Here is a 70,601-nt window from a genome sequence, read left to right as displayed (position 1 = left end):
GGATGGAGCCATTGTTGGACGTGGGGGGCACTGGCCCCCCTAAATTTTTTTTTTAAATGCGTATATATATTTATGAATTAAATTTACCAATTTGGTTCAATAAATTACACTTGACCCCTCCAACAATATTATTGGCACTCTAAAAGGCCATAAAAAGAATTTATGGATCTAATCTATAAAAGAAAATTTAGTAAGCCCACAAAATTTAGCACAACAACATAAATCATAAAATAGTAAAACTAAAGAAAATTTAACCCAATCAACCAAATTTTATTAAAAATAAATAGTCCGGCCTTTCAAAAATTTTAAACAAAACAAATCTGTCATTCCATCAAAGATTAAATAATAAAAAAAAACAAAAACAAAAACAAACAAATAAATCCCTAAGCCTAACCAAGAGACTCAACGAATGATGGTTGAAGTAAAGTAGTGAAGTGAGAGACAGCAGCAGCATGGTAGCAGCAGAGCCGCCAACCCCGCCCCTAGCCTAGACTCACTATATTTGGTATCTCTCTCTCTCTCTCTCTCTCATGACCAAGTGAGCAATGTGCACAAAAAAAATCTCTTAAAGTGAGTTTGGTTCAGCTTTTTGAAACTTGGTTTTTTTAAAAAGTAGGGTTTTCAAAAAATGCGATATGAAATTGGGTTTTTTTAAAAAACTGAGTGTTTGGTAAAAGCTATTAAAAAATATTTTTTGAAAAAACTGAGTGTTTGGCTAGCACTTATAAAAGCGGCGGTTTGAGTTGTAAATTACCAAAAATGACAATGTATACATACAAAGGGGTTTATTTCATACTTAAATCAACTACTTAATAATACTTACTAAAAAAAAACTACTTAATAATAATAATAATAGCAATAATAATTTATTGTTAACTAAAATTTTTTGTAAAAATATTTTTATAACAAATCATATGTGGTAAGTTGTTATTAATTTTAATTTGAACACACCACTTAAATTATTATTTTTCACTAAAATTTGTTGTAAAAATATTTTTATAACAAATTATATGTGGTAAGTTGTTACTGATTTTAATTTGAACACACCACTTAAAAAAAAAAAAAATTCACTAGTATTGGCTAGTAACAACCCACCACTTAAGATTTATTGTAAAAATATTGTGAAAATATTATAGTAGCATTTCTTAGTTTTAAATTTTAAATTTTATTTTTCTGTGTATCTCGTTTTCTTTCATCCACACGTTTATTTATATATTTTTTTCCTCTTTTTTTCTCCTCCCCACACGTATTCTTTACCTTCTCTCTATCTTCACTTTTGACTTTTCTTTATACTTTTCTTCTTCACTAGACTACCATTTTGTCCACTCTCATTCTAGAACATACCATTTCTTTTTTCTCTTTCTCTACTTTCCTCCACACATTCAGCCACACAGCCCACACCCTCGCACTTCTTCATCTTGATCTTCATTATTCTTTTTATTTTTCTCTAAATTTAACCACACAAAGCTCACACCCATGCACTTCTTCATCTTGATCTTCACAGGTAATTTCTCTTAATTTCACCAAAAATCTTCAATACCTCTCTCAGCCCACACCCACGCACTTCTTCACCTTGATCTTCACAGGTAATTTCTCTTATTTTTTGTGTTTGTCTTTTCAGTTTTCAGTGTATTTTGTGGTTAGTGAGATGTGGGTAATTTGGGTCATTTCTTGCATTTCCAATGGTAATATTGATCAATTGCAAAAGCTCCTCAAACTTGCCCGCATGTTTTGGCTTAATTCTTTGCATTTCAAAACGTAACTTTTTTGAGAAAGCACGTTTTGAAACATTACCAAATGCTTGACTTTCATTTTTTCTCTCAAAAAGTATGTTTAGGCTTCTAAAAGCCGTAACAAACGGGTACTTGAACTGTTTGATACAAAAGAGAGAGAGAGAGAGAGAGAGTTCTTTCTCTTTTTAAGAGACTTAAACAATGACTTAAAAAGAAATAGTAGAAGTGCCTAGTGGTGGATTGATATCCACCCATATGTTGTGCTCTGTGAGTTGAATTTTGTCTTCTTTTTTCTTTGTCTTTTTGTGCTTAATTATATGAATAGAAGTTTTTTTAATGGTAAATAGTTATGTTTGTCTGTTAGTGTCTTTTTTTTAAAGTAAAAATTGAGTTTGTTTGAAACTTTGAAATTAATTGGGAGTTGAGATATAATAAAGTTAGTGAATTGTAGTGCTGTGTTGTGTACATAGTGCAACAATGATTTTTTTTTTTTTTCCTGTATGTGCATTTATTTCTTTGTGTAATCCTTGTTGACGGTTTATTAAGAATTTATTTGAGAACAGTTTATTTAACTGAAATTAAAAACTTTTTATTGAAAGTACTGTAAATAAAGTTAAAAAGTATTGTAAATATAGTGAGACTTATGAATAATACCAAAAAGTTTAATGAAACCCATAAACAGTAGTAAAAAAAAGATAAATAGTAAAAAAAGCTGGCTTTTTAAGCTAATGTCAAACACAACCTAATATTAAATGAAAAACTTATTTAGAGTTTTGTAATGATTTTGTTTTAGTTATACTTCACCCCCTTAATACCAAGTTCTGGCTCCGACCCTAGTCAGACTAATAGATCAACTAAATAAATATATTCTCAAGTTTATTCTTCTTAATATTCCTAGTATCCACTAGCACAGGACCACTCTATGTGCCATAACTAGTCTTAACTTAATTGATCAGACAGAAAATGGTTTATCAGAAGCTTCATCAAAAGTGCATGGCCTATAATTGCAATGCCTCTAAAAGTATATTATAAGCTGCACACCCAATAATAGTTAAAATTAGCTATACAAAACTATCACCTCTCCGTTGCTTTTAACAGTTACCTATCTGATGCCAACAAAGAGCCATTCCATAGCCTAATCTCTCTGCCTTTAGTCTCCGCTTAACGTATCTAATAAATCCTAGAAGCAACATAACTTCTCCATTGTGACATATCTCACATGCCAACTATGACCAATTCCATTACTGCTTTCTCTAATATGCCAAACCTAACACACAAAAATACTTCTAAAGTCCAAACAGAAATACGTGTTCCTGTTCATTTTCAATAAATAAATAAAAAATGCCAAAGGCCACAGCAAGAGAGTAAACACAGTCTGACAATTGTAATATCATACATCCATGTATCTTTCTATAACAAATACACTAGTATGTAACCAAATTTGTCAATTGTAGTGGTATATGAAAAAAAAAATTATATTATATTTTAATTTATTATTTTTGTCAAAATATGTAAAACTACTCCTTAAGTCATAGGATTAGCTAAAATTCATGATAAAATTATATTAATAAGATATAACAACACTTGATTTTTTTTTTTTTTTTGTGTGTGTTAATTCTTCAACATTATTTTTTTTAAGAATTGTGGTGGTGCCTGAACTTGTTTGAATTTTTTTAGAGAAGTAAAATTTTTGAAGAAGTCTTTTAATTATTAGAAAATGAAATTCCTTCAAGAGAAGTAAATTTTTTTTAAAAGTATTTTAGTGATATGGCAATGATTTTTACAAAATTGGCTATGCCAAATCCTGAGCGTATACCAAATTAGCTATGTCACTTGTTATTATGTGTGCCAATTTAAGCTTTTAAAATTTATTAAAATTTTGAAACCGGCCCTGGTAGAATAAAAACAAGTCTTTTAATTATAGGACTTCAAATTCGTGTGACCGTGCAAAATTAGATATTATATTATTTTTTTTATTCAACTTTTTTCTTTCAAGAATCGTGGCAGCACTTGAACTAAAAAAAAAAAAAAAAAAAAAAAACCTATTGTGGCATCACTTGCACATTTGCAACAACTCTATTCATTTTTCCCCTACTATTCTGGGGGGTCAAAATAGCCAAATACCATTATTTGAAAAAATATGTAATGTTTTACTACTGTTTAATAAATATTTAATAATTTATCACTTTTTTATAGCTTAATTTTGTAAAATTCAAGTTTAAAATAGAATTCGAGTTTCAAAAACTCAAGTAACACGTAAGAAAAACACAATTCCCCACAGCACTCACACAGCCGCACATTATTTACCAAAAAAAAAAAAATCTCTTATTTCATGTCATAAGTGTACTTTGCAAGCTTTTCTAACTTTTTTGTATTGTTAATGGGCACGTTACGTCGCTAACCCTTTCACAATACCCAACTTTGCTTTCTCTCTCTCTTTACTTTACTTTTCTTTTTCTTTGTCTTTTTCTCTCTCCAGATTTGACAACACCCACGGATTTGTTCTTCTTCTTTCTTCCTTTTCTTTCTTTTTCTTTTTCTTTTCCTTTTTCTCTTGCACGCTGCCGCTTACTTTTTCTTCTCTTGGTTTTTTTACTCTTTTTTTTTTTTTTTTTCTTGCACGCTAACTTCTTTTTCTTCTTCTATTCTTCTTCTTCTTCTTTTTTATTTTAATATCCTAGTTGATAATTTTTTTTTGGGTCTTCTCTTATGTTCTTTTTTCTGGGTTTAGATGACCAGTTTTCTCCTTGTAATTTTTTTCTTTTGTTTCTTTTTTGACTGGAGAACGGGCTTGCTTCTTTCTTTTCTTTTGCTTCGTTATTCTTTGATTCATTAATACAATTTTGTCTAAATTAAAAAAAAAATAGTAATTTGGCTTTGATTCAGTTGGGTTTGCATTAATTGATTCAGTGACTTGTTCAAGCTTGGACTTGCAGAGGAGAGAGATGAGACGAAGAGGAAAGAAAGAGAATAAATAAATAATCAAATTTTACTGTTTACGTCAGAAAAGTTACATTTTTTATTAAAAAAACTCTGAATACACTAAATATACAATTATGTTTTTTATTTAAAAAAATGTCATTAGAAATGTAGTACTAAACATATTTTTTTTTATAATATGATCACATATTTTCACAATATTTTTAAATACTTATTTTTACAACACTTTTTAAATCACAATCTTACTTTTTAAAAAAATCACAATTTTCACATCATTTTAAACTCTATATATATATATATATATATATATATGTGTGTGTGTGTGTGTGTGTGTGTGTGTGTTCTTTTTGAGAAGAATGAACAACAATACTTGAAATATGCAACCAACCATTAATGGTGTATTTATGTTTGTGCTTAATGACATATATTTAGTTTACAGTCTAGTCTAAATCCAAAAAAGATCCAAGTGGGGAACCAACGTAAAATTTAATTACTCTATTATGGATGAATAATAAAAAAAACTTAAGATAAAGACATAAACTTAATAATAATTAAAAAAACAACAAACAGGAAAAGGACAACAACAATGCAACAATAAGAGGATAACAATTTATTTTTCAGATTAAAAAAATTACTTTAAAAAGATATATAATTTTAAAAAGTTATACTTAAAAAGAGGCAGTTTTAAACTTTAAATACGTGTTACTAATCATATGAAAGCTTACACAATTACATCTTTTATGAAAATGCAATTCCAACTTCTTGATTTATATACAATAAAGAGCTATAAGCATCCACACCAGTCAATCTAAAGTCTTATAAAATGCAAAAAGTGACAAAATTTACATAATTTGAGCAAAAAAATACCCACATCAGTGGGTGTAAAACACATGCAAAATTGTGCAAATTTATCCACAAGCTACAGTAATTGTGTATATTTACACGGTTACTGTAGCTCGTTTATACCTTATTTTAATATTTGTTTCTCTCTCCTTCAACTCAGCTTCTCACTCTCACCTCTCTCTCTCTCTCTCTCTCTCTCTCTCGTTTTATCTCTCCCTTAGTCTCACCAATCTCACCTCAGTTCGATCACATAAGCTCTGATCACGTCGAATCCCTTCAAAAGCTCCAATCACATAAGCTCCGATCTCACCTCAGTCCGATCTCACCGTTGTTGGTTTCTTTTTTTTTTTCTTTTTTTTTTTCTGGTTTTTTGGTTGATTGTGGGTGTGGGTCAGTGGGTTTTGATCTTGATCGGCTTGTTTTTTCTGGTTCATTGGTGGGTTTTGATGATCTTGCAGCTGATTGGGTGGGCGATGAATGGGTTTGGGTGTGGGAGTGGCTCGATGGATCGGTGGGTGTGGGTGTGGCTCGGTGGGTATGGTTTGTTGAAGGATTTTGTTGAAGGGTGGCTGGCTAGGTGTGGGTGTGGCTCGACGAAGAAGACGCAGAGAGGAGAGGGAAGGAAATAATAAAAAATTTAAAAAGAATGAATATTTTATTGAATAAATGTGTAAAATAGATAAACCGATGTGAGTGTTTTGTAGAAGTGGATGTGTAAAATAACAAAAGTAAGTTTTTTCTTGCTAAATAGACAGAAAATTTGAACGAATTGATGTGGTTGCTCTAACTCTTCATTTGAATTAGAAATTTTAAGATGAGATGACTTTTCAAATTAATTCATAACCCTTCAATACAGTACTGAAAGAGCCTATATGTATATCTCAAGAAGGGCCAAGTTGAATTGACGAATATATTTTAAAACCACCAAATAATACACATATCTATATAGTATACACTCTTAAACCATGTTTTTAACATGATTAATCTATACTATACTATACTCTAAGCACACGCATTGTGCGTACTCAGAGGCTCTTTTAATTTTTGGGTAAATGTTAATAATTTACATCATTATAATTCGAAAATATTTTTTTTATTTTTCAAACAAATAAAAAAGATAAATTGTAGAGATAAACAGTAACTATAATTTTTTTTTTGAACGTGTGTTAGAAAGTGTAGTGATATAGAGAAAAGTTTGGATAGGAAAAATAAGATGAACGTGAGGGGAAATAAGGATACATTTTAGAATTTCTCTTCTTTTTATTATTATTATTTTTTTTTTTTAATTGAGATGTTTTACTTTTGTGGGGATGAAAAATGAATAAAAAAAGCTAAATTTTAGAGATGAAAAAAAAATCATAAATTTTAGGAGTTTTCTTTTTGAATCCAAAATGAAATTTGTTATTTGACATTTATGACCTTATTTCTAAGAGAAGTTACCCTTCATTAATGAGGATAGTTTTAAACCACATAAAAGTCTAGTTTAAAGAGAAGAATCCTCTTATGTATAGTATAGATATAAGAGGATTTTCCTCTTTCAACTAGACTTTTATGTGGTTCAAAAATACACTCATTAATGAATGGTAAATGTCAAATAATTTTTTTTTTTTGGATTCAAAAAGAGAATTCATAAAATTTCGGATTTTTTTTTTCCATCACGTTCAAAAAAGAAATTACAGTTATTGCTTATCTCTAAAGTTTATCCTTTTTATTTGTTTGAAGAATAAAAAAAAATTTCTAAATAATAATAAGTGTAAATTATTAACCTTTACAAAAAAAAAAAAAAAAAAAAAAAAATAGAAGAGCCACTAAGCACGTACGCGAGCGTGGGCTCAAAGGCTAATTTTTATATATATATATATATAAATATATACATATATATATATATATATATATATATATATATATTACTTTCTTGAATGTATATTTTATATAATCCAAGATATATAAATTATTTTATCCAGTCATGTGAAATTATCTTTTAAATTGTATTAATCACAATTAGTATCCTTTAAACAATTTTTTTTTTTTTTATAAATATAATAGGATTTGAAATTTATACTGATCACTCCATAACAAGTGCTTTTTATTATTACTCCCAATACATTTTTGTGTGCGTGTAGATTAGACGTATCTAGGCCTTTTATTCAATGATAAGAGACTCTATTCAAGCCTCTTATTTGGTGATAAAAAACTTGATCTACCAAGTTAACAAAAACCCACATTTTAAATCAATATTTTAAATAAATAAATTAAATAGTACTGTCAAAATATAATAGGAGTTTTAGAAAACATAAAAGAATACACATTAATAAGTTTTAGATAAATTAAATAATAATATGCCTTGACAGTTGACATATACAATGTATTATAATATTAATATAATAATATTAATATTTAGTCGCTAAGTCGTGCGATGCACGAAAAAACTATTGTCTCTGAAAAAAAAATGATGAAATAGTTAATTTTATCTGGTGCTTTCGATAAAATCAAATTACACACTTAATTACACACTTATAATTACATAATGTGGGTATATACACACTCTGGTGCTAACTCGATATAAGAGTTAGCACATAATGTGGGTATATAAATATATATTAAAAGGCAATACAGCATAGACCTTGCAGATGTGAAAAGTTTCAAAAAAAAATATTTGATAATTGTTGAAGCAATTGTTGGCACCTCCCCATGTACAAAGTGCTTGGAGGTCTAGGGGAAAAAGGGTTCGAGTTACGGGGTTAGCAACATATTGTAATTATTTCTCCCAAAAAAAAAAAGGCGAAAATACACTTTAGTCCCAACATTTTGGGTCAATTCCCATTTTGGTCCCAAAATTGATTTCTTTGCTAATGTCATCCCTAAAAAAAAAAAATTGTTTTTAAAATGGTCCTTTCCGTCAGGCTAGAAACGGAATAATCCTACGTGTTTAACGGACCTCCACCTGTCAAGCCCACTCATTAAAATAATAATATAATAATCCTACGTGGACACCTCAGTCAGCCAAAACTCACATGCCACTCACGTGCGTGCCACCTCAGCTGTCCACCTTATCTTCCCGCGTCCCAGACCCCTCATGTGACCCCATGTGACCCTACTCCTCAACTGCCTTAGTTATCTACACAAAAATCCCAAAAATCCCCAAATTGCAGAGAAAACCCTAAAATTCCTACGTTGTCTTCCTCATCCCGATCCTTAAAATCTCTAAATCAAACCCAATTTTGAGTTGAGTGAAACCCCTAAACAACGAAATCCCTAAGAAAATCCCCAAATTGCACACTGAAAATTGAAGAAAACAAGGGAGAACGTCGTGGGTTGAAGCTTCAATCCAAATCTGCAGCAGTTTCAAGATTTTAGCAGCGGGTTGAAGCTCGAAAAGGTAACTTTAGCTCGAAAATGTCCACTTTATCTCTTTCTCTGTGTATGTATCTCTGTCACTCTCTCTCTCTCTCTCTAACTTTTTTCACACTCCAGTCCGAGGAAAGAGAATGGAAGCTAGCTGTGCATCTGCCTCTGCATTATCAGAGGGAAGCTTGAGGAGGAGAGCACCACGCATGTGCTATTGTCCCTCCCCTCAAAAGCCCGTGCTAGTGGTGTCTTGGACAGAGAACAATCTAGGGAGAAGGTTTTATGGGTGTCCCAATTACTGGGTAAGTTGGTTTGTTAATTTTGTTGTCTGTTCATTTTGTTAATTTGGGTTTGTTAATTTGGTTTTGTTGTTTGTTCATTTTGTTTGGAATTTGGATTTAATTTTAGGTTGGTAAGAAGTGCAAGTTCTTCCAATGGGTTGATGATGAGATTTGTGAGCGTGGGAAGGTGCTGATCCCAGAAATGAGGCAGAAAATTCTCAGGCTCCAAGTGGAGGTTTCAACTTGCAAGAAGAGGGAGAAGTTTTTGACAGTCTGTCTGATATTGTCACTGATACTGTGTGGGATATGCCTTTGTGTGATTCTAGCTTTGGTGAATTAGATGGGTGGGGTATGGGGGTAGCATGTTTTGGACAATGTGGGGTGTAGGCAGGGTTAGGGCAGGGTTAGGACAATGGGGTCTTATCCTTTGTATCCAAATGATGTCAGAATGAAATATGCAATGCAATGACATAGTTCAGTGTTATCCTTTGTTAATTACCTTAATTGATTGCAATTAGATTGTTAATTTCCCAAATTTGCAATATTGGTAATCTAAATTCTATTTTGCTGCAATGTACAACAATTTCACCAAATTTGCAATACACAACAGGTTACCAAATTTGCATTAACCTGCAGTAAATATGCAATACAAGTCATCATCATCCCAATTTGCAATACAAGTCATCAACAGGTTAATTACAAGTCACCAAATCTGTAGTACCAAACCTGCAGTTTCAAATCTGCACTACCAACACAAAGACTAACTACCATACCAAATTGCAATTCCAACACAAAACAAAAGTAGCTCCAAAACAACCCAATTAAGTGCAATTCAAAATTTGCACTACCAAATTGCAATTCCAACACAAAACAAAAGAAGCTCCAAAACAACCCAATTAAGTGCAATTCAAAATCTGCACTACCAACACATTGTTCACTACCAACACATTCAAAATCTACACTACCAAATTGCAATTCCAACACAAATCAAAAGAAGCTCCAAAACAACACATCAAAGTTCAGGTCTGCATTAATAAGGTCATTCATAAATATCCAAAAATGCAGTACATGAGTGGTCTAAGTTCAGCCACATCAAAGACTAACTACCAATACTAGTTACAGCAACTACTAACACTGCCTATACCCAATTACAAATGTCTGTCATAATCCAGGTAGTTAATTTAAACCAAAAAATAGGCCATGTCTTGCCAATTACAAAAGCTCAAAAATGCAAACCCAAATTAACAAACCCAGATCAACAAACCCAAATTAACAAAATGAACAGACAACAAAATTAACAAACCAACTTACCCAGTAATTGGGACACCCATAGAACCTTCTCCCTGGATTGTTCTCTGTCCAAGACACCACTAGCACGGGCTTCTGAGGGGAGGGGCAATAGCACATGCATGGTGCTCTCCTCCTCAAGCTTCCTTCTGATGATGCAGAGGCAGATGCACAGCTAGCTTCCATTCTCCTTCCTCGGACTGGAGTGTGAAAAAAGTTAGAGAGAGAGAGAGAGAGAGTGTGACAGAGATACATACACAAAGAAAGAGATAAAGTGGACATTTTCGAGCTAAAGTTACTGTAGAGAGAGAATTCCCGACCTATCACAAGCTGACACATCATACTACCAAGTCCACAAAATACAACTAATTACAAAGCGCCACGTATTGCTGCTAGGTTTTGCTATCACTATTCAGAAACCAATAGAAATTTGCCAAGTGTCATTGAAATAAAGGGATGAAACGCATCAGCATGCGTAAGTGATGACACAAGCAGCCCTGCACGTGTAAGCGATGACATAAGCAGACTAATCAGGCTATGACATGTGTCACCAATTAGACTCCGCCACGTGTCTTTCACCCACCCCCAAACTCCTATAAATAGAAGCCTTCCTAAGACATTGGGTCGGACAAAAAAAGATATCCTGAGTTCAAAAATCCAGAAGCTCTGCCGGAATCAAACTCCGAAGCCTCCAGGAACTTCAAAAAACTTCAACCTCGAATACAAACAACATTCGAAGCAAAATCATCCAAACTACTTGCCCAGATCTCAAAGGTCACTAGAATCAAGCTCAAAAGCCTCCAGAAATCTCAACAAACCATAGATCAGTGAAGTTCTAAGGATTCTAGCCTCTAAAGTCTTGAAGAACTTCCACCACAAACCTTCAGAAAAGAAGAACGCACGAAGAACATACGAAGAACACAAAGAACACGAAGAACAAAGAATTTCTAACAAGCTCATAACCAGAGATTCATTGTAATTCCGTTTCAAAGATCTTCGATCCATTCCTCAACCAAATTGAAGGATATCTCGTGTTCGAATCAAAATTATATTATCACAATTCCAATTAACAAATCTTTCAAGGAGATCGAATCAGAGGATCACTCTTTTGTAATTACAGAGATTTGTACCACATATTCATCAATACAAATTTGCATTTGTGAAACTATTTTACTTGTTTGATTTATTTCGAACTAAGAATTTAGTCGTCTACAAATTCTGGCACGCCCAGTAGGACCTCTCTGCCTTTCATCTCTTTCTCCTTCAAAAGAAAAGAAATTCGATTTGCTACTAGCTTCGATGGCCTCTAACAAGAATGGTTAAAAATCGGTGATTGATGCTTCTGTTGCCAATGGTTATGTCGGCCCAATCACTCGCAGTCGATCCAAAGCTCTTGAACAACCGCAACCCCAATCAACCAAAGAAAGCAAGCTTCATAATACCATCTCTCTAGACTTTCTTGCAAATAGGAAAGCTACCACTAAGGATTCATCTATCTCGAAAGATTTTGAGATCAATAATGAATCATCCCCAACAAAGACCTTTTCTATCAACTCTTCACCCATGATGAGAAACTTAAGGAATAAAATACCTTTGACTCATCCTGTCTCGTCGTTTTCTCCATCATATCTAGTGGTCATGCCAGTGATGATGACCAACACCTCTACTATGGAAGAAAATATGGCTGAAATGGAACAAAATGTCACACTTCTCACAAAAGCACTTGAAGATAAGGATGTCCAAATTGCAACCCTGATGAACAAACTGGAAGTCCAAGATTCGGGTGAATCAAATCTTGACCTTAAGCACCCTCTTGGCTTTACCTTGAAGGGAGAAAATGTTAGGGGCGATAAGGGAAAAGGAGGTGAAGGCACTTCTCAACACGGACATTCAACCTCAATGGCCTCAATATTTGTCCAACAACTGCAGGACATGATAACAAACACCATACGAGCACAATATAGAGGTTCTTCTACACATTCTCTCATATATTCAAAACCTTATACGAAGCGCATTGACAATATGAGAATGCCAAATGGGTATCAACCCCCCAAGTTCTTGCAATTCGATGGCAAGGGAAACCCTAAGCAACACGTTGCTCACTTTGTAGAAACCTGTGAGAACGCAAGGACTCAAGGAGGCCTCTTTGTAAAGCAGTTTGTTCGTTCACTGAAAGGGAATGCCTTTGATTGGTATACGGACTTAGAACCTGAGTCAATTAATAGTTGGGAACAGTTGGAAAAGGAGTTCCTTAACCGGTTTTACAGCAAGTGCCGCACAGTAAGCATGATGGAACTTACCAATACTAAGCAGTGGAAAGACGAGCCCGTTGTTGACTATATCAATCGGTGGCATTCTTTGAGTCTAGATTGTAAGGATAGACTGTCTGAAATATCTGCTATAGAAATGTGCATCCAAGGCATGCACTGGGGACTTCTGTACATCCTGTAAGGGATAAAGCCTCGAACATTCAAAGAATTGACAACTCGTGCGCATGACATGGAATTGAGTATCTCTTGCCATGGAAATATGAAACCTCCCGTACCTGAAGAAAAGAAAGAAAGGCGGGAAATAAAGAAAAATGACAGGAATACGAAAAGTAATGTCAAAGACTCCATGAATATCAACCCTGCCCCAGTCAAAATTTCAACAGGAAATGTGAAGGCTAATGAAAAGAGGCCTAAGGGAGGCCAACGACGCGAGACGCGTCGCTCATCACTCAAGGAATGGGAACAAAAGGTGTATCCTTTCCTTGACGCTGATATGCCCGAAATGCTAAAACAACTGCTCAACTTGAAATTAATTGAATTGCCAGAATGCAAACGACCGGAAGAGGTAGGAAAAGTTGATGACCTGAACTATTGTAAGTATCATCGCATCATATGTCATCCAATCCAAAAATGCTTTGTTCTTAAAGAACTCATCATGAAGCTAGCCAAGGAAAGGAAAATCGACTTAGATGTTAGTGATGTTGCTCAGTCAAACCTTGCAACATTTGCTTGCAGGTCGCCTAGTTGCATGTCTCCAACTACTAAGCAGGGGGCAAATACCACGTTCATCCAATTTGGTTCTTTGGAACCTATTCAAGTTCAGCTCTCACAAAAAGCATCTGATTATAACTCAGATGATGATAAAAAGTCAACAGTGGATGAGGAAGAGGGTTGGACGTTGGTTACTCGCAAGAGATGGAAGAAGAGACGAGTATTCCCTCTTCATTTGATCACCCAAAAGTCCAGAAGAGCACAAAACCAAATCCAACCATAATCAAGAAGAAAGAATGATAAAAGAAAAGAAAGACTAAGAACGGAAATGTATGATGATTCGGCACAAACCCAAAAATTTCGAAGTCCCGTCACGTTGGAAGAATTCTTCCCCATAAAATTCTTTCAAAACAAGTCAGCGGAGGCTGTTCACATGGTCTCTCGTTGCGAAGTTGATGACAAAAAAAAAGGTGTTGACCATGGTAGTTCAAATGAGAATTTGTTATCTTTATAACAACTCAAATCTCAGGTTGATAAAGTTGAACCCTCGCAATCCTCCACCTCTCCAAAAGAAGGGATCACACAAGCTCTTGAAGAGCCAAAGATTTACATTCCTTGTACCAATACACTTCAACAAACACAGGAATGTTGCTCGTGCTCTCTAGACTTAACTTTCATTGACGAGGATCTATTGTTAGGCTCTAAGCCTCACAATCGTCCACTTTATGTCTCTGGTTATGCTTGTGAACAAAAGATTGATCGCATTCTCATTGATGGAGGTTTAGCTATTAATATACTACCGAAAATGACAATGAGACAACTTGGTCTTGCTATGGAGGAATTATCGCACAATCGCTTGGTTATACAAGGTTTTAACCAAGGAGGACAACGCGTCATCAGCATGATACACTTGGAGTAAATCATTGGAGAATTGACAAGCAATGTTTTGTTCCATGTCATTGATGCCAAGACAACCTACAACATGTTGTTAGGACGTCCATGGATCCATGGGAACGGAATAGTGCCATCAACTTTGCACCAATGTTTCAAGTATCTTCAAAGTGGAATAAAGAAAGTCGATGCCGACTTGAAGCCTTTTTCTGAGACTGAAGCTCACTTTGCTGACGCGAAGTTTTATGTAGAAGATGATATCCCTAATGAAGTTCTCCCGGTTGAAATCCCGTCCATGAAAAGCAAGCAGGGTGAAAAGAAGCATGTTAAATTCATCACTAGAAAGGAGATTCCTTCCCCAAAGGAAGATCCAAGATATGGGAATAACTAGTCTAGTGAATCTACTAGCAATTCAAAGAGAGCGGAAAGTTCTACGCCTTCCAATAACCCTCCATTCCTCTGTTATGTACCATTATCACGCTGCAAGAACGGGCAATCAGCATTCGCGGAATGCCTTAATCTACAATGGACATGCGAAGACCTCCTACAAAGCTCACGATGAAGGATGTAGCCATATTGAAAGAAAATCATGTTATGCCTTTAACTTCATCCACAAATCCTTTGCCCTCGAAGCCACTAAATGGATTCGTGAGGTCTTCACAAAGTCTGACAAAGCATGGTATTCTACCAAGTAAGCAGACGAAAGAATGGTTTGACCCAAAGGCATATAGGCTATTAGCCAAAGCAGGCTACGATTTCTCAAAACAAGGCGGCCTAGGGAAACTAATTCCAGAAGCCACTGGAGAAAAGATGCACGGCCTTAGTAAAACACAAGGGAAAATGTGGCTTGAAGGGCATGAAATTCCTATCCCAAAGACTGGAATAGGTTATACTCCAGAACCACCGGCTCAAATATGGATCAATAAAAGAAGCAATGCTTCAAGTTTCCAATACATAACAGTAGAGGTCGACGAAAGTTCGAATCAAAGAAAAGATCACTCTTCATCACGCATCTCAGTATTCGATCGCATTAAGGCTTCATCGTCACGAATTACAGTGTTCGACAGGTTAAATACGGCTTGTTTAACGCAAAGTCGGGACACTTTTGCATGTGGATCAGTCTTTAATCGATTGGGGCCAACGAAAAGGCCCATTGATAGTTGCTCTCAAAACTCAATAAATTTTGAGGTTCAAAAGGAGGAGAAAGCTAACGATGAGATCCGCAGTAGTATTCCTTCACGCATGAAGCGTAACTTTATCTTAGATATCAGCACTGAAGGAGCTCTCAAAGTCAAAAGGTGAACGATTGTACACACAAGTCAGTCACTCGTCCACAATGAGCAAATTGAAGAGGTATCATCCTCGTTTCATATTACAGTAGAAGAAGATACACTGTTAGATGTTGAAGCCACCAAGGATGAGGTCGATGAAGCTCCCCTAGCCTTGGAAGATGGAGTACAAGCTACAGTTGATGAACTTAAAGAGATCAATTTAGGAACTACTGAAGAACCCCGACCAACTTTCATCAGTGCCCTTCTTACTCCTGAAGAAGAAGAAGGATACCTTCAGCTCCTGGTAGAATATAAAGATGTGTTTGCTTGGACTTACAAAGAAATGCCTGGGCTCAATCCAAGTATTGCTTTACACCATTTCGCAGTAAAGAAGGACGTGCGCCTAGTAAAACAAGCTCAAAGACGCTTTCGGCCGGAGCTTATCCCTCAAATAGAAACTAAGGTCAATAAGCTAATTGAGGCAGGCTTCATTCGTGAAGTACAGTATCCGGAATGGATCGCTAATATCGTCCCTGTCAAAAAGAAGAATGGACAAATCTGGGTGTGCATTGACTTCTGTGATCTGAACAATGCATGTCCCAAGGATGATTTTCCGTTACCTATCACTGAGATCATGGTTGACGCCACTATTGGTAATGAAGCCTTATCTTTCATGGATGACTCTTCTGGTTATAACCAAATTCGAATGAATCCTAAGGATGAAGAGTTCACAGCTTTTCGTACCCCTAAAGGCATTTACTGTTACAAAGTAATGCCTTTTGGATTAAAGAACGCGAGTGCTACTTATCAACGAGCCATGCAAAAGATCTTTGATAATGTACTTCATAAGTAAGTGGAGTGTTATGTCGATGATCTGATAGTTAAAACAAAAAGGAGGGAAGACCATTTGGTAGATTTGCAATCCATGTTCAACCGCTTAAGAAAGTATCAGCTTAAAATGAATCCTCGCAAATGCGCTTTCGGCATAACATCCGGGAAATTTCTTGGTTTCATTGTGAGGCACCGCGGTATTGAAATTAACCAGTCCAAAATTGAAGCTATCCAGAAAATGCCAGAGCCCAAGAACCTGTGAGAACTTAGAGGCTTGCAAGGAAAACTAGCTTACATACGACGATTTATTTCAAACTTGGCAGGTCGATGTCAACCTTTCAATAGATGGATGAAGAAGGATGCACACTTTGAATGGGATGAGGCTTGTAGCAATGCTTTTGTGCGTATCAAAAGATACTTGCTTAATCCTCCAGTTTTAGGTGCTCCTATCCCTAGAAAGCCTTTGGTGTTGTACATCGCGGTACAAGAAAGGTCTCTAGGTGCTCTTATGGCACAAGAAAATAAAGAGGGGAAAGAAAGAGCCCTTTATTATCTAAGTCGAACTCTCAATGGAGTTGAATTAAATTATTCTCCTATTGAAAAGATGTGCCCCGTTCTTTTCTTTGCCATAAACAAACTGGAGCACTACATGCAAGCACATATGGTCCGGTTGATAGCAAAGGCGGACCCGATTAAATATGTCCTCGCTAGGCCAGTGGTTTCGGGCCGCATAGCTCGATGGACAGTCTTGCTGCAACAATACGACCTTGCATATGTTCCGCAAAAAGCTATCAAAGGACAAGTATTGGCAGATTTCTTAGCTGATCACCCAGTTCCATCTGATTGGGAGTTCTCTGATGATTTCCCGGACGAAGATGTGTTTTACATTGAAGTAATGCCACCATGGATGATGTTTTTCGATGGGGCTGCACGTCAAGAAGGAGCGGGGGCAGGTGTAGTGTTTGTTTCTCCACAATGACAAATACTTCTATACTCGTTCTCATTAAGCGAACTTTGCTCTAACAATGTAGCCGAATATCAAGCATTGATCATTGGTCTACAAATGGCCATTGAGATTGGCATATTGCAACTCGAGATCTTTGGGGATTCCAAATTAATTATCAACCAAATCTTGAAGCAGTATGATGTCAAGAAAGAAGACCTTGTCCCTTATTGCAAATATGCGAAGAAGTTGCTCGCAAATTTTGAGGCAATTACATTGGAGCATATACCAAGGAAGGAGAATAGACAGGCTGATGCTTTAGCTAATTTGGCTAACGCCTTAGCATTATCCCAAGAAGAGATAGCCAAAGTTGCTATTTCCCAAAGGTGGGTGGTGCCTTTCGTGGTTGAAGAAGAAGAAGAAGAAGAAGAGCAAGCCAACTTCATTTCTGTATGCCTTGTCAAAAAGGAAGATTGGCGACAAACGATCATTGAGTACGTTCAACATGGAAGACTCCTGGATGATGTACGCCATAACATCGAAGTTCGGCGAAGGGCTGCTCGATTCATTTACTATAAAGAAACTTTCTTCCGCCGTTCATTTGATGGTTTGTTTCTCCATTGCTTAGGAGAGGAAGAGGCTAAACAAGCCTTAGAGGAGGCTCATTCTGGAATATGTTGTGCACACCAATCAAGTCCTAAGTTACACTACAAGATCAAGCAAATGGGTTACTATTGGCCTACGATGGTGCAAGATTCCATGGAGTACGCTAAGAAGTGCAAAGCTTGTCAATATCATGCAAATTTCATCCATTAGCCACCAGAACCTCTATACCCAACTTTAGCTTCTTGGCCTTTTGATGCATAGGGGCTTGACGCAATAGGACCATTACCAAAATCATCCGGTGGCCATTTGTACATCTTGGCTATAACTGATTACTTCTCAAAATGGGCAGAAGTTGTGCCTCTTAGGGAGGTGAAGAAAGAAACGGTGGTCAATTTTATCCGAACTCACTTGATCTATCGGTATGGTGTCCCTCGGTATATCATAACCGATAATGGCAAACCGTTTCAAAATAGGCTGATGACGGAGCTGTGTGAGAAATTTGCATTTAAACAGTACAATTCTTCTATGTACAATGCCCCAGCGAATGGATTAGCCAAAGCCTTTAACAAAACTCTTGATAGTTTGTTAAAGAAAGTGGTATCCAAAACTAAGCAAGACTGGCATGAAAAAATTGGAGAAGCATTATAGGCATATCGAACAACATTTCGAACGCCTACTAAAGCGACCCCATATTCTCTCGTTTATGGAGTAGAAGCTATCCTTCCCTTAGAACGCCAGATCTCATCACTACGGATCGTCATTCAAGAAAGGTTAACTAAAGAGGAAAATGTCAAGCTTAGGTTACAAGAGCTAGAGGCACTGGATGAGAAAAGGCTCGAGGCCCAACAACGCCTTGAGTGCTATCAAGCTCGTTTGTCAAGCGCATTCAATAAAAGAGTTAAACCACGATCATTCCAAGTTGGTGACTTAGTCCTCGCCGTTCGAAGACCTATCATCACAACTCATCGTACAGGCAGTAAGTTCACCTCAAAATGGGATGGACCTTATGTTGTGCAAGAAGTCTACACTAATGGAGCTTACAAGTTGATTGATCAAGAGGGTGTAAGGATCGGCCCCATCAATGGGAAGTTCCTCAAACACTTCTATGCTTGAAAATCAAGAACTGCTCCTCAGTAAGAGTTTAAACTGCCTACTGCAGCACTACAAGGGTACATGATGTCTTTCTATTACCTTTGAAAGTGTACAAATAAGGAGAAATTAATCTCACTCTATGTCACCATTTGCGAGTGTGGAGTAGTGGCTGGATGCCCATGTCGCCCTTGAGGCCAAGGTCTCGGGTTCGATTAGAAGTGATACCCACTATTGCGCGATTGGTACCCATGAAATGCCGTGGGGTGTAGGGCGAAGATTACGCACGTGAGCCCTCCATTTTTTGTAAAAAGAAACAACAACAAAAAAAAAATCATAAAAAAAATTAATTAACAAAAAAATATATATATTGAACTACGTAATGACTTGATCCCTCTCGAGGGTATGTAGGCAACTTAGTATCTTTTTGCTAAGTTCAGTCACTCGCTAAAAAAGAAAAAGAAAAAGTGTTTTATTATTAAAACATGAAAAGAAAGAAGTAGAGAATAAGTCTTCTTTATTGATTGACAAAAGGAAAATAGTACAGGGGAAAGCATGATGACACGTATGAAGGGAATTAAAATACAAAAGATTACGACATTCATTTCAAGTCTTTCAAACTAGAACGACTATCTTCCAGCAAGGCTCGTATCTTCTCTAAAGCCTCCATATCCTGGTCTTCAAGAACGGGAGCGGATTTGACTTCTTCAAGCTGTTCTTCTAAAGCTTGCACAACGTCGTCTTGTTTAACTTGATGAGTTTCGATTTGAGACAATGATTGTTCTAATTGGCCAAGTTCAGTTTGCAAGTTAGCCATCCTCCAAGTAACAGTATCAAGCTCGGTCTTCAAAGATGCCTTCTCATGCAATGCTTCAGCAAGGAGGAATTCAACTTCAGCCTCACGTCGAATTAAGATAACATGTATTCAGAGATTCTTTCATCTTCAAATAGTCTGCAACACCCTTGCAATATTTGTCAACATTTTCGTGCAAGTATTGAGGGTCCACTCCAAGACTTTCAACCTCACTATAAATTTCATGTACTTCAGCTTGTGGGAGGATATTGTCTATAGAAAGATTCGAAAGCCTGTTTAAAAGAACATCTCCCAGCATAGAAGCCCCTTGCCTACGCACGGAAGAAATGTGCACCTTGGCCTGAAATATAGAAACTTCTGAAGGGTTGATCGGTTGCAAGGATGAGAGAGGTGTCATTTCTGTCTCAATCAAAAATTTGGACAACGTGCCAGCATCAGCAAACTTACGCCTCTTGAGATCCGAACTCTTCGTAGATGGCTTTGAGGTAGAAGACTGACTATGTGTAAGAAGATGTGCATGATCAGTAGAGGTTTCCGCATCAACACCTTTCATTGGACTCTTCAAATGTTTCCAACTGGGGTCGAACTCGTCACACACCTCCTTTTCAAAAATTTCAATGGCATCCCTAACTGGTACAGCAAGCAAAACCTTTGATGCTTTGACTTTGTGCAAACTTTGACAAGGGTTGTGGAATGTATGAGTCTTGTAGATCCCTCTTTCCCTTCTGAGGTTTGTTGGACGTTAGTGATTTAATAGAGGAGGAGGTAATTTCAACTAGAAAATTTGTTCCTCTGGTAAAATCAGTTTTACATACTCCTTCCCACCATTGTTTGTAGCTATGTCTGACCCGGCTTCCAAAGTCTGACGCAAAAGCCAAAATGAGTACCTTAGAATCTGTGTTGCGACAAGTGAAAGATTAGTAGAATTGGTATAGATCTTTTAAAGAGCTTGTATGAATTTCTTCCTTTAAGTCACTTGGAATGTCTTGATGAAATCCAAAGTGCCGACTAAATCTGTGGGGGCTATATGCTTCTACAATGTGTTGGTCTTCACATCGAAGTGACAAGTACCCCGAGCGAAGGCTCATAAAGTAGTCGAACCTCTGAATGGATAAATGATTATTGTCGACGAATGTCTGGTCATAGCTTTTATTGAAAGCAGTCTCGTGCCAAAAGAAGTCTATGGCAGTCCGTATATGCTTTCGTGCGGACAATTCACTGAACAGAGAGGCAGAACCTACACCGGAGTATTTAGTCATCAAAGGATGGGATAGTTTGGCATGGGCGATGCGGTTGCTTCTGAAAAAATGACCTACCCAGGCGTAAACATAATGAATAGCAAAACTAGCTCTAGACTTGCTCGGAGTAGGAGAGGAAGAAATGGTGTTAAGCCCATGATAAATGCTAGCCAATACTGGGGGAGCAAGGCCAAATGAACGACCATTGGCCATGGAACTAGCAATCTTGAAAGTGCCAGGACGGATGCTATTTGGATCCTTGTTAGGAAAGACAAATATGCACAGCCAACAGGAAAGAAGTGCCGATAAGTAAGTCTCCTCCTTTAAGTCACCCTCAATTTGAAGATCTACAAAGACCCCGTGTTCTTTATCAGAACATGGTCCATGCTCGTTTATCTCACCAAAGGGATTCTAACTACACTTGGGAATGGTTGCTCGTCTCGTTGGTTTTCTAGGAGCTTGGTACTTGCTGTTTCCTCTGTACCAAAAAGTAATCCAGTCACGAACACTCACTTTCCCTTGCCTTTTCATCTGGTTTTGAAGGTGATGATACGCCATGAAAAGGTAGCAACAGCTGTGCGGTAGATAGGGTCATCCTTGGTCATTGGTTCCATCTAGCTCTTACACGTTGGGTACCACTTCATCATAAAATGCACCTGTGCAAGGAAGTCCGCCAAGAATGGAAAGATCCCATGGTGTGATAGAAATTTCCCCAACTGAGGTGTGGAGGGTATTGGTAGACGGACTCCAACACTCACACAACGCCTTCATGAGATTCTCATCATAATCATATGTGAATAGGGAGGCAAAGACAGCATTGTAAAGGTGGACCGCATCAAGGAGGTGCTTACACCGACCAAGCACATCTTCTAGCCAATCCCAATAAAGGGAAAAATAGGAAAACCCTCCATTCGTGGTAAAGGAAGAATCCCAATTGGCTCTTTTTGCAATTATCTCGCATCCCAAAGTGTTGTACAGCTTTGATTTGGCAACATTTTTGTGATGCGAAGCAAAAAGGGTAACTATCTCCAAGTTAGAGCCGCCATTAGAGGGAACAACCTGTGATCATTTCGGCAAATTGAGAGGATAAGAGTTATGGCCCCATCTCTCTGAAAATCTTCCAATTATGGGCGGACGAACAATCAAAGTTGTAGCCTTTGCATCCTTGTCATCTTTCTCCTTACAAATGAACAAGGCTGGTTCTTGACCAATCTTCGAATCCTTGAAAAAAAGCATCATGATACCTAAAAAAAAAATATTAGTAGAAAAAATAAAAGTGAAAAAAATAATAATAATAAAAACAAATAGTAAAAACAATTAAATAATTAATAAAAAAAAGAAAAGTAAAAAGATAGTTTCTCTACACTTATATTACGTTACCCACTGAAAACATATTGTACAAAACATAGTGCATGCCCTGGGTGGCTTTATATAGGAGCCTTGGGAAACTATCAGAGAGCTGTGGAAAGGCAAAGAACCGTACTCTCAAAGAATACTGTGCTAACTGCCCCCAGAAGATCATGTTGGCAAAAAGAATTTATTACATTAGACTTGCGATGGAGTTCTAGTCTGCATATTATTCGAGAGTAATGCTACCGCCATAAATTATTTTACAACATTTTTTTTTATGTGATTAACCTCTTGTTGGTTTATATCTACACCTACCATTAAAATCACTTTTGTTTATATACCAACAACTACCCACCACATTAGCAGTTTGTAAAATTATTTGTATCTCTAGCATTATTTACTGTTCAAATTGACTGTGTTACCAACCTTGAAAACTCGAGATGTCAAACACTGTCAGAACAGAGAAGACTAAGATGGCAACCAGTCCAACAATGTCCGTCGTCTCCTCTTCTGAATTTCTAAATCCTCTGACAAGATGTCACAAAAATCAACTAACAAAAATCTTCTGAGGACTTCGAACAAACAAGAAGATAGCAATAAGTCCAACAATGCCTGCTGGCTTCTCTTCCAAATTTCTAAATCCTCTGACAAGATGACACAAAAATCAACCATAGAAGTCTTCTACATCCTTCGATCCACCAAACTTGAAAATTTCAGGCCCAGATACCCAGCCACGCGCTGCCACACACGGCCACAAATTCTCAACGACCTGCGGGTTTCTCATTCAAATCTGCGCAAATCTGAGAACAATTTTACAAAACTGATGCCACCATTAGAGCTATCGGCCTTCGATCTACAAAACCTGAAATTTTTAGGTCCAAACAATCAACTACGCACCACCACACGCCACCACGCGCCGCCACAAGTTCGCGATGACCACCGGTTTAGTCCATCAAAACTATGTAAATCTGTGCACAATTTCACAAAACTGACCATATAGGGCTCTTCAACGGCCTTAGATCTACAAAACCTAAAAATTTTAGGTTCAGATGCCAAGCCACGTGCCTCCACGCGCCACCAGATGCTTCGGAGATCCCAGCATCAATGTCACGCGCTCCCACGCGCCACCCTCACCTTCCACGCACTCACACGCGCCAGGTGCAAGCGTATGACATCACTGATGACGTCATCCTCCATGAACTGGTTTGACCTGGACCGACCTGGAAAACCGACCCAGATCTAGACTGCCTGAAAAAAAAATGCTTTGACTAGTTAGAACTTTGAATTTGACCAAAAAGTCAAAATTTTCAAAACGAGCTTGTCCCACTCAGCTTTTCGTGTACTTTCCAATTTTGGGATCTGTTTCTTCAACCGAGACTTGAAAATTGCACAACAGTCCAATTTCTAAAAAGTTGACTTTTGCACAAATCTTGACCAAAAGTCAAAATTTTTGAGATGGACCTGTCCCACTCAGTTTTTCGCATACTTTCCAATTTTGGAATCTGTTTCTTCAACTAAGACTTGAAAATTGCACAACAATCCAATTTCTAAAAAAGTTGACTTTTGCACAAATCTTGATCAAAAGTCAAAATTTTTGAGATGGACCTGTCTTGCTTGATTTTTCGCGTACGTTCCAATTTTTGGGTCTATTTATTCATTTGAGAATCCAAAATTGCTCAAATAGTGTGATTCTACAACTGTTGGCTTTGATGTAACCTTTAACCGAAAATCAAGATGTTCGAGCAAAGCTTGTCTTATCAGGTTTTCACAAAGATTTTGATTTTGAAGTCTGCGTATTTGTTTTGGACTTAGAAACCACCAATCTGACCCACTTCTCCGAAGTACTAACGGTGTCCAAAATTTAAGCTCTCAAGATCATAATTTGAGATCCATCCATTTGGTATGGATTCCCTCAAGATTATCTTCCAGACTTGATCAAGACTCCCCTTTCAAAGAACAGATGAACTCTCACAAGTATGTCTCAAAATTGAAATTAAATTGGGTCACTACTTTAGTCTACCATTTCCGTCGGTGCCTACTAGTCTCCAACCTACCATTCCCATTCGGTGCCTACCGTTCTCGTCCACCATTCTCACCAAAAAGTCTCGTCCGCCATTCTCAACTACCCAACTACCGTTCTTCATCTCTCTGCTATAAATATAATGGTCGGATTCATCGAAAACTCAGCAAGAAAAACACATTGAATCATGAAATGAAGATTTGCTTCTTTCAAATTTTCAATTCCTCTTTCTCATAGCCAGTTCTCACTATGGCCTCGTCATTCTCAACACCTAGCAACCAAAATCGTTTCATAATCAGTTTGAAATCAACCCCTTCATGTTTCAGTAGAACCCCTTCTCACAACATCATCATTGTTTTAGGATTCAAACAAATTTTGTTTCCTTACTTAATGACCACATTTTTTCATAAAGTTACTCGTAACAAGGTTTGCATTGTCGTTCCATGCTTCCTTGGACTTGGTTGGCCAGGAAATCTAAGTCCAGCAGAGACACCTGTTTCTAAGATCAGGGCTTCTGTAGTCTCTCTCCAACTGTTTGGTCTCCCATCAGAAGTAATGGTTCGGAACAAACAGCAACTTGGCTGGTTTATAAAACCAAGATCACAAATTAGCTCCACCTTTCATTTTGTTGTGCTTTCCCAACAAGTTGCATTAGGTGAAGGTGGTAAAAAGTGTTGGGGTATCCTACAAATTGTCTCCCATCCAACACTTACGATGACCTCCAAGGTACCAGCTCATCAGAAATTAGCTTTGGTGTCGGCAAATGGTCGCCAAAGCCTCATTCCATGTTTCCACCAGCGTGGAGCCCAAAGGTCATCGTTGTTGGTACCTCAAAACACACTTTCTGAAATTACTCCAACTTAAGATCAGTTTGAAGAATTTCAGAAAATATACTTTTGAAATTACTTCAACTTGATGTCCGTCAGCATGGTCCAGTTACACAGGCGCATTCAACGACTTGCTGTCGGACCTCATTCAGCATGCAGGGTCAGTACCATGGTGTCTTATGTTTCACTCATTCACTTCATTTTCATTTCTATCTTCTTCACCACCAGCATCAGCACACCCAGAATCCCTTCTGAAATTACCTTAACTTAACCTGAGTGATGCAATAACACATGCGCATTCAACCACACTCCCACATGTTCTCTCCGTGATTCGAAGTATACCCTTCAGATATAACTTCACCAGAAGTTCTTAAAAATAGGAGGCTAGCTCCAGAGCTCTGCATGCTGTACCCAACCAACATTCTCACCTCTTCTCCATCTTCAACACCCTGTGATCACCACCAACAATCCAAAACACCATTTTGAAATTACTTCAACTTAACCTCTGCTGAGAAAACTCGGTCACGCGAGTACATTCAAATACCAGCAGATCCCTTCTCGGTCTCATCAAAGCTTTTCATATGGGTGGGTCTACTCTTCCGAAATTACTTCATCTTATTAAAAGCTCCACCAGCTTCAGCTATTTCACTAGAAAAGTCAAGTATAAAAATCCATTTTTTTTCAAGACTCATTCACTCACCACACTCCAAAACTGTGTGCATGAACGAGTCTCGAAGGGGCATTTGTAGAGAGAGAAAATTCTCAACCTATCACAAGCTGACACATCATACTACCAAGTCCACAAAATACAACCAATTACAAAGCGCCACGTACTGCTGCTAGGTTTTGCTATCACTATTCAGAAACCAATAGAAATTTGCCAAGTGTCATTGAAATAAAGGCATGAAACGCATCAGCATGCGTAAGCGATGACACAAGCAGCCCTGCACGTGTAAGCGATGACACAAGCAAACCAGCACTTGTAAGCAATGACATAAGTGGACCAATCAGGCTGTGACATGTGTCACCAATCAAACTCCGCCACGTGTCGCTCACCCACTCCCAAACTCCTATAAATAGAAGCCTTCCTAAGACATTGGGCCAGACAGAAAAAGATATCCTGAGTTCAGAAATCCAGAAGCTTTGCCGGAATCAAACCCCGAAGCCTCCAGGAACTTCAAAAAACTTCAACCTCGAATACAAACAACATTCGAAGCAAAATCATCCAAACTACTTGTTCAGATCTCAAAGGTCACTAGAATCAAGCTCAAAAGCCTCCAGAAACCTCAACAAACCACAGATCAGTGAAGTTCTAAGGATTCTAGCCTCTAAAGCCCTGAAGAAGTTCCACCATAGACCTTCAGAAAAGAAGAACACACGAAGAACACAAAGAACACGAAAAACAAAGAATTTCTAACAAGCTCATAGCCAGAGATTCATTGTAATTCTGTTTCAAAGATCTTCGATCCATTCCTCAACCAAATTGAAGGATATCTCGTGTTCGAATCAAAATTATATCATCACAATTCCAATTAACAAATCTTTCAAGGAGATCGAATAAGAGGATCACTCTTTTGTAATTACAGAGAATTGTACCACATATTCATTAATACAAATTCGCATTTGTGAAACTATTTTACTTGTTTGATTTATTTCGAACTAAGAATTTAGTCGTCTATAGTTACCTTTTTGAGATTCAACCCGCTACTAAAATCTTGAAACTGCTGCAGATTTGGATTGAAGCTTCAACCCAAATCGTTCTCCCTTGTTTTCTTCAATTTTCAGTGTGCAATTTGGGGATTTTTTTAGGGATTTCGTTGTTTAGGAGTTTCGTTCAACTCAAAACTGGGTTTGATTTAGAGATTTTAGGGATCGGGATGAGGAAGACAACGTAGGAATTTTAGGGTTTTCTCTGCAATGTGGGGATTTTTGGGATTTTCGTGTAGATGACTGAGGCAGTTAAGGAGTAGGGTCACGTGGGGTCACATAAGGGGTGTGGGATGCGAGAAGATGAGGTGGACAGCTGAGGTGGCATGCACGTGAGTGGCATGTGAGTTTTGGCTGACTGAGGTGTCCACGTAGGATTATTATATTATTATTTTAATGAGTGGGCTTGACAGGTAGAGGTCCGTTAAACACGTAAGATTATTCTGTTTCTAGCCTGACGGAAAGGACCATTTTAAAAACGATTTTCGTTTTTTAGGGATGACATTAGTAAAGAAATCAATTTTTGGACCAAAATGAAAATTGACCCAAAATATTAAGACCAAAAGTGCATTTTCGCCACAAAAAAAAAAAAAAATCTTATATTTCCTCTCCCATAAAGTATAAAAGATGCATTTAATTTTTGCCGCCAAATTAGCTATGCAATTGACTTTAGCACAGCCCTTTTTGCATCTTTATTTTAATGCGTTTCATTACTTTCATCATCAATACCGAATTTCATGATTTTGAAGTGTCAAGAAAGTGAGGCCGTAAAAAAACTGGTCGAACTAAACCCCACCCCTAGTTTCCCAATAAACTATCACCATAAAATGAAACTCAAGCGGAGATTTGCAATTAAACATCCCAATATTTCATGTATGGCCATCATAGTATTTCATTGGCATGGCACTGTAAAATCGAAAGCACCAGATAAAATTACAAAAATCTATAACAGAAATAAATCCTGGTGTCCTATAGACCTTTTATATGACACCTATCATCTTCATTTCCAGTACTAAGAAATAACGAGTACAAACAATGAAAAGCATGTCTAAAAAAAAAACAGGGTGTTTTACCAAGTTAGAATGGAAATCTGGCTTGGAGTCGTGCCTTTCGGCCAAATATTAATTTCATGGGTTCAACCGTCTTTGAAGTTCTTCGACAAGACTACTTCTAGGAATTTTATCTTCTTTAGCAGCCTCAATGTCTTTTAATATAACAATCCCTTCATTCATTTCCCGTTCACCCACAATAACCATCCACGGGATCCTCGACTCTCTAGCACGGTCAATGTGCTTCATCACCCTTTTATTAACAAAATATTCGGCTTTCACTTTGGCATTCCACAGCTCACTTACCAGCTCTGCAGCTTGAGTCAAGTCATCCCCCAGTATACTAACTAGGACTTCAGTCTTTGTTGCACGTGGTGCCTGCCAAAACACCCAAAAGGAATGAAAGAACTCATCAGCCTCACCACCAGGGTGCTAGATTATTATACTTTGAGTTGCTAGCCAAAATATTAGAAAGTATTATTATCACCTGGCTCTGGTCTTTCTGTAGCTGCTCCATTATAGCAAATACCCGCTCGATTCCAAGACTAACACCAACTGCTGGAACCTGCTTCGCACCAAACATACCAATAAGGTTGTCATAACGTCCACCAGCAGCAATTGAACCAACCTGAGGACATGCACAGGCAAATCACATCATCAGTACTTAAAACACGCGTGTGCGCGAACACACACGTTTTCTTGGAAACACATGAAGCAAATGAAATGCACCAATTACTAGATCACAAAAGAAGCAAATGAAATGCACCCCCATTATTGAAAATGAACTGAAAAATGAAATTTTCAAATTTAAATTTTACATCAGTTCTCATGTTAGCTATGGATTTTTGTTTCCTCATCTCCACTACCAAGGCAGAACTTAGTAAATTCAGTTGGCTTTAGATCCGAAAAATCTCAACTAGCTACTGCGTTGGCTGTTCTACACAATTGTTACCACTCTATCTTTCATCCCTCTATACTACATGATGAAAACTTAAATCAAACCAAAAAGAATTATGAAAAATTAATTATTGACATTCGCTTTTAATGTCAACTCTAAGACCTAAAAATTTCAAGTTTCTTAAATTTATTTTTCACACTTCATAAAAACTGGCATTTTTTTGAATAAGCTCATAAATACTTTTTCATTTCATGACTCAATTTCTCTCTTTTCTTTCCACAGTCCTTTTCCAACCTCCTCCTTCATCACAGTTGTCACCCCACAACACTCATGTAAACAAAAACAGTAACATGAAGCTTTTTTATGGAGAAATCATCTTTCCTACCCCCAGAAATCAGACAACACAAGCAAATGGCTGAAATAATCAAAACTCTAGAGACTGAAAATGATCCATGTCATAGAACTATATGATTGTCACAGGATCATAAAATACACAGGAGTAAAGACAAAGCAGATTAAGAACAATAATTCATAAGCTTCTACAGCAGCACTAGGATCTTTAAACATATCAGATATAAATGGACATACAACATTACCACCATCCAAACTTCATCACACAAGTTTCAATAATAAAGAAAAAAAAAGAATTGAGAAAAGACATCTATACGAGAGGATTACCAATGACCTACTATCATCAAAAGCTAACATATAATGCCACCAATACAAAAGCAGCCACACATATATCAACAGCAATCTGATAGGATGGAATGCGTTGTTCAAGCGTGCTCTTTAAATTAGAGCATAGGCACATGTCACTGCCATGTCAAATTATCACAATAATTCAATGTCCATTTGTTCTTCTAGAGTTTTGGCCGGTCAATTTTACCAGTTCAGATCACAACTAATATGATAATAAACCATTAAAAAAAATTCTCCCAGTTCAATAAGAGAAAAGATCCTTGGGCATCATTATAAAAGGATCAGTTATTAAAGTGTCACCAAAAAACAATATGGATTCACAAGGAAGAAAAGATAAATGAAATGAAAAATACAGATGTTTCTTAAAAAATTACCTGTGCACCGCCTTTAAAAACAGCCTCAAATATGACTCCAGTATAATAATCAAGGCCTCTGGCAAGACTCAAGTCAAAAACCACTTTGTCAATACACTTTGACACTTCAAGAGCTTTAAATAAAATCTCTAGGTCATTCAGTGCATCAACAGATCTATTGTGTCCTAAGAACTTGCTGCCCTGCTGCTTAAGCTTAGATAATAGTTCCAAAGGCTGTCCCCTTTCCTTCACAAAAGTGCCAATTTCATCTGCTGTCTCAACAGATAAGCCCTTCTCCTCCACCTAACAATAATTAACAAGAAATATATAACCAAACATACTAAAATTCATGCAATGATATAAATGGAATACACAATTAAATTATGAATCCAACATTTCATTTATAAATATTATTGCAAAGAGAAAAGCTCAAGTAAAAAGAATGTATATGCAAGCTTCCCTATAAAATTAAAATAGAGTAAAAATTAGGCTCTAAATTACTAATCCAACATATTTACAAAAAGATGATCACAGAATTATCCTTATATTAATGAAATGCTAACAACTAGATAGGCTATTGCTCCTAGTAATAATAACCAAGTAAGACAACAGTATTTGTATACAAGTGTTCTTACCATTTCCTTTTTTATCTGCTCAAAAGGTTGCTTATCTAACTTGTCAATACTTGAACATATGGTTCTGAATTTTTCCGGTGGCACTCCACATATGTCCAACATTCCATCAAGTAACTTCCGATGATTCAATTTTATCTGTAGAAGAATAGGAAATTAATTAAAATTATTATTATTATTATAGAACACACTTTGAAGAAGGTCTTTATCAAAAAATCAAAAAATCAGTTCATTTCAACTAGGCCTTGCTCATTTGCTCATTCTATATCGAATCATATTTATCGATTGTCTTGAACCACAATATGTGATGAAACATATTGAATTAGCACTGTTGATCAGGTAATGGTTCCAACTTCCAAGACAAACTCAGTAACATTGCTGCCATCAGATGGCAATAAATAGCATCTATGAGGATAGGAGGCATGCACCCAATACAAGTGACAGATGCATAACAAGTCAATACTAATATCAAAGACAAAATATAGTATAGTATATAATCCATAACAAATTTAAATGTCAAACTTTCCACTAACAAGGATAGGTGGGTAAAAAAATGAGGTTACCTCATAATCTCCAATTTGCAGTTCATCAAGGAGTTCTGTCAAAATTTTAACAATCTCAAAATCTGGCCCCATTTTTTCATATTGGCCTGCAATGTCTAAATCGCACTGGTAAAATTCACGGTATCTTCCCTTGGATGGGTTGTCCCTCCTGTAAACCTTAGCTATCTGGTACCTTTTAAATGATGTGAGACCATTCATAGCCACATACCTAGCAAATGGTACAGTTAAGTCGTATCTCAAAGAACAAAGTTCTCCACCCTGCCAACAGATTGAACATAAAATTACATCACTATGAGTAAATATGAAATGGTGTAACTAAATTCCTTTGATAAGTACAGCAACAATAATAAATTACAGGTTAGTTAGGGAAAAAAAGAAAACAGTCCTTTTATAAGTCTTCTTTGGATGAAAAATATATATATATATATATATATATATATATATATATATATATATATATATATATATATATATATATATAGATAGATAGATAGATAGATAGATAGATAGATAGATAGCCAAGTGACTCAAATATCAACTACATGAAGTAACAACTTGATTGAACAGGCGAAAATTCCTAAAATTAAAATAGCATAAAAGGAAATGACTTAAATTTATTAACTATTATGAAATAATTACCTGGTCAGCAAGATCATATACCAACTTTGAATCTTCCCCATACTTTCCCATGAGAGTTTCTCTCAGTTCAAACGCTGGAGTATCCAATGCGGTAGCACCATGCCTCTCAAAAACATCCTCAATAATTGAAAATGCTCTCTTTCTTATTGTCATTTGTTCTTTCGCAAAATCACGAGTACCCTAATTTGTACCATAATATGGTTACAGTCAGCATGCTAGTGATGCATTCAAGGGGCAGAAATAAAATAATTTCTTAAAATAAGAATATGAACACAATAGTATGTTCATAAATTAAAACAAAATAAGTGAGTATTGAAATTTTGATTGATTAAAAAGAGTATAAAATTGCAAACAGCTCCTTGCAATATGCCATTTTTTTGGTCCATGAATTAGAAGTATATTAACTAAATACTGTACAAAAGTACAAACAGCTCCAAAGAGCTCCTATATCAACAATAAACTCAACAGGCTGCTCAGAAGCATGCAACAAAATTACAGGCAAATTACAATAAGCTGTCAACATATTTAAACAATTCTCCACTTCTAGCACTAAATTCTAAAAACATTTTTTATGCAACATTCTCCAAGAATTGCTCCAATGTTGACACAAGTATAAAACGTTTTTCCCATCTTTATACAGAGCACATAATAGATAATAATAATGCACGCATCATTCAATGAGAGTTAAGCGATAAAATTTCAGGAATGTCACCACCTTTGGAAGCTTGGGCAATCTTCTACTTTCATTGGTTTCTACAATCTCCTTTAGTTTCTTCAACAAGCTATCAAACTCCCGGTCCTTTGGGTCCAAAAACAACAAAAGATCCTCGACCCATTTCTCAATCCCATCACCTGCCTTCCCCTGCAACCTATCCTTAATCAATTGCACAATCACACTAGTCCCTTTCCCCAACAACACTTTCTTCTTCTTCTCACCCTTCTTATCCCCCTTCACATTCCCTCCTCCTACTCCTCCATTCACCTCAACACTACTCCCACTCTTTTCACTCCACCCCACGCCCTCAAGGGCAATAAATCCCGTCATTGCCTCCCACGCCACAATCTTCCACACCATCCCCAACAACACATTCACTTGGTGCACAAACTTTTCGTACTCCTTTTCGAAACCCAGCTCCAAAACCAACTTAAACCCATTTCTCAAGCTCTCACCACTAGCACATTTCCCTTCAAACAAACCCACCAAGCTCGACCGCAAACCTTCATTACCAATTGAATCCAAATTCGCCTCCACACGACTCAAACTACACTCCCCCAATTCATTAATCGCTGCTGCCAATGGATACAGCACAGTCCTCACATCCGAACCCGAACCCAAATCCTTCGAATTCAGCTCAATTCTTGTCTTGGAATGCACCAACTTCACAATCTCCCTCAAACTCCCATGAACTTTAGCTATTTTCGACACCGAATCAATCTCAACCTTCCCAACCAACTTCGACCCATTCAGCAAAACCTTCATATCACTCACAACCCCAACCTCCTCCTTCGCCGAGAACCCATCACCGGAATCCATCGAATTGAACAACACCGCCGCCACGTCGGCCTTAATGGCCTCGCACGACAATGCAGCCACCGCATCTGAAACCACCGACAACGCCGCCGATTCGTGATCCAACACAGCACAAACTCCAAACAAACCCGAGGGATACAATTTTTCAACCAATGACGCTTCCTCTTTGCTCAATTCGATTGAACCGAACACGTCGAGTTGGGAATTCTTGAATTTGTTGAGGGCTTCGGAGATTCGGATTGGGAGGAGCGCGGAGTGATCGGAGCTGCGGAGGAGCTTGTAGAGGAGGACGGTGAGGAATGCTCGGAGTTCGAGAGGGGCTAGGGTTTTGGGGATGGGGAATTGGGATTGGACAGGTGGCGAAGAGGCCTGATTGGGTGAGAGTCTATCGAGTGCGGAGGAGTCGAGTCGTAGCGAAGCGAAGCCGGTAGCAATGGCGTAGAGTGAAGATGAAGAGAGAGATGAGCCCTTGCCTCCCAATGTTATTACAGAGAGTAGTTCGGAGGCTTTGTCTGAAGCCATTTTTTGGAAAAAAGAGTGAGAGAGGCAGCTGAGAAAGTATAACGAAGCAGAAATAAATAAAATCCAAATCTGAGATTGAAAGAAAGAGAGAGAAAGAAAAGAAATTATCACCAAACGGCACCACCACTCCTCCTCCCAGTTCCCACCATCACTGCACTGCATGCATCACAATATCAGTACATCCACCATCAAATTTCACAAGATCATAGCTGATTAAGAGGCGGCTTTAGCTCTACAAGGAAGCAGGTCGAGGGCTAGTGCTTTGAGAGAAGCACGTCTATGGCGGCAGGAAGGCAAAGGCGGGAGCAGGGATTTGAGAGAGAGAGAGAGAGATGAAACTTGAAAGAGAGAGTGAATATAGAGAGGCAGGTTAGCGTGAAAAATACCCAGAAGGTTTCCTTTTAAATTTAAGAGCTGTCGACCGCGGCATACCTCTGCGTCAGCCCACAAGTATAACTGCTTGTTGGGTGTGGAGGACAAGGGTTAAGTTCAAGTTTTCAAGAAGGAGTTTTACACACGTATACACTTAAATTATGTTAAAATAGAATTCTATCTTATATCAAAAAAAAATTAAAGAGCTATCGAGTCAGTTTCTACGGGTTTTAAATTCATTAACCCATAACCCGACCTGAAATTTCGGTTTTTAAAAGCACGGGACTTGAATCTGACCTACCATGCTATTCAGGCCCGCCTGCTGGGCCTCAAGTTAGGTGGGTCTAGTCAGTTTGGTCGGGTCATAAGGCCCGCTGGATAACCCTAAAGTTTATGTTGTTTCAAGAACTTCATGTCAGCATCCACATGGTGTTTCTAAGTTTAATGAAAAAGTGACATGTGTATCAAAGTAAATACTTCAACACTTCAGCTTTTTGTATAACCAAAAGACAAATTTGTTCTCAAAATTTCGAAATCCCGCTACACTCTCTCTTTCTTCTCTCTGAAATCTCATTTCTCCCAAATCAAATTTCTCTCTTTCTAGTTTCTTCTCCCTGGAATCTAAAGCCCATTTGTTCCAATTTTCAATTCAAACCTCCACTATGCTCTCACCCACATTCATTTTCACTCCAAACCTACACCAGCCAACTACGCTGTCGCATCGCTTATCCTCGCTTTCTTTCTTTCACCCTCACCTCCACTGCACTGCTACAATACCTAAGTATCCTTGGTCCATAACCATAAAGAGCCACCCTTATCTCATATTTCACACTATTATTTTTTTTTTCCTGTTTGCAACTGAGAGAACTAAGGAAATCAATATCCAAGTGCAATGTAGGTGAGTTCCTTTCAATTTTCTTTTCAATATCAAACCTATTTTATTTCCTTGGTCTATTTGTTGCTCATACCTGTTTTTGTTTGTAATATTAGGTAACTTACAAAGACAAGCCCCAAGCTCACACACAATTCCATCCCATCCCAATTTGATTTGGCTTTATATTTGTGGATGGGATGGGATGAGATGGAATCATGGAATGGTTTTGTAAATTGTGACCTTACCTGAACATTTGTTATATGTGATCAGGAAGGGTGCTTTGGGTTACTCCAGCTTGTGGAATTGCTAAAGATGTGCTTTGAACTTGGTTTTGATGATGATTGGTAATGGTAGATTATATTGAGTGAATTTGAAGGATGAATTCCCACTTTATTCAGAGAGTTTGGGGGTTGAGAACCTTAGTTTCTATGTGTGCATGCTTAAGTAGCTTCTAGATAAACACCATTTATATGCACAAGGGACAAGCACTTATGCAATATATATAACTAGTTCTTTTAATTATACTATGTTTCACTTTGGAATATTTCCATCAGTGTATATTCTTGCTAACTATACAACTTGGAGATTTTAGTTGTTAGATTTGCATACATTATATCCATTGAAGAATTTATCATATTGACAGTATCATTATTTCTTTATATGCAATTGAATGAGAATTTTTTTTTTCAAAACTTTTTTAGGTGATGATTTAGATGCTTATGATGCTCATGGGTAATGGCACCTGTCTTATCATTAGGTTGATAAGTTGATCAAACTTTGGTTTGGGATTCTCAAGGGTAATGCATAGCAGTGTTGTTTGAGATGCTTATCAAACTTTAGTTATTCTCCGTGACATTGGGGCCATTGCAGTGACGGACCCGAGACTTTTCTAAGAAACCTAGTCTACTAGATCTTATCATTGGATGTGTTTTGCCACCAGTATATTCAACTCTAATCTCAATTTAACTTCAATAGTTCCAGCTTTGGTCATCTAAAGAAGAGGCAATCTTTTCGTTGTGTTGAGTTTAAACTTCAAAACTTGTACCAAAGAAATGTAAGACAAGAGCCATGTATAATACAAATGCTTATGTTTTACAAAAGACACATCAGTAGGAGCAGAAAGTGCTTCAATGTCCCTCTGAAAACCAAGATAAGTTTTCTTAAGAGTACAAATTTTTTTTAAGGAAAGTGAAAAGGGGGGGGGGGGGGGGGGAAGAAGAAGACAAAGAAGATTGGGTTATAGTGCTGTCTTGCAGACTAGTTTTCTATTATCATACTTGATGATGTATGTTTGCCAATCTATACTGGTGATGTATCAATTATCATGTTATACATATTTATTCCTGCAGCTGTACTTGATATGGAAGCAGAAACTGTTCTCAGAGAACAACTTCACTGTACATACACATGCCACAAATTACAAAATTTAAACCAACCACACATGATGAAGAATGTCCAAATGATCCATAGGTTTTCTGGTAAAGAGTTTCTACATATTTTCTGACAATGCAGAAATTACAAATGACATTGTTTCATCCTACCAATAGAGATCATAAGGCCTGTAGAATAGCTTCATTGGTATCATATCGATCTCTTTTCTTTTTTTCTTTTTAATTATAAATTTTATTGATGAAGAGGCACTACCTCATGTATAAAGGATGTATACATGATGTAATCCTAAGGAATTACAAAGAATGACAGTTACAGTTTGAAAGATTGAGAATCAATGAAATCTACAAGATAATGATTGTCATTAGAGCCCAAAACATGGGATCATTCAAACAATAATCATATAAAAGTTGACTTTAATTGAAGAATCAATGTTCCCACAAATATTGATCTTCATGCCATTAAAAAAAGGTTTATCATTCTTTTCAAGTATTGTGCTTTACCAAAGCCCTAGCCGTTCTTTAAAACCTAATCCTTCTTTCTGAAGTTATTTACCATAGATCCTCAAATTCTCCAAAGCCTAAGCACACCACAAACACACATAAATGTCCTCTGCCACAAGCGTAGCATGAAAGAAAATTACATTTACACACATACAAGTTGCAATAAATTGTAAATATTAAAATTCTGACTAGGGTCAGTAATGGTGGCAAGGAAAACTTAGTCCTCTCATGGTCCCATTTCCCTTTTAGGATGTCAATAATGACTTCTTGCAAGGGCAATCCCTTTGCTGCAACCTGCAATGTTTCAATAGAAAAGGATTATAAAGTTACGACAGTTTTCAAAAGCTACTTGTTAAAATTAACTTTTAATGTTTTGTACATGAAGAGAGACAACATATTTGCACCTTCTATGGATTTTTTCATCTTAAAGTTAGGGAATAAATTAATCTAATAGTAAGATGTTTTCATCCAAAACTCAGTTATGGCAGCCTAAGCAAGCTGTTCTGGATTTCGTTTCTGGTTTTGAAAGTTTCTTCTATTTTATAATTATTTTCCCTTTTTTTTCATACAGGGGGGAGGGGGGACGGGGGGCGGCGAGATTTTGTTGGATTTGTAGATAAGCCTAGAAGGGCTAGAAACTGACAAGTTTCCTGGGGATAGCACTAAATGACTAACCCTTAACCCTTGAAAAGAAGTGGCACCTCAAAGCCTCCATTCTATAGAAAACCTAAGCCTCGGCTGCCTAACTAAAACCAGATCACATGAGTGACAGTTAAGATGTTTGTTTGTCTATGATCTATCAATATCAGGTATGTAAGGTGATCATATAAAAAAATTGAAGATATATTTGCCGACAAAGCTTTGTAAATGAACTAGATCGAAATAAGGGGTAAATATAGTCTTCCAGAAATCTTTTGAAGTTAACAACCCCAAGAGAAACTCAAATGTAATATCATAGATACAACGTTCCTCAACATTTCCTTAAGGGATTTACATGTCATTCTGAGCAGCATAAAAATTTTCAGAATATGAATGATATTATATGAACATCACTTTGCTACCAGAAATTTTTAATAGGTTACTTGTCAAAAAAAAAAAAAAAAAAAATTTAATAGGTCACTTTGTTACCAGATTCACTAACATAAAGTAAAAGGAACTTGAAAGTTTGGATACTATACCCTATAATAAAGGGAAGAAGATAGAAAGAGACCAAAGTATGATCAAACTAAAAAGATTCCACAAGTGTGATTCAGGGAGCACGAAGACGTTTTTTTTATTGTTTTATGATAGCTAAATAAAATTCATTAAATAAAAAAGGCAATTCCAATACACGGTGTGTACTGAAACGACACGAAGGAGTACAAAAGAAGAAAATATAAGGCATCGAAAATAAAACTAGCTAATGTACAAAGAATTCACGAAATCTTGCAACCCCTCAGCCGAGAAGGATACAAGCAGAGCAATCCATTCATATAGCATCTTCAAGAATAAAACGGCGAGCATTATGTTCCCACCAAATACATCACATGAGACAATAAGCTTTCCAAATTGTTCCAAAGCTTGGAAAATTTAAGCGATCTCTCTACACCCTATACAAAATACATGCAAGATGTCACCTTGATATAAAAAATTTAAGTCTGTCATGGGTAGTCAATCAATTTCTAAGAACCAAGCCAACCAACAAGTAATGCATACCTTGGGATAGTAGATGAATGCCAAACCATCCTTCACCAATCAACAGTGGCTGCCTTGATCTGATAGCTTCCCAGGTTTCTGTACAATTGAAGTTACCAGATTTAGCAACAATCCAGTCCATATTAAAGAATCCCTCTCTTCCTAGTTTACCTGAAGCGCTTTAACTTGAATCAGCACCAATGGTCATTAGAGATAACACTAAAATCTCTAGCATTGATGTTGCTCCCAGCATCACATACAATTCCTCCATACGGTGACAGTTGTCCAGCCAAAGAAACACGTCTCTTCCATGCCCAACTCTATGCATTTGCTATTTAATTGCAACTACATCAAAATCAAATGCCAACTTTTAATCAAGTTTGGATGACTCATTGAGTTAACCAGACTTTTTGGACAGGAGGGATGATATCAATCATAGATGTACTGTAGTCCCCCAATCCTGCCAATAAAATAATAATAAAAAACCACTCTTTCAATAACACATAAAGGTAAAATGTGATTAGGATAAGTTGTTTTACTGTGGTCTGATGGCATTATAGGTATGACCAATTACTGTGTGCAAATAAATAAAATATGTTGCAATCATTGAAATAAGATTGGCATTAAACATCTCTTTTTTGTGCAAGTAGAGCAATATGGGGTTGGGATGATTCATACATCTTCATTGGCAATATGGAGAGAGGAGTTGATGTTATCTCCCCAACTCAAAAAGGAACAATATTTACTCTACAAAGCCCACATATGTCAGCAGTTCCAAGCCGGTTCGATGCACACCCTTACAGTGTTGGCATGCTTGCAAGAGCCACAAATTTGGGCCAGGTTTATATGCGGACATTTGGCTAGGAACCTCAGAGTTTCTTTCAGCATTACAATTTTCATATTTGATGTTTAGTGTGTTGCCAGTTAGTGAAACATGACTGATGTCGTCTCTTGAATTTTATGCACTTTAATGTCTTGCAAACTGATGAGAAACTGTTTTTTGTTAGGCAGAGTGACTAGAAATGTTGACTAGGATTCTTTCCTTATTTTTTTTTTTCTGGGGAAGAATTGTTACGAGTTATGACTAATGATTCACTTTAGAACTATATTGTCCAATCTTAAATATTTTTACATTATTTTTTAGAATTAAATTTTCATCAAGGATAACCTCACAAGACAGTTACTAAATACTAAATAGATTACTTCGATGATAAGGAAAACCTCCTGGAAAAATACAAATAACAGCTCATTATGGAAATAGAAAAGTTCTTGACATTTTCCAAATTTAAACTTAGAGAGAAGTTACGCAACCCCCTCCTACCCAAACCCCCATCTCCCCCCCCCCCCCCCAAAAAAAATGTGGCTCAGAATTTGACCCGGGGATTACTCCATAAACTAAACTTGCCAAGTGGGTAAAGTCACACATAATAAATTAAAGAAAAATTCATTCTGGTTGGATTTAACCACTTTGTAGTTGGTAGACCTACATGCTCCCATGTACTAATCCAAGTCAAATGGCCAAAAAAGGCTACACATATTGGCTTTCTTAGAACTTACTTCTAAATATATATTTTATTTTTGGTTGAGACTTTATGTATGTTGATCCTTGGACCTATGAAACAATGCAAAATGGAATGCTTGCTTGCTAGCAATATGGCTGACCAACATTGTAATACAGCAAGAAAAAGTTTAATTGAATTATTAATTGAGCATGCTTTGGTTAATGTACTCTCTGAAGTTGAATAAATTGGATCTAGTGTGAAGAGAAAATTTGCTTTTAATTTGCTACTTGCATTTTGTCGAAAGTCTTGTAACTCAATTGGCGCCTCACAGTGTTTCTAACAAAAACACCTGAGGTTCAAATCTCTCTCCCCAGCTATCGAATTACCCAAACAAAAAAAATTGCTACTTGCATTTTCGACAGATGGCCTCTTAGTAATAGCATCTCTTTCAATTATTATATGTTTAACCAGCTACTATAGTGTATTACAAGTATTTGTTGTACTTTAGCAACGTGGGACAAAACTAATAAAGAAGACACTATTTTATTTGGAAAAGAAAAAAGAAAAAGACAGTAACATAAATTTGGGACTTCGCACGAGCTTGTGATAAAAATGGGAAAGGTGTGATTTAAAATACTTGCTTTCCACATGAAGTGGAGAATCAGACAGCTAGGAATGTAAAGATTGTTCCATACATCAACATTTTTTTTTTCCTATATTACTGTTTCCTTTTATATTGTCGATTATTAAGATTTAGGAGAGTAAAAAGAGTTTGTGTCAATGTGGGTGCCTCCACCCAATTGGTCTCACGTTTATGCCCCATTGTTGGTTACAGTGTATATGACGGGAATAGAATGCTAGATGCTTCGAAAACTGTGAGTTGTCTATTCTTGAGATTAAGTCTTTTTTCCACCCTGTTCTTCTTGTATAGAGTCTAGTTTTGCCATCTTGTTTTTCTTTTTCCCTTCCTCTTTTATTTGATCTTTGTAACTTGGGCTTTTGATGTTTTGCCACTATAGTACATTTCCAATGTACTTAAGTTGGCTTTTTTTTTTTTAATAATAAAAGTATTATGTTGTTTTTTTATATTAAAAAACTACTGTTGAAATCTCCACACAAATAGAAGAAGAAGAAGAAAGAAAATCATACACAAATGTGATCCAATACACCTTCCGTGAATTCTCCACACTACATATGCCTTAATTGCATGAGAAAACATCTTGCGATAACATTTCTAAGATGTCATATGCCGCTAATAGAGACATTAAAAGACGATTATGCATGACATATCAAAACAGGAGTGGAAAAAAGTTGATGTAGCCTACTAGATTATCTATGTCGGTCTTTGGCAAGTGCTTGAGATCAGAAATTTAGCACTAACACTTATGTTCTCTGAATCATTACTGGTTAATGGTTATGCAGTTCATGTGTAAGACAAACTCACTTGTAATGCCCTTTTCTCTTGCAAAACATTTCATGAGAACATCACCAACAACAAAGAAAAACAAATAAACATAAATGATTGGCACATTTTTTAGCATGGTTTGGGTGTTATTATTGAAGCTGTTGTCCAGCTTTCTCCATCAATCTAGCCATACACTCTTGCCAATCTGAAATCTTCTCATCTCCATTGACCACCTACGTCACAAAAAACATAGAACATTTGATGACCCAGTTTTCAAGAAAATGAAGAAGAAAATAACATGGTTTAAATAAATCAATAAGGGGTTCTTTATCGTGGACAAGAAAATCATTTCACTGCTTTAGTATTGTCTTTGAAATGAGTTGACTACATATTCTCAAACTATTTTGTAGTTTACAACTTGTTTTAGTGTATACCAATTTGTTGATGACTTCTCATAGCTATGACTCCATCTATGTTGTTTTAGTGTACCTTCAAAGAAGTGTATATGAACATATGTTAGACACGAACCTAGAACTAGACAGTTGGTCCAATGCATGAAACATGTTGGGCAGGATTGATTCATCTGGTTCAACATGATAATAAAAGTGACCATTAAGCAGTTGCCAATAGCTGATGCATTAAAGGGGTTTCATCTGTCACATTTATACAACAACGGCCAATCAATTCAGTTTCATTCAATAAATTTTAATTTAGTATATGTTCACCAACCTCAAATATAAATCCTCTTTGTGGGACTGCATCAAGTGCTTGCACACAAATAAAGGCAGCATCCTCCTTGCTAAGATTTCTTCTTGCAGCACTACCCTGTTATGAAGAACATTAAATGAAGTTTGATACTCAGCAACAGCAATAGAACAGACCTCATTATTGTTATCTTGTAGGATAATTTTGTTAATATCCACCAGATGCTTGCCAATTCCCTAAAATTTTCAGTTAGAATCAAAATTTCAAGGGCCCATGAGATCAGATTGAACAAATAAGTTTGATAGAATGACCTATCTTCAAAGAAACAAGATTTTTTTTCCTTTTTCTGTGCATCAAAAGGGGATCTATGTTCGGGCTAGAAAATGAAGAAAATGGTCTATAATTGATCGTCTTTAGTCTAACATTAAAATGTTTTGCCTAAATGCTTATAGACAATAACTAAAGCACTTTTGTTTAGTGTTACTAAATAACTTCAATGTCTACAATCAGTTTTTGTGATGACTATATTTGCTCTAGAAAGACTCCTTGGAAACAATAAGGTCTGGCATCCTAAAGCTATAGAGAACAAAATGGGACAATTCACTACCCTGCAATTTCCTGATTACCAATGAAAAAGGTCTCCTACAGCAATCGCGTCACTGCTAAAAGCCTAAAACACATTGCAATGACCAACACATGAAGCTGTCTCATAAGTAAATTCTTTTTTAATAGTGGGTAGAATTTGCTCCATTATTTGATGACTTATGAGCAAACAACCTTAAGAATCTTTTACATAGAAAATGGCAGTTGCTCTTATGCTTCTCAATAATCATCTGTTGAGAGAGAAAGGAAGTAAATGTAATGCAGTCCAAAAAACTAGAAACAGCATGGTGAATAATGTTGGGCATGTAAGGGGACTGCACAAAACACAGTAATGCCTGTTGACAATTATGCAAATTTCCTCATGAATCTGTCATATTATTTCTTTTCTAAACAAATGATTTGAGTAACTGAAAACCAAGCACCATAGATTCAATTTTATCCTATTCATGGTAAAAGGAGAAGAGTAATACCTCCTCAAAGCTAAAACCTTGTTGTCCACCTGGAGTGCTTTGTAACAATCCAGCCCTGATGATAGTGTAAGGGATTCCTGAGGCCATCAGCAACGATTCATCTTGCTCAGCCAATTTTCTTGCATTGCTTTTCATGAGAGCTTGAATGCCCCCAGAACCTCTATAAGCAGACAACTGCAACCTTATCAAACCACAATAACAAACAAGAATTTACTTAAAATGATGATGTTTCATGTTTAGACAAGCACACCTAAGAAGAAGGCAGATACCTGAGATAAGAGAACTACATGTTGCACCCCTTTCAAGCCCTCAACATTGGATAAGAAACCTTCCTGACAAAACATTATAAAGAATACTTAAGTAGACAGGCAAGATGACCTTAAATAATAGGAAGAGCAGCAATTAATCTACGAATAAATAATTTTACATAATTAAGCTGTTGCAAATATAACCAACATATATATATATATATGTATGTATGTATGTATGTATGTATATGCATATGTATATGACTTTTGCATGGACAGCTAAAGCTTGTATGGTTTGAGTTTCACCAAAAACACTGAAACAAGGAGACTAATTTTTGTTATGGAAATGCCAATATCTAAATGCCAGTTTATTGTAAATGTTTTAGAGGCAAATTCTTGTGGCACATTGGATGCCTTTTTGTGGCCATGGCAATGTGGCACCATATCTCATATCCCTTTCAAACATTGACACTTCTCCCCTTTTAGTGTTAGTGTATGCCAGCTTCATAAAGATTTTGGCAGATTCATTACCTGAAGGATTTTTTATTTTTTTTATTATTATTATTTTTTAAGTCAGCTTTTAGCTTTCCAATATGAAAGCTTACTTAAGCTATTAAAATGAGAAGACCAGGGGCACTAGGACGACATGAATCACAAAGATAATAAGGATGGAAGAATCAACCCCAAATAGCACAATTGGTTGGGGACCATGGTTCATTCAGCTAAGGTCACCAGTTTGAATCTCCCATTTCCCTTTCCTTGAAGCCAAAATTTGCTTATCAAAAGAGGGGGGGGGGGGGTGGTTGGAAGATGGAGGATTCAAATCTAAGCATTAAAAAGGGTCAGAAAGAGTACACATTTGGCAAACTACACAACCTCATAAAGTCAGAAGAATACAACTTTGTATGGTAATTATAGCCTATCCAATGAAATAGAATTCATAAATCAATAAGAAAGATTCAGATATGCATACATTTGGACATATTATTGAGCGGACCCCTCTTAGAGCTTTCTTCAAGAATTTTTTGTCACTTGCATCTCCAACCATTGGCTGCATACAACACCACAACCCGTAATCTATCTTTCTCAAATGAAAAGAAAGATTAGGAAAGCGACTGCCAAGATAAACATGACCTCCTAAAAGTAATTTTACCAAAAGTAGAAATCCACCCACCTCAACATAAGTTCCAAAGGCTTCAAGTGCAGTCTGCTTGTCCTTTACCAGTGCTTTAACTCGAGTTCTTTTGACAATCAAGGACAATATTACCATCTACATAAGCTAGATGAACCAAGGCTCAGAATTCATACATTGTAAGCCAATCTAAACGCCTACACACTACACAGAAAGTTATACTCATCACAGACTATGTGAGGTATATCAGTATATAAATACGACTAGGCCTCCAAATGCCTAGATATGGGTGCAAGTTACAGTAATAAGCATTTAGAAGTATAAAGATAGCAGTTATCAAGTGGCATTTGAAACTCATAAAGTAATAAAAATACCATGTTTTCAAGCAATAAAATATTGCTGAAGTTGATTTACTTGTCAACAACAGAAAGAAAAGGTTCATTAAGCCATTCATATGTTAGCAAAAAAAAGTTGGGGTTCAAATTAAGGCAAAACACACCTGGCCTATCTCACTATCTCCATCACTCACTAAAACTGCATCCCTGACTTCTTCTACTTCTGTGTTTCAAATGGATAATTCATGAATCAGCAATCTTTCAAAATTTAAAAGCAATATAGAGATAAACACCCATGAATTGCTATTTATAAAACTACCTGATTGATCATCATCTTCAACAGTGGATTCATCTTTAGAGAAGGGATCAGGTGCCCCATACCATTTCCTTAACTTGGGACCTCCTATACAAAACACATATGTAGACAATTTAAAGTTGAGAATTTAAGCAAATTTTTCACCACATACAAACATGCAGGCAGACAAGAAAATTTTGAGAATGTAACCTCAATTTTATATCCTAATTATCAGCCTCATTTATTTTTTTTGGGGGGAACAGAGATGATTAGGAAGACCAGTTGGAATACCCTATCTAGGTGCCACCATAGTGTTGGAAAAAAATATTTTGATAGTGCAAAAATTATTGTTACTACAATGCAATCCTAATCTTTACAAAATAATCTAGTAAGATAAGAGCAAGGAGAAAGAAAGATCTCAATAAGTCCACAAAGATAGATAAAGGCAAAAAGGAACTCATTCCTAACCAAAGCAGCACTCAAGGAAAGAGACAAGTAACACACCAACATATTGCTAGAATGAAAAAATTTTCACAACTTGTTAAAAGTGGAAAGTCGTGATTAGAGTAAATATCATTTTAACACAGTCCACTACTCATGAACCATTGACACCATTTTAATATACACCAAAACCAAAATTATTTTCCTAATCTCCAAATTAGGCCTATCAAAAGTAAGTCCATAAAGATAGATAAAGGCATAAATAAACTCATTCATAATCAACAACATACCAACATATATATCTTACTGTTCAACAATACCATATTATCAACCCAATGGGGTTACTTGGATACATGCATAAAAGATTAGTTGGGTCATTGGGTGTTTAGTAATTAAAAAAAAAAAAACACAACACAGTACTAAGACCATGGTGCATGATCCAGAGTACATAATACCTTCTATATAGTCAAGAATTTGGTCAGTAAAACTGAGTTTCTTCTTGGCAGAGCAGAGAATGTGAACACGCTTTTCGATGTTTGATTTGAAACAAGGGTGTTGCGGTGTTTTGCATTGCGTTTGAGAATGGGAAAATAGAGAGAGAAAGAGAGTAGTAGTAGTAGTAGTAGTACCCGCCATTGATAGAACCACTACGTTTCTCTCATCCAACCGTTTTTCATTCCCTCCCGCTAAAACAAAAGATAACATAAATAAAGATAAGACTTGCTTCAATTCCATTTTTGCCACTACCACCACAACTTTTTTACTTATTTATCATACGATTTTTTTAATTAAAAAAGAAAAGGAAGGAGAGAGAGATTATGTAATTTTTTATTTTTTTAAAAATTGACAGTAAACCCTCATTCTTAAAAAAGTAAAATAAATAAAAAGGGCATTATATCTTTTTTTAAAAAAATTATTATAAAGAGATTTGTTATATTTCAATTAATATTTATTGATATTTTCAACAAATATATTTATGGTTTAAATTTTTCATCCTTGTTTTCTCTATCAAATCACTAAATAAGAAACAAGAATTTTTTTTTTTGGTAAAAGAAAAAACCATAGTCCCTAAGTCCCCAGTAAGCTTAGTGAATAAATTTTAGGTGGGGGAATAAAGAGTATAAAATGGAAGAACTAATACCCATGTCTGAGGCATGTGGTCCAAACCCTTACCATTAGGCCAACTTAAATATTGATAACCAAAAAAAAAAAAAAAAAAAATAAGTAGTAAGTTATTATTAGTTTTAATTTAAATTTATTATCGAAATTACTTTTTATTATTTATTAATATTTAATAACAATCTTTAATAACTTTAACTTAAAATCTGTTATGAAAATATTATAAAAATGCTGTAAATATATTATTTTTTTATAATAAAATAATAATGATTTTACGTTAAGCTAAAAAAAAAAAAATGTTTTCCATTTCTAATTTCCAAAAGTGTAATCCAACACAAAAACTTGAGTTCAATTTCCAAAACTCAACTATTTATTAGGCATTACTGATTAATCATGTAATCATGTGTTTGCAAATCAGATTCCAACCTCACAATTAATAGAATCACATTTAAAAAAAAAAAAAACAGATTTTTAATCACAACTGTTAAAAAAGTCAATACTCAGCCACTGACCGTCCGATCATAATTCCTTAGCACTACTAACTCAACACAAAAACCATAAAACCCTTGTCACTTTCTATCTCTTTCATTTTTAGGGTTTCTCTCTCAAAAACAAAAACCAAAACGGCAAAACCCACAAAACACAAAAGAACTGTTTTTTCGATCCATTTTCTCTCAACAACAACATGGCGACTCAAATGAGCAAAAAGCGAAAGGTACGAAAAATTTTCTATCTTTTTTTTTTTTTTTTTTTTTTTCCTGTGTTTTCTCGGCTTTCAAACAGACTGTTATTTTGTTATTAATTTGGTTTTTTGATTGAATTGTTATGATAGTTTGTGGCTGATGGAGTGTTCTACGCGGAGCTGAATGAGGTGTTGACGAGAGAGCTGGCGGAGGATGGCTACTCCGGCGTCGAAGTTAGGGTTACGCCCATGCGGACTGAGATTATTATCAGAGCCACTCGTACTCAGAACGTTCTCGGTAAAGTAAACTTCTGGTCCTGTTTGTTTCCCGAGAAAGTGTGGGAAACTACGAGTATTTAATTTTTTGTACTTGAGGTTAAATTGTCATGGCTGATAGATCTGTTTGGTTGCCTAGAATCTCAAAGCTGTTTTTGATTTGTTTTGTTTCACTAGTTTGTGTTTGGTTCCCGAGAAAGTGTGGGAAAGTAATAGGAATTTTTTTTTTGAACATTTCTTGGGAACTTGAGGTTAAATTGTCATAGATCTGTTTGGTTGGTTGGTTAGGAAACATTTGAAAAGATTTACGGACTTCGAAGATGTAATTTTTAGTCTCTTTTTGAAGCCATTTTTTTTTTTAAATTTTAGCTATTGAGGAGTGAGCACTGAGAATATTAAAAGAATTATAAAAAAAAAAGAGTGGGAATCAATGAGCTTAATGCAGGAAATGGTGGTGAATGAGTCTGGTGTAATGTAATTGTTCGGCTTTGATGGGTGACTTCACAATTTTTAGAAATGGAAGAATAATGAAAATGGTCTAGGGTTCTGTGGTTTTGTTTGATGAGAAAATGTGAAGAAAGCAAAGTAATCAACATTTTGTGTGGTGATGAGAGTTATTTGGTTGATGTAACTAATACTATGTTTTACTCAATTAGGTGAACTATGAAATTTCGGCTCATTGACTTGTGTTCTTTGTTTCCAAGAAGCATGACAATTCTGTATGCTCATAAGCTGCATCTGTTTGTGAAGAAATTTGAAGGGAAAGATTGTACTTGGTGTAGCTTTAGACATGGGGTTGATTTCTATCTGGGTAGAAGTTTGGCAGTTAGGTTTTCTGATTATGCTTCTAATTGATGGGCTTAGGTGAGAAGGGAAGAAGAATTAGGGAACTCACATCTGTTGTTCAGAAGCGTTTCAAGTTTCCTGAGAACAGTGTTGAGCTTTATGCTGAGAAAGTGAACAACAGAGGGCTCTGTGCCATTGCTCAGGCAGAGTCTCTGCGTTACAAGCTTCTAGGAGGGCTTGCTGTCCGGAGGTATATCTTCTACTTAGTGAAATTGCATTTTAGCATGTTCATTGAGTTGCCATATTGGTTCTTCTTTGTTTTTGAGATTTTATAGAATATTTGTATTATAAGAATCATGATTTTCCAAACTATGCTTTAGAAATGTCTCCCTTGTGGTTAGCATTGATTATACTGATATACTTCTCCATTTCCCAAAAAATGACGGGTTAAGAGGGTCCCTGAAAAATGCTTACATTTAATATATGGAGTTTTGTTAGTCTCTTTGAACTGTTCTTTAGTTCTTGGAGTTTGGGAACTCCTAAATTTTGAAGTCACTGAACTTCAGGGTATCTTTGCCTCATGTATCATTGTAACTCTGTTTTTGTCTCTCTCTCTCTCTCTCTCTCTCTGTGTTGCACACATGCACATACTTGCATCTGCCCTGACTATTATATGTCTATGAAGTTTTGAAAGAAGTCAGTGGCTCAGAAGTATTTAATCCTGAACTTATAGTGAGAACCAGCTGGGAAGTCTTCTTTACAGCTACTTATCAAAAAAGAGTTCTTTACAGCTGTCACTGGGATAAATTGGTCTTGGCCAAAAAAAAAGGATTGGGTTTTGATGGTTTAGGCATTCATGTACTGCTTGGCAAAATACACAAACATTTTATTGCATTATTGACAATGCACAAACATGCATATGTCGGTATATCATTATCCTACCTGTATGTTATCTTCACTATATTTATCCATTTCTAATTCTTAAAAATGCCTTTGGACCAAATCTATGTTGACGATTCTAATCATGTTTGTTCTTGTAGATCTATACAATATCCATTGTTTAGCTATTTTGACCTACTAGTGTCTTTTTAATTTTTCTGCATGACTGTGGTCATGACATACTTTATTGGGATTGAAATGGATTTGTAAGAACCTTCCTGTGAGAAACCATGGTTTGTCCAACATTATTTTGCAATGTATCTCATGTAGTCAGCATTGACTATACTTCTCCCTTCTCCGATAGTTATGGGTTTAGAGGACCATCAACAATGCTTACATTGAATTTTGGTGTTTGTAAGATCCTTGAACTGTTAGATAGTGCTTGGAGTTCGCGAGCTCCAATATTTCATTTTTACTCCAGTCATTATCTGTGGAACCTTGTGCCTCAATTACTTCATGAACCAATAGGAATCTCTCTCTCTCTCTCTCTCTCTCTCTCTCTCTCACACACACACACACACACACACACTCACTCACTCACTCACACACAAACTCTTACACCTTCATGCTCTCATGGTTTAGGTGTAAAACTTATTAAAAAGAAGTATTGAGAAAGGTCGAGACTGTGCAGAAGTAATTTTAACCTTTGAATGGAAATTTAGCATGTTCATTGAGCTGCCATTTTGCTTTGTTTCTTAGATTTTATAGAATGTTTGTAATAGAATTATGATTTGCTGAACAATGCTTCACAGAATGTCTGCCTTGTGGCTAGCATTGATTATACTGATATACTTCTCCCTTTCCCACAAATAATGGGTTTAGAGGATCCTTCAACAATGCTTACATTTAATATTGGGAGTTTTGTTAGTCTCTTTGAACTGTTCTTTAGTTCTTGGAGTTCGGGAACTCCTAAATTGTATTCTCTGAACTTCATCTATTGCCTCATGAACTAGTGCACGCACACCCACTGACATGTACACCTTCATTCTCTCATAGTTTAGGTGAAACTTGTAAAAAAATAAAATAAAGAGGTATTGAGAAAGCTCAAGACTGCTCAGCAGTATCTAAACTGTTGAATATCAATTTAGCATGTTCATTGAGTTGCCATTTTGCTTCTTTGTTTCTGAGATTTTATAGAATATTTCTTATAGAAGAATCATGATTTGCCAAAAAGGCTGCACCTAATGTCCCCCTTGTGGTTAGCATTGATTATACTGATATACTCCCTTTCCCAAAAATAATTGGTTAAGAGGATCCCTCAACAATGCTTACATTTAAAATTTGGAGTTTTGTTAGTCTCTTTGAACTGTTATATAGTTCTTGGAGTTCGGGAACTCCTAAATTGTATTGTCTCTGAACTTCAGGGTATCTATAGCCTCCTGAATTAGTGTGATTCTCTCTCTCTCTCTCTCTCTCTCTCTCTCTTGTGCACACTCACACACATGGTTTAGGTGATAGTTGTAAAAGAATACAATAAAAGTGGTATTTAAACCTTTGAATATCAATTTATCATGTTTATTGAGTTGCCAGTTTGTTTCTTTGTTTCTGAGATTTTATAGAATATTTCTTATAGAAGAATCATGATTTGCCAAAATAAGGCTTCACCTAATGTCTCCCTTGTCGTTAGCGTTGATTATAGTGATATACTCCCTTTCCCAAAAATAATTGGTTAAGAGGATCTCTCAACAATGCTTACATTTAAAATTTGGAGTTTTGTTAGTCTCTTTGAACTGTTCTTTAGTTCTTGGAGTTCGGGAATTCCTAAATTTTAGTGTATCTGAATTCGAACCTATCAAAAAAAAAAATTTAGTGTATCTGAATTTGATTCCATCTACTTCTTCATGAATCAGTGTCTCTTCTCTCTCTCTCTCTCTCTCTCTCTCTCTGTGTGGCAGTTACACAGGTGTGCATGTGTCCTATTATATGTATAGAATTTGTAATAAAGTGTTGGAAAAGGTGAAAACAGCTCAGAAGTATTAAAACCTTAAACTTATAGTGAGAAAACCAGCTGTGAAGTCTTCTATACATTTTTCACTGGGACAAATCAGGATTGGCAAAAAAAATAATCTGCTTATGATGGTTTCTGCATTCATGATGGAAAAATGCATGCACACATTATTGAGCACATGCACAAGTATATATAATCGTCCAATCAGTTTGTTTTCATCTTTATTTTTTATCCATGTCCAGTGATAATTTTTAAAGATATCTTTGGACTAATATTTGTTGTAGATTTATGCTGTATTTTTATTACTTTTGGTTTTTGTACTTCTTTTGAATCGGCTTCAACCTCCTTGTTTTTAGGGCTTGCTATGGTGTTCTTAGATTTGTTATGGAGAGTGGAGCAAAAGGATGTGAGGTATGTAAAGGAAGCACTTGGCCTTCATTGCCTGTGGTAAATGAGCATTTTTTTGTTCTGTTTTCTTTACGATAAGAGTGTCCTTTTTGTCACTATATCCAGGTTATAGTTAGTGGTAAGCTCAGGGCTCAGCGTGCCAAAGCTATGAAGTTCAAGGATGGTTACATGATATCGTCTGGCCAGCCTGTCAATGAATATATTGACTCTGCTGTGAGGCATGTGCTTCTTAGACAGGTTAGAAAGTTACTCTTTGAAACTCATTTCAGAATTGGATAAATGCAATTAGCATATCAACAATCTACTTTGGTATGAAAAGTTTACTTTTAATTAATGTTTTTGCGATTAAAATTTGTTGCAGGGTGTTCTTGGTATCAAGGTGAAGATAATGCTTGATTGGGATCCTAAGGGCAAGGTTGGCCCCATAACACCCTTGCCTGATCTGGTTACAATACACACACCCAAGGAGGAAGAGGAATACAACTTCACTCCTGCTTTGGCGGCAAGTAACATAGAGATTGCAGCAGTTTAAACTAGGTACCCGCTTGTCCAGTTTGCTTTCACTTTGTAGTGTCTAGGACAGCAGAAACTTAAAGATGCCTATTAAATTTTTTGCAAGGAATAGGATTTAAGTTATGGTTTCATCTAGTTCTTCTATTTTGAGCTGGTGACTTGTGAAGGATCGTTTTTGTAGACCATTTTGCCTTTGTTTAACGTATATTAGTTGCTATTCGTTGTGCTGATGCATATGCATGAGTCCTATCATGTAGTATCCTTGAAAAGTTTACTCTTTTTTTTAATAATCCCATTATAGACAGAAGCCCATCATTTGAATTCCCATTGTAGCTTGCTATTCTAGGGTCATGGTTGGCCTGATCCCGAGTTCATTGTGTTATTAAGAAAGTATGAAGAAGAAAAGGCTTTGATTCTCACTTGAGCCATTTGGTCAAGCTCCAAGGATGTGTAAGCTACTAAGCTGAGTCCGGTGTGATGCATGAAGAGTGGACTTTCGTGAAGTGGTGACATGGTTTTCTGTATACTGTACTTAACATTCGAAATAAACATGCCAGCAAAAATTCATTGGTGAATTATAAAATGGTTTTAGTTATAGTCAGATATATGAGAATTTAAACTAAGAAAATTATCTTTTATATTAAAAAAAGGGGTAAGAAAGATTCACCGTCCAGTTGAATCTAACCAATTGTTTAGGGGATAAAGGGCATTGGTATACCCAATAGGACGTAGTAGTAGCCTAGTAGAGTAGGGCCCATGATGCTAGTCATTTGATAGCGGAGGCCTTATTTTTATCGTGCAATAGATGCAGGACGTATTGGTGACAATCCACCAATTCGGCTGGTAGCAACTTTTTCTTTTTGGGTCATGCTTGTGATTTGTGAAACGACTGAACGACGCAGTCAAATTTAAGGAAATTGGCATTTTCTGGGTTGTCAAAGGCACAGAGAAATTGTAGTTCAATGTTTTAGACCAGTTTTTTGGAACTGGAATGATGTGTTTGGTTGAAGTGTATAGGGAGGGGATGAAAAAGGTATAGGAAACTATTATTTTCTATAATTTATTCGGGCAGAAAATGGAGAGAATAAAGTTTGTTTTATTTATGATTTTCGATAGGAAACTATGATTTTCAATAGCACTAACGAAGCCAACTTGATTGCAATTAACACCAACCCATTAATCTTGGAGAAGAATATCATGGCATCGGTGTTCAACAGTAGCCGCCTCTCATCAAACTAATCACGTCATCACTAACTTATGTGATGAGCAAAACATTCCAACGGCTGAGATTAATGTGCATCCAACAAACATTAGGTCTTGGAAGAGAATTATGCGCCAAAGTAACCCTAATGGAGCCGCAGACACTCTTGACCTGGAAAATTAGAGAAAAGCAAGCACTTGCATGGTGCCCACCACAGACTTTCCTTGAAAACGATTGCAAAGTGTTGGACGACGAAGATTCATCAGAATTAATGGTGGAGGCTGTGCAGCCCCGTCAAAAGCCAGGAGTCTCGTAGTGTGAAATTGTTGCGAGCTTGAGAACCTAGTGACAGAGAAGGAGATTGGTGATTTAACCCGGGTTCATTGCTGAGACATGGACGGATGAAGCAAGGCTAAAAAAAATAAAATGAAGATTACAGTTTGGTCATATGTTTTTTGTACCTCGGATTCATGAAGCAAAGGAGCTTGCTAAGGATTTTACATATATTGAATTTAGTCATGTACTGAGATAAAAGAATAGTACAGTCCACAATATTGCTAGACATGCAAGACATGTTAGCGAGTATTCAGTGTGGACGGAGGACGTTTCTCTACATCTTTTTTTTGTAATTAAAGCAGATTCGGCTTCTGTTTGAAAAAAATTACAGTGTTGTTTCTCAAAAAAAAAAAAAAAAAACTACAATAACTTCATAATAATAATAATAATAATATAATTTCTATCTTATTTTTCCATCATTTACCAAATATTTATGGTGAAAAATTAAAGAATAAATACTATTTTGGTTTCTAAACTTTAGTAAAAGTTTGTTTTTCATTCCTAAATTAAAATTTTTTTTTTCATTTCTAAACTTTGTTTGAATAGTATAGAGACAAAAATAAAGATAAAAAAGAACTCTTTCAATAGTTTAGGGATAAAAAAACAAACTTTAAGTAAAATTTAAGGATATAAATAAAACATTTTTAATAGTTTATGGACGAAAAATGAACTTCTTAAAGTTTAGGGATGAAAAACAACTTTTTGGTGAAGTTTAAGGATGAAAAACAACTTTTTGGTAAAGTTTAGGGGTCAAAATAGTATTTTACCCAAAATTAAGATATATTTTTTTTATCATTTAATTATCCCAAACAAACAGAGCCGAAGTGATGTTAATTGGGAGGTAACATTTTTTTTAATAGTTAATATGATTTTATGCTACTCTCTTTATGATGCCATATTCGTATTGAAGAAAACTTTGTGGTTAAACACGTCGCGTCGATTTGTGAGTTAATTTTGAAAACTTTTGACTATTTATGTCAATTTAATTTGAAGACTTTTGAACGTCTTGAGTTGGCGTCTATTTTTGACCGTCTTGAAGAATCAAAATCATGACTTGTAATAGATGAACATGGCTACATGTTCTGCATTCTCACACACAATCAAGTCAGAACAAAGTTATGGGAAATCTTAGCAAGACAAACTTGTTGTCAGTCCTTTGTTGCTTCTGTTTAAACTTAACCGTTGCCATAGACACCATTAGATCTTCTCAATCCATTAACGACACTGAATACATAATATCCAATGGGAGTGCTTTCAGACTAGGATTCTTCAGCCCTGCAAATTCTACCAATCGCTACCTCGGAATCTGGTATAATAATATTTCTGTATTCACTGTCATATGGGTAGCTAATAGACAGAAACCACTCAAAGATTCTTCTGGGATTCTTACTATATCCAAGGAAGGAAATCTTGTGGTACTAAATGGACAGGCAGAGATTTTTTGGTCATCGAATGTTTCAAATTCTGTAACCAATTCTAGTGCCACTCTTAGGGATTTCGGAAACCTTGTGTTGCAAGTTGATACTACAGGACAGGTACTATGGGAAAGTTTTCAACATCCTTCTAATTCCTTATTGCCAAATATGAAACTGAGTACTAATTTAAGGACAGATCAGAGAGTAAAGCTGACATCATGGAAAAGCCCTTCTGATCCATCTATTGGAAGCTTCTCTGTAGGCATTGATGCACTGAACATTCCTGAAGTTTTTGTTTGGAAAGAGGGTCACCCATATTGGCGGTCTGGTCTATGGAATGGTCAGGTCTTTCTTGGATTGCCAGACGGGAATCCTGTATATCGTACTAGATTTACTGTGGTTGATGACAAACAAGGGGAAGTTTCTGATAGTTTTACTGATTGGGATGGCTTACATTTGCCAAAAGTTGTTTTGGGTTCGCAAGGAAATGTAGTGCAGACATATTGGGATGATGGGAAAAAGGATTGGGAGGTTGTGCAGTTAATTCCAGAAGATGAGTGTGATGTTTATGGCACATGTAATGCATTTGGAAGCTGTGATATGCTGAGTTCACCAATCTGCAGTTGTTTGAGAGGGTTTGAGCCGAAGATTATTAAGGAATGGAATAGAGGAAATTGGACTAGTGGATGTGTCAGGAGGACACCATTGCAGTGTGAAAGAATGAACAATAGTATTGAAGAAGGAAAAGCAGATGGGTTTTTGAAACTGGAGATGATCAAAATGCCAGACTTTGCAGTGTGGTCAAAAGTGAATAAAGAAGATTGTCGAAAGCAGTGTTTGGAGAACTGTTCTTGTGTAGCTTATGGATATTATACTGGCATTGGTTGTCTGTCATGGAGTGGAAATCTAATTGACCTACGACAATTCTCTGTTGGTGGATCAGATATATACATTCGCTTAGCCAATTTAGAATTTGGTAAGTTCATTTGTTTTAAGTCAATCTTATGCTTCTGATCATCCAGCAGTTGGACCACTTGTTTGGTTAACTGGTTACTTACAACAAATGCAGTAGGATTTCAATATTTTTATGTTAAATTTCTTTACTCAATTTTGACTGAATTAGTTTAAAACTTTTCTTATACACAGAAGTGGAGACAAATTTGAGAGTAATCATCACAATTACAGTGACTATTGGAGCGATTGCTATAGCCAGCACTGCTTTCTTCTTCTGGAGGTGGATGGCTAAGAAAAAGAGAGGTAATGTGCCCAATTGTCCATTAATTTGCTGCAGAGACTAGGCACTGCAAGATGGATTACTAAATAATATAATTTGCAACAGCAATGAAAAGTAAAAGCAATGAGAGTTTACTGTTTGACTACCTAAACGATGTGAAACTCCAAGATCTACCAATCTTTAATTTGGAAGAATTGGCAACAGCAACAAACAACTTTGATATGGCTAATAAGCTTGGACAAGGTGGCTTCGGTCCAGTCTATAGGGTAATGGTTTCTTATGTAGAGTTCATTTTTCCCTCTCAAAAATATATGTGCTAATATTCTTTACTTTCTTATAGGGTGAATTGCATAATGGACAAGAAATAGCAGTGAAGAGATTGTGTAGAGCCTTTGGACAAGGACTTGAAGAATTTATGAATGAGATGGCGTTGATTACTAAACTCCAACATCGGAATCTTGTTAGACTTCTCGGTTGCTGCATTGAGGGAGAAGAGAAGATGATAATCTATGAATACATGCCAAATAAAAGTTTGGATGCAATTGTTTTTGGTTAGTTCATATACTTATTTATCTTGAATATCAAGTAAGTCAGTACATAAAACAAAACAAAACAAATTTTAATAATAAGTTTCATTGTGCTAATTTAGTCACTTGAACCATTCTTTTGTGCTAACTTTGCCCCAAATTGTTTTCTCAATCGTATATATTTTTTTCTCTATACAAATTCATACTCATACATTATTTATTTGGCTTACTATTGATTAGATCCAGTCCACCAAAAACTCCTTAATTGGAGAAAACGTTTCAACATTATCGAAGGAATTTGTCGCGGGTTGCTCTACCTTCATAGGGACTCTAGACTAAAGATTATTCATAGAGATCTAAAGGCATCTAACATTTTGCTAGATCAAGAGCTTAATCCAAAAATATCGGATTTTGGTATGGCTAGAATATTTGGAGGCAATGAAGATCAAGTAAAAACTAAAAGGGTCGTCGGGACATAGTAAGAGCTTTGTGGAAATTAAATTTAGGTAATGGCACCACTTATACTCAAATAATATGGATGTGTTTCAATGTTTGTATGCAGTGGTTATATGTCTCCTGAATATGCAATGCGAGGGTTGTTTTCAGAGAAATCAGATGTCTTTAGCTTTGGCGTGTTATTATTAGAGATTGTTAGTGGGAGAAGAAACACTAGCATATGCGATGAGGAGCAATATTCGGGCCTTACTGGATTGGTAAATCTAACTAATAGCATTCACAATATCAGAAAATTTAGTCAAACCCTAATCAAAAGTTACTTTATGTATTTAATTTATTTATTCATTTTTGACATGGTCTACTTTCAAAAAGATTGAACAATTTCAATTTTTGTCTTTCACACTTGTTATTTTTTAGGCATGGAAATTGTGGACCAATGACAACATTATGGCTTTGGTAGACCCAACAATATGGGATCCATGCTTTCAAATGGACATTTCGAAATGTATACATGTCGGACTGCTTTGCGTGCAAGAATTGGCAAGAGATAGGCCAAATGTGTCTACTGTTATTTCAATGCTTAAGAGAGAGATTTTGGATCTGCCTACTCCAAAGCAACCTGCCTTCATGGAAAGGCAGATTGTTTCAAATTTAGAGCTTACTCAACAGGGTCAAATAAGATTCTCCAATTGTAATGTCACTACTTCAACAGTTAGTGGTCGATAAAAATATTTTCTTTGAGATAAATTCCTCTTAATTTAATTAATATTTTCTTCCATAAGTAAGAGTATTTAATCTTAAATTCATTTATATCATATTTTTTATCATGCAGGTTTCTTATTTTTTGAAAAAGAAACTGTTGGAGAAATTACCAATAAAATGATATATTAATTACAATAAAAATATAAATATAGACAAATAATGTCGGACTGAGGCACTGAAATCTCGCTTTCTTTAAGGAGATTCAAGCCCTCTGCAATTGGCAAAGCCTAGAAACCGATGCAGCAGAAATTCACTTTTGACTTATCCCTTCCAAGATACAACAGGCCAACAGTTCATTGTGCAGCTCAATCCAACCCTGCATAAGTGGTTGAGCTCAAAGTTCTACCAAAAGAAACACCTTTCTTTAGCCCGAAATCTCTCAAGTATTTAGGAGAATTATTGAATTTACTTTCTTACACAATACTCTTAGCTTTAACTATTTATCTTCATTTACTCTTGATATGAAATTAGTCTGTAGCATAGCCATATATATAGTCTTCCAATCCTTCTCATAACCTACATGTTATTTATTATTTTTGATAACTCTTCTAAATTTATTTAATTTAACTTACATACAAGTTAAGTCTTTCTTTAACAAATTCCACTATAACTCAACTCTTTATTAATTTTCAGTTAATTTAAGTTTTAACGTACTTTAAATTAAAATGCACTAACAGAAACCATGCTTAGTGGCTGAATTAGAGCATTGATTCTAGCACAGTCCTTAGTTTACATTGTCTCTACATGCCACTTATTTTAAATTTTAAATTTGGACATCAATAGAAAATGTGGACATCAAGCGTGAAACTATTGATATTGTGTATATAAAGTGTACATCATCGAGTGTGTGAGAACATTAGTTTACATATTATATACAACCTTAAAAACATTATGTTGTCATATACAAGGACTTAACCAATGCCCCCCAATTATTTAAAAGAAAGATGAAAAAGAAAATACTTTATGTTTTAATGTTAGTAGGACTTTAAAGAACAAAATATGTACCTATCATGGATTTTAGTGCTAATGTTTGACAAATACAATTTATATAATGTAAAAATAATTAAACTTTGCCCATCTTTAGTTAAGCCTTTTTATAATTGCCTACTCATAATTTAAAAAATTTCACTTAATCCACTCAAAGTTGGCTCAATTATGCAACCGTTTTCACCTCATTTCTTTCACCAGTAAAAACTAAAAACTAAAAATAAAAATAAAGCAAACAAGATCTAAAATGGTATTTATAAAAAAAAAAATTGAAGAAACTGTTTATGAATTGGGCTAGGAACACTCAAAGATAACCCAACTAGTGCAAGCCTCATTTGGATTTCTTCTTTTAGAGACTTTTTTGGTTTGTAACATAGTGACCGCACTTTACCAATTACATAAGAGCCACTTACCCAGTGATAATTCTTAGGACTGCGTTGATCTTCCCTCAAACTTTGTTGAGGAAATAGCTTGAATAACCTTTTATTAAATAATAAGTCTAGAAACTTATTATTTAATAAAAGATTATTAAATAACAAGTCTAGAAACTTATTCTTAAAAAAAAAAAAAAAATCTAAAGACAATTTTTCACAGTTGTTTCATAATTGTTGAGGTGGTATGCTATGATTGATACTGATGAAAGTGTTCACTAATGGACCTATGTGACAATGATGTTGCATTATTCACAACTTGACATATCAACAATAAAAATAATACTACTCCAATTTTTCTCTAAATGTATCTTTATATATATATATATATATATTTACATATCAAGAAAGAAAAGTTCATGAATAAATTGCATTATCTTACAAAATTTGGTATCTATTTCCCTGCCATGTAGGCTAACTTCCTACTATCAGCTAGAACAACATGAGGAACTGTTAAAATTACAACTCTAAGGTTGTTGTTTTGTACATTGTAATGAATATCCTCCAAAATATTCTCCATCTACCATGGCCAATGTTCTTTATTTTCCCAATGCTTGGAGCATGGTGGTTAATAATTTCCTAGACCAAGCACCACTCAATTCCATAGGGATCCCTTTGGGAGAGAAACTGCCACCCTCATCCCTTTTCTTATATCCATCTTTATGGTCAAAGGTGAGAACTATACATTTAGTCTTAATAGAATGCACCAAACAGAGACATAGATCAATTTGTAGAAAGACAGGCTTCCACACTCTAATGATCTTATGCAAGACCATTGACCCTCGAGATTCCTTGATGATCTAATCTTCAATGTAGTTATAAACCTATTCAATTTAACTCCAGGGAGGGATGAAGGGACACCATACTTAGGTAGGTAAACATAGAAATCATAAAATTCAGGCCTAACAATTTCCCACAAGAATGATACCATTGTATCACTAGACAATTGAAATCCTAAATTTACTACTTATTTATTTATTTTGACCAAGTATAGATAAAAAGTCGTATCTAGTGTATAAGACTATCCCGTTTTTGTAGGGTCTATGAGAGGTGGTCAGTAAACAACCTTACTCTCAATTGGAGGAGGAAGTATACCTTGTTTCAAGTGTATGCTTCCTCCCACCCACAGCTGAATGGGTCTTGCAACTGGGACCCACTTAGCTGTAAGTGGGAGGAAATATATACCCGAACAAGGTGTATTTTCTTCAATTGGAGAGTCCAATTTTGGAACTTAAACTCATGACACATCACTTAGGCAAAAGCTGTGAGACTTACTTAGCTGTGAGTAGAAGGAAGCATACACTTGAAACATGGTGTATTTTCTCCAATTGGAGAGTCCAACTTTGGAACTTAAACTCATGACACATCACTTGGGCAAAAGCGCTTGTTATTACACTTAGGTCCAACCTCTTATCCACTATACCAGATGTCTATTAAAATGTTAACAACTCCAAGTTATATACAAAACTTAATAGCATAAGAATAATGAGTAAATTATGGGGAATATTTGTTGATGAATAATGATTGTAACTATGTGAAGGCATCATTAGATCTTACTTGATTTTTATAAATTAATTGAATTAATTACATTGAGAAACTAATTACCCGTTTGAGAATTAAGTAGTTCTGCCACAAGGCCCACAATCATATGGAAATGAAGCTTTATAACAAGGTTCAGCTAAATCAAAATAAAAATCACACTCAACAGTAGAAAAAAATCAAAATAAAAATCAATCGGACCAAATCATAGATCTTCCAGAGAAGACCAAGGAACACGAGTGACCCAGGAATGCGATCCGCGTCAGTGAGTGAATGAGCTCACTCGATTTACGTCGGTGACCCAAGAACACGATCCACCGCCACCAGCCAGACCCACCAGCAATCAAACCGTCGGTGACCCAGGAACACAACCCACGACCGTCGGTGACCCAAAATCAAGATCTAAAGCACGACCCACGACCCAATAAGACTGCACCGTGGCCCAAGAACAGCATCGTGACCATCGGACTATCAGACCACAACGAACCATTAGACCATTAGGCCACATCGGACCCATGACCATCGGACCACCATCGCCGGATCACATCCATCGGGAGAGAGAAGAGAGAAGTGAGAGAGGAAAGAGAAGAGAGAAGTAAGAAAAGAGAGGAGTTATGAGAATAATAATAATAATAATAATAATAATAATTATTATTATTATTATTATTATTATTTTTTTTTTTTTACAATTTAGCTATAGTGAGCTGTTATTGATAATAGCTCACTGTAGCTAAATGCTAAAATCTTTAGTATTTAACATCTTTAACGTATGTATGTTTTTATGATTTGAGGTATTAAAAATGCTAAAAAATAGTATTTAATATTTTTATCACCTTTGATGAGAATGCTCTTAGTAATTAGCTTAACTATTCAAACATGGCCATCAAAAATCTTTTTCCTTATTCTTTCTAATCAGTCATCGCATCCCACAATAGCTATTCTTATCACCCATCATAGTTTTTTTTTTTGAAATGGAAAATGAGATATAAAATATGTTGCTAGTGCTATTACAAATAATCAGAATGAAAATTCGTAAAGAGAGAGACCCTTGAAACAAGAAGGGTATTCAAGTTTTGTAAAAATTAGTCCAACTCTCTCTCTTGGATGTGGATTAGTTAGGATGTCAGCATTAGCAAGCTCCAATTGTGGATTTTAAGAGGAAAGCCGCCATGGAGAGAGACAGAGTGTGTGTGGGTGTGCACCATAAGATAAGGCTCCTGCCTCTTCTTTTACACTATGAAGTAGTAGAAAACAAACTGATATAATTTTTTTAAAATACTATATGTGATTTGAATAATTTGATTATCCAATTAATTGGTGACAATTTTGTGGTTACACAATATGAATCCAAAAAAGGTGCCAGTTTACACATGATTGTTATACTATTATAGTAGTAGTTCTCAACCTACAGTTGCTTTCATGACTTACAGTTCATTTGGAAGCAGAGAAAATAATGAGATGGAGAGGAATAAAAATAAAATTTTTATAATATTCTTTTTCTTCCCTTATTTTGGAGTTTTAATTGATGGAATCTATTCACTTGTTTAGGAGTTTAATCCATTCCATTTCTTTATGATCATTCTATTATGAACTCACAAACCAAGTCTTAGAAATAAGATTAAAATCATTACAATAAGGTGACAAATTACACCTTAAAATCTCAATAATTGGTTTTTTTTTTTAATCCACAAATGCTCTACAATAATATAAATGTGGAAAATAAATTTTTGAATAAAATCTTTTATGAAAATGTATTACTTGTTTTCTAGTTTTCAAACTAAAATAAGAGTGCATACTGCATAATAATAATAATAATAATAATAATAATAATAATAATAATAATAATAATAATAATTTAATGTATATCCTTATGCTTTTCCACCACTATTAATTACCAAACACAAATGGTGCAGAAATAAAAAAATTTCTATCATTTTTTATCTTTCAACATTTCCATCATCCCAATCAATAGAGTAGAATTGATGCCAATTTGAGACGTGAAATTATTATTTTTTATTTTTTTTATTTTTTGTTAATATAATTTTAGTGTACTCTCTTTATGATGTCATATTCATATTTAAGAAAATTTTGTGGTTGAACACATGGATATACGACTTAAATTTGAAAACTTTAAAAATTTATGTTAATTTAATTTGAACCCCAATTTATTTATTTTTTATTTTTCATAATGCGATAGTTACAACTTACAACATTGGGGAGAGATGACTTGAATCTTGAATATTTCTGTTAAAAACATCAGAAGGTGCAAATTGAATTACAAAACAAAGCTATCATTTCATACAATCATATAAGTTACTATTCATTTTTTTCTCCTACAAAAAGTATGTAAGTTACTTATCAATGCTCCATCATTATAATAAGATATCTAATGCATTTATTTCATGCAATAGGTGCCTCACAACTGTGTTCCTTGGTTTGTGGATTCCTATTTGCTGTGAGTATTCATTGGGTCTATCAAGATTGGATTAAAGAAAATATAAAATAAAATAACTAAACGTGACTCATAGAAAGAATGAAAAATTAGGAGAAACTACACTTTTCTTTTTTCCAATATGTGATTTTGACAAAAATACATTTTACCCACATGAGACCTACTAATGTGGATGTTCATCAAAAACTTTGTTGTCAAAATATAGACGTTTAGTCATCACGTGCTTGAGAAAAATATGACACTATTATACTTTGACATCTTGCCAACTTGACTGGTTTAGAAATTTAGCATTTTTCCAACAAAATGGTTTAGGAAATATAATGTGCTTACCTATATAGTAGTTTCAATATTTATTGATTCCATAATAATTAATGGCAAAATAAAACCAATGTGAGTGAAGCTTTACTTTCAAACCTATGATCATCAATAGAGTTATTATTTTATGTTTTAATAGCATCTGCTTTTATCGATCTGATCAAAATTCTAATTAGTTTTTGATATGATCAAAGGCGGAGCTATGTTGAAAGGTGGGGGGCCACGCCCCCCTCCGCCAAAATTTTGAAATTTTTAAAAACATATATATATATAATTATTTTAATGTTTTCAAAATTTAGTCTACAAAAATAAGAGTTCCCCCCCCCTCCAAGTATTTGAATTAGTCCACTGATGCTCTTAAAAAAAATAATTGGTCTAATACTTATAGGACATAATTTTATTTTTCGCAATTTTATTTTTTTATTGTAAAATGCGCTCTTATATCTGTTAAATATATATTTGATAAAGTTCGGTACCAAACATGTTTGAATTTATCTTTTTCAACCCGTTATGTGGCGATTAACAAGTTATTGACTCATTAAAAAAATCTTGTCACTAAAACTACACATGAAATGTCTCTTTAGTTGCCACATAATGGGTTAAAGCAAGATAGCTTGAAATATGTTTGGAGCCTAACTTGTTCCTCCAAGTTTAGGATCATTCATGTTTTTGAAAATTTCACTAGTTCGATTGAATGATTTTTTAATTTACATTAGTATAAAATTTGATAATTTGTTTAGAAAATGAAACTTTTTAAGAATTTCACTATGAAAATAGTAAAAATAATTTTATTAATTTTATGAAAGATCGCCATCAAACATAATTTTGATCGAAAATACTAAGCTTTTGTTGTTGTTGGGTGTGTGTATATATATATAACTTATAAAATAAAAAAGTGTGTGTATATATGTGTGTGTATATAATAAAAGAGCGTGTGTATATATGCGTGTGTGGGGGGTTGTCTTAATAAATATATTAGTGCTGTAATTTGACCTCCCAAACAAAAATTCATGGCTGCGCCCCTGGGTGTAATTGAGGATATAATGTAATTTTAGATCTCTTATTCAACAATAAGAGACTTTAGTAATTGAGATAATTGAAACTCACAAATGAAGTTATTATTGGGTACACGCAAAACATGATGATGCGATGGTCCATCTTCACACATATATTCTAATAATTTTCCTCACAAAGAAAACTCATTCTCATAACGTAGGTGAGTTCTCCTAATTTTCAAATATCAAATTGCCATTTTACTCTCATTTGTTAGTGTTTTATTATTATTGTTATTATTTTGATAGGAGGGTTTTTATCACTCATACCTTTGTTACTAGAGTTAAAATAATAATCATAATGATTATAATATTAAATCTCATAAGGCCCACAAATATGTTGGTTCAATAATTATTTTTAGTTCCTATGTTTTTCTTTAAAGAGGTGCTACGTGCACAACATTTTCACAACAATTCATAGGTGAAAAGTTGTTATTGGTTTTAATTTGAATTCATAACTTGAATTACTTTTCTACCCATTTTGACAATTATGACTTAAAATGCATTTCTGGAAAACTATGAACTAAAATCATAACTTGTTAGGTGAACATTGCTACATTCTACATTCTCACACACAAGAAGGTCAGAACAAGTTATGGGACTCGTTAGCAAGACAAACTTCTTGTTCATCCTTTCTTGCTTCTGTTTAAATTTGACCGTTGCCATAGGCCCATAGACACCATAAGATCTTCCCAATCCATCAACGACACTGAATACATATATAATATCCAATGGGAGTGCTTTCAGACTAGGATTCTTCAGCCCTGAAAATTCTACCAGTCGCTACCTCGGAATCTGGTATAATAACATTTCTGCATTCATCGTCATATGGGTAGCTAATAGAGAGAAACCTCTCAAGGATTCTTCTGGGGCTCTTACTATATCCAAGGACGGCAATCTTGTGGTACTAAATGGACAAGCAGAGATTGTTTGGTCATCAAATATTTCAAATTCTGTAACCAATTCTAGTGCCGCTCTTTAGGATTCCGGAAACCTTATGTTGCAAGTTGACGCTACAGGACTAGTACTATGGGAAAGTTTTCAACATCCTTTTGATTCCTTCTTTCCAGGCATGAAACTTAGCACTAATTTCAGTAAAGATTAGAGAGTACTGTTGACATCATGGAAAAGCCCTTCTGATCCATCCATTGGTAGCTTCTCTGCAGGCATTGATCCACCGAACATTCCTGAAGCTTTTGGTTAAAAAGAGGGTCGCCCATATTGGCGGTCTGGTCCATGGAATGGTCAGGTGTGCATTTACTGTAGTTGATTACAAACAGTATTAAATTACCAAATTGCCCACTGTGCTGCTACAAAGGTCCTCCCCGTGCTGCAAATGGCCTGTCCATGCTGTTGCAAAGGTCCTCTTCGTGCTACTCTGCTACAAACGTTCATATAATTTTTAGCTAAAGCTACTTGTGAAATCTAACCAAACGATCATATAATTTTTTTAGTTTCAAAAAGTGCTTTTGCCTTCTAAAAGTGCAAACAGGTGGGCACTTAGAGTGAGTTTGGTTCAACTTTTTGAAATTAGACTTTTTGAAAAAGTGGGGTTTTCAAAAAGTATGGTATGAAATTAGGTTTTTTTTAAAAAGCTGGTGTTTGGTAAAAACTGTTAAAAAGTGCTTTTTGAAAAAGCTGAATATTTGGCTAGCACTTATAAAAGCGACGGTTTGAGTTGTAAATTACTAAAAAAGACAATGTATATATAAGGGGGTTTATTTCACACTTAAATCAACTACTTAATAATACTTATTAAAAAAAAACTATTCAATAATAACAACAACAACAATAATAATTTATTGTTAACTAAATTTTGTTGTAAAAATATTTTTACAATATTTTCACAACAAATCATACGTAGTAAGTTGAAACTGATTGTAATTTGAACACACCACTTAAATTATTATTTTTCACTAATATTAACTAGTAACAACCCACTATTTAAGATTTATTGTGAAAATATTATAGTAGCATTTTTTAGTTTTAATTTTTTATTCTTTATTTAATTTTATTTTTCTCTTTATCTCTTTTTCTTTCGTCCACACGTTATTTATATTTTTTCCCTCTTTTTTTCTTCTCCATGCATGTATTCTTTACCTTCTCCCTATCTTCACTTTTGACTTTTCTTTATACTTTTCTTTATCACCATACTACTACCATTTTGTCAACTCTCATTCTAGAACATACCATTTCTTTTTTCTCTCTCTCTACTTTCCTCCACACATTCAGCCACACAGCCCACACCCACGCACTTCTTCACCTTGATCTTCTTTATTCTTTTCTTTTTCTCTAAATTCAACCACACACAGCTCACACCCACACACTTCTTCATCTTGATCTTCACAGGTAATTTCTCTTAATTTCACCAAAAATCTTCAATACCTCTCTCAGCCCACACCCGCACACTTCTTCACCTTGATCTTCACAGGTAATTTCTTTTATTTTCTATGTTTGTCTTTAGCTTTCTGTGTATTTTGTGGTTAGTGAGATGAGGGTAATTTGAGTCATTTCTTGCATTTCCAACGGTAATATTGATCAAAAGCGCTTTTGTGTTTGCAAAAGCTCCTCAAACCAGCGCGCACATTTTGACTCAATTCTTTGCATTTCAAAACGCAATTTTTTTGAGAAAGCATGTTTTGAAACATTACCAAACGCCTGACTTTCATTTTTGCTCTCAAAAAGTGTGTTTTGGCTTCTAAAAGCCGAAACAAACGGGTACTAAGTGCGTTTTTCCAAAATTTTCTCATTCCTCTCTCTCTCTCTCTCTCTCTCTCTCTCTCTCAACTAATCTTTTATGTCACAAGAAGATAGGGGCAGCGCCACCTTAAGGCTAGGACCACCCTGAATTTTTTTTTTTTTTTTTATGGATAATAATTTAAAATTTTTTATTTGTCTACCCTTAAAAAAAATTTTGGGAACACCCTCAATTTTTTTTATACCAATAAAATTAAATTTTACTCCATAATTTGTTCTAGATTTAGTGGATGAATGATTGTTTGGTTGTGTACATTGAAAGAGATGTAGCTTGTAGCATTGATAATGAGGCTATCATGTACCGATTTCAAAATATGAAAACTCGTAGAAGACAATTGTAAATTTTATGCATTTGTGTATATTTTTATTGTTGTCGTTATCAATATATGAATTTATCTTTTTATTAAATTGTATAATTTATGTTTCTTAAGGAACACTCTGAGAAAAATTCCTAAAACCACCACTGGAAGAAGAAACTTGAAGGCTAGGTTATGGACCCATTTTTAAAATTTCTTTAAATGACTTGAACACATTTATGGGATGTAAGACTTTTGAACGTCTTGAGTTGATGTCTATCCAAGAAAACATCGAATCAAAACCATAACTTGTAATAGATGAACAAAGCTACATGTTCTGCATTGTCACACACAAGCAACTCGGAACAAGTTATGGGACTTCTTAGCAAGACAAACTTGTTGTTTGTCCTTTGTTGTGTAGGGAATTTCCATGAATTCCTAAACCTGTGAGAAAAAAAAAATAGAGAAAACATACGCCAAAGAAAAAATAAACACACGCACAAGATAGTATTTACGTGGTTCGGCAATTTGTCTACGTCCATGGAGTTGTAGGAATTTCACTATTATTAGGGAAAAATATAGAGTGCGGCTACAATATTTCAATATCTCTCAAAATCGACTACAACATCCAAAAAACCCTAATGACAAAACTGCGTATTTTACCTCCTGCGCATAGGATACACAATGGACTACAAAACGGGCCAAAACCACGCAACATTATTCAAGTCAGGTCAGATCGTCAACCGGATCAAACACAAAACTAGGCTCCACAAAGCTCAACGTGTTGCTTCTGTTTAAACTTAACCGATGCCATAGACACCATTAGATCTTCTCAATCCATCAACGACACTGAATACATAATATCCAATGGGAGTGCTTTCAGACTAGGATTCTTCAGCCCTGCAAATTCTACCAATCGTTACCTCGGAATATGATATAATAATATTTCTGTATTCACTGTCATATGGGTAGCTAATAGACAGAAACCACTCAAAGATCCTTCTGGGATTCTTACTATATCCAAGGAAGGAAATCTTGTGGTACTAAATGGACAGGTTGAGATTTTTTGGTCATTGAATGTTTCAAATTCTGTAACCAATTCTAGTGCCACTCTTGGGTATTTCGGAAACCTTGTGTTGCAAGTTGATCCTTCAGGACTGGTATTGTGGGAAAGTTTTCAACATCCTTCTGATTCCCTCTTGCCAAAGATGAAACTTAGTACTAATTTAAGGACAGATCAGAGAGTACAGCTGACATCATGGAAAAGCCCTTCTGATCCATCTATTGGAAGCTTCTCTGTAGGCATTGATGCACCGAACATTCCTGAAATTTTTCATTGGAAAGAGGGTCACCCATATTGGCGGTCTGGTCCATGGAATGGTCAGGTCTTTCTTGGAATACCAAACTGGAATCCTTTATATCGTACTAGATTTATTGTGGTTGATGACAAACAAGGGACATTTTTTGAAACTTTTACTGATTCGGATGTCTTACATTTGTTAAGAGTTGTTTTGGATTGGCAAGGAAATGGATTGCTTACATATTGGGATGATGGGAAAGAGGATTGGGAGGTTGTGCATAAAAGTCCAGAAGATGAGTGCGATGTTTATGGCACATGCGGTGCATTTGGAAGCTGTGATTTACTGAGTTCACTAATCTGCAATTGTTTGAGAGGGTTTGAGCCGAAGATTTATTAAGGAATGGAATAGAGGAAATTGGACTAGTGGATGTGTCAAGAGGACACCATTGCAGTGTGAAAGAATGAACAATAGTATTGAAGAAAGAAAACCAGATGGGTTTTTGAAACTGGAGATGATCAAAGTGCCAGACTTTGCAGAGTTGGCACTAGATGTGAATATAGAAGAATACAACTTCACGCCTGCATTGACGGCAGCTAATATAGAGATTGCAGCAGTTTAAACTAGGCCCCCTCCTTTTGTCCAGTTTGCTTTCAGTTTGTAGAGTCTAGGACAGCAGAAACTTAAAGATGCCTGTCGTTAAATTTTTTTTCCAAGGAATAGGATTTAAGTTATGGTTGCATCTTGCATATTGTTCTTCTATGTTGAGTAGGTGACTTGTGGAGTATCCTTGAAAATCTTTTTTTTTTTAATAATCCCATTATAGACAGAAGCCATCATTTCAGTTCCCAGTGTAGCTTGCTATTCTAGGGTCATGGATGGCCTGATTCTGAGTTCATTGTGTTATTATGAAAGTAGGAAGAAGAAAGGGCTTTGATTCTCACTCGAGCCATTTAGTCAAGGTCCAAGGATCTTTAAGAGTGGACTATGGTCCTATTGTTTTATGAAGCGGTGACATACAGTGGTTTTCTGTAGAAT

At 35.6% G+C, this 70,601-nt stretch overlaps 6 protein-coding genes and 1 long non-coding RNA gene across 12 annotated transcripts; 4 read left to right on the top strand and 3 right to left on the bottom strand.

Moving 5' to 3' along the window:
- The first annotated feature begins 9,004 nt into the window (after positions 1–9,004).
- Positions 9,005–9,485, top strand: LOC142634605 (uncharacterized). The gene is made up of 2 exons (XM_075808901.1): positions 9,005–9,166; positions 9,273–9,485. Exons 1-2 carry the CDS (start codon positions 9,005–9,007, stop codon positions 9,483–9,485), a joined length of 375 nt encoding a protein of 124 aa, XP_075665016.1.
- Positions 9,486–27,825: 18,340 nt separating this feature from the next.
- On the bottom strand, positions 27,826–34,263 carry LOC142636282 (histidine--tRNA ligase, cytoplasmic-like). The gene is made up of 7 exons (XM_075810449.1): positions 32,549–34,263; positions 31,834–32,013; positions 31,195–31,452; positions 30,635–30,769; positions 30,021–30,302; positions 28,537–28,677; positions 27,826–28,427 (listed from the first exon to the last, which is right to left on the bottom strand). The coding sequence occupies exons 1-7, from the start codon at positions 34,046–34,048 to the stop codon at positions 28,128–28,130; spliced, it is 2,796 nt and encodes a 931-aa protein (XP_075666564.1). The 5' UTR covers positions 34,049–34,263; the 3' UTR covers positions 27,826–28,127.
- Positions 34,264–38,538: 4,275 nt separating this feature from the next.
- On the bottom strand, positions 38,539–39,023 carry LOC142634015 (uncharacterized). Its single transcript, XR_012844026.1, has 3 exons — positions 38,870–39,023; positions 38,720–38,797; positions 38,539–38,613 (listed from the first exon to the last, which is right to left on the bottom strand). It is a non-coding gene; the product is annotated as an uncharacterized LOC142634015 (long non-coding RNA).
- A 2,478-nt stretch (positions 39,024–41,501) lies between these two features.
- LOC142634317 (uncharacterized protein At2g37660, chloroplastic) lies at positions 41,502–46,514 on the bottom strand. Of its 4 annotated transcripts, XM_075808613.1 has the most exons (10): positions 46,290–46,514; positions 45,418–45,501; positions 45,263–45,321; positions 44,806–44,901; positions 44,605–44,682; positions 43,653–43,715; positions 43,384–43,557; positions 42,335–42,430; positions 42,040–42,094; positions 41,629–41,838 (listed from the first exon to the last, which is right to left on the bottom strand). In XM_075808613.1, exons 1-9 carry the CDS (start codon positions 46,468–46,470, stop codon positions 42,086–42,088), a joined length of 840 nt encoding a protein of 279 aa, XP_075664728.1. In that variant the 5' UTR covers positions 46,471–46,514; the 3' UTR covers positions 41,629–41,838; positions 42,040–42,085. The 4 variants fall into 4 exon arrangements, with proteins under 4 accessions (XP_075664727.1, XP_075664729.1, XP_075664730.1 ...); XM_075808612.1 differs by lacking the exon at positions 42,040–42,094 and having other exon boundaries at positions 41,502–41,838; XM_075808614.1 differs by lacking the exons at positions 42,040–42,094; positions 44,605–44,682 and having other exon boundaries at positions 41,502–41,838.
- Positions 46,515–47,508: 994 nt separating this feature from the next.
- LOC142636567 (small ribosomal subunit protein uS3x-like) lies at positions 47,509–52,739 on the top strand. Its single transcript, XM_075810828.1, has 6 exons — positions 47,509–47,668; positions 47,786–47,933; positions 48,776–48,947; positions 51,941–51,995; positions 52,098–52,229; positions 52,354–52,739. The coding sequence occupies exons 1-6, from the start codon at positions 47,639–47,641 to the stop codon at positions 52,522–52,524; spliced, it is 708 nt and encodes a 235-aa protein (XP_075666943.1). The 5' UTR covers positions 47,509–47,638; the 3' UTR covers positions 52,525–52,739.
- A 2,314-nt stretch (positions 52,740–55,053) lies between these two features.
- LOC142636566 (G-type lectin S-receptor-like serine/threonine-protein kinase At1g11300) lies at positions 55,054–58,447 on the top strand. 3 transcript variants are annotated; one of them, XM_075810825.1, is made up of 7 exons: positions 55,054–56,433; positions 56,604–56,714; positions 56,797–56,957; positions 57,032–57,242; positions 57,459–57,696; positions 57,781–57,931; positions 58,092–58,447. In XM_075810825.1, exons 1-7 carry the CDS (start codon positions 55,161–55,163, stop codon positions 58,398–58,400), a joined length of 2,454 nt encoding a protein of 817 aa, XP_075666940.1. In that variant the 5' UTR covers positions 55,054–55,160; the 3' UTR covers positions 58,401–58,447. The 3 variants fall into 3 exon arrangements, with proteins under 3 accessions (XP_075666940.1, XP_075666942.1, XP_075666941.1); XM_075810827.1 differs by lacking the exon at positions 57,781–57,931 and having other exon boundaries at positions 57,459–57,724; positions 58,092–58,213; XM_075810826.1 differs by lacking the exon at positions 58,092–58,447 and having other exon boundaries at positions 57,459–57,724; positions 57,825–57,860.
- Positions 58,448–68,949: 10,502 nt separating this feature from the next.
- Positions 68,950–70,185, top strand: LOC142634604 (G-type lectin S-receptor-like serine/threonine-protein kinase At1g11300). Its single transcript, XM_075808900.1, has 3 exons — positions 68,950–68,995; positions 69,238–69,836; positions 69,940–70,185. Exons 1-3 carry the CDS (start codon positions 68,950–68,952, stop codon positions 70,183–70,185), a joined length of 891 nt encoding a protein of 296 aa, XP_075665015.1.
- Positions 70,186–70,601: the final 416 nt, after the last annotated feature.

This window comes from Castanea sativa, chromosome 5, assembly GCF_040712315.1.
Source record: "Castanea sativa cultivar Marrone di Chiusa Pesio chromosome 5, ASM4071231v1".
Classification (NCBI taxonomy): Eukaryota; Viridiplantae; Streptophyta; class Magnoliopsida; order Fagales; family Fagaceae; genus Castanea; species Castanea sativa.
This window is presented reverse-complemented; position numbering and strand designations above follow the sequence as displayed.

Bases quoted from the DNA above. Each gene is read 5' to 3' on its own strand.
- LOC142636566 (XM_075810825.1), top strand. From the start codon at position 55,161: ATGGGAAATCTTAGCAAGACAAACTTGTTGTCAGTCCTTTGTTGCTTC. The intron at 56,715-56,796 runs GTAATGTGCCCA...AATTTGCAACAG, and splicing joins GATGGCTAAGAAAAAGAGAG to CAATGAAAAGTAAAAGCAAT. The intron at 57,697-57,780 runs GTAAGAGCTTTG...GTTTGTATGCAG, and splicing joins AAAAGGGTCGTCGGGACATA to TGGTTATATGTCTCCTGAAT.
- LOC142634604 (XM_075808900.1), top strand. From the start codon at position 68,950: ATGGACTACAAAACGGGCCAAAACCACGCAACATTATTCAAGTCAG. The intron at 68,996-69,237 runs GTCAGATCGTCA...TCATATGGGTAG, and splicing joins CGCAACATTATTCAAGTCAG to CTAATAGACAGAAACCACTC. The intron at 69,837-69,939 runs GTTGTGCATAAA...ATTGTTTGAGAG, and splicing joins ATGGGAAAGAGGATTGGGAG to GGTTTGAGCCGAAGATTTAT.
- LOC142634605 (XM_075808901.1), top strand. From the start codon at position 9,005: ATGGAAGCTAGCTGTGCATCTGCCTCTGCATTATCAGAGGGAAGCTTG. The intron at 9,167-9,272 runs GTAAGTTGGTTT...ATTTAATTTTAG, and splicing joins ATGGGTGTCCCAATTACTGG to GTTGGTAAGAAGTGCAAGTT.
- LOC142636282 (XM_075810449.1), bottom strand. From the start codon at position 34,048: ATGCAGTGCAGTGATGGTGGGAACTGGGAGGAGGAGTGGTGGTGCCGT. The intron at 28,678-30,020 runs GTAATTTTTTAA...GCATGTCCTCAG, and splicing joins TTTTTAAAGGCGGTGCACAG to GTTGGTTCAATTGCTGCTGG. The intron at 28,428-28,536 runs GTGATAATAATA...GTGTTTTGGCAG, and splicing joins TACAGAAAGACCAGAGCCAG to GCACCACGTGCAACAAAGAC.
- LOC142636567 (XM_075810828.1), top strand. From the start codon at position 47,639: ATGGCGACTCAAATGAGCAAAAAGCGAAAG. The intron at 47,934-48,775 runs GTAAAGTAAACT...TGATGGGCTTAG, and splicing joins TCGTACTCAGAACGTTCTCG to GTGAGAAGGGAAGAAGAATT. The intron at 48,948-51,940 runs GTATATCTTCTA...CCTTGTTTTTAG, and splicing joins GGAGGGCTTGCTGTCCGGAG to GGCTTGCTATGGTGTTCTTA.
- LOC142634317 (XM_075808612.1), bottom strand. From the start codon at position 46,470: ATGGCGGGTACTACTACTACTACTACTACTCTCTTTCTCTCTCTATTT. The intron at 45,322-45,417 runs GTAGTTTTATAA...TTTGAAACACAG, and splicing joins TGAAGATGATGATCAATCAG to AAGTAGAAGAAGTCAGGGAT. The intron at 43,716-44,604 runs GTATGCATATCT...ATGTTTTGTCAG, and splicing joins GCTCAATAATATGTCCAAAT to GAAGGTTTCTTATCCAATGT.